Source organism: Lissotriton vulgaris, chromosome 1_1, assembly GCF_964263255.1.
Source record: "Lissotriton vulgaris chromosome 1_1, aLisVul1.2, whole genome shotgun sequence".
Lineage (NCBI taxonomy): Eukaryota > Metazoa > Chordata > Amphibia > Caudata > Salamandridae > Lissotriton > Lissotriton vulgaris.
Window position 1 is genome coordinate 1,372,356,159 of NC_141685.1, and position 60,948 is coordinate 1,372,417,106.

The window sequence follows — 60,948 nt, forward strand, 5'->3', positions numbered from 1 at the left end:
AGAGCTGTGGCTAATGACTGCATGCCTAATTATGATGAAGCAAGCACCATGGCTCGTAGGGGCCCCACAACACACTTTTCTTAGCTCATTGAATTAAAGTATAAACTTCTGCCATGTGTGAGTGGTAAAGGCTCGTTAATTTTGTTGCTTTTCAAATTCACGTCTGACAACAAGACGAAGGAACATTGGGGCATCAGACGCTTTGGAAAGTAGCCACCAACCGCAGAGAAAGAGAGAAAGAGGGAAAAGACAGTATGAGGTGTGGAGAAAACAGCAGCAGGTACAAGGAGCTCAAATGAGATTAATGGCGCCTAAATAGAGCACGTAAAGGAACAGTTACAAATCTAAGAAAAGGGAAAGAAAAGACTAGGAACAAACACAGAAAGAGCTTGTAGATGAAATTCTCTTCCAGGAACAGCAGGTTAAGAGAAATTACACAGGGAGCAGTTAAGCTTGTAACACGGGGGAGAATAGAAAAGAAAATGCAGTTTTATGAAGTGTGTTTGCCTAATCCAGCTAGCACTTTTATTTTATTTCTCTATTTGCTTATTTTATTGGTAAAGTAAGTTTCAAGTGCATGCACAGGTATGACCGAGAGAGGCAGGGTATAATAATTTGAAGCGTTTGCACCAGCGCTAATGAAGGACGAGAGTTATAGCAAAGATATGAAAGGGGGAGCGATAATAAATATGTGATATGGCAATAGTGACACCAAAATAAGCCACCTATTTATAAAACTGACATGGAAGAAATACTAAAGGTTAACTTCTGAAATTGTAGCCGATGTTAAAAAGATTCTCGTTGTCGGCAGGATTCGAACCTGCGCGGGGAGACCCCAATGGATTTCTAGTCCATCGCCTTAACCTCTCGGCCACAACAACTGACTGTAAGGTGTGTGCACATAATCTGTATGCAAGTTTTCAAGGTGTCCCACAGCAAATTCCTGATATTCTGCAATGCACTTTTTAAAAATAATGTTTTTTTCAGCAGGCACATTCTCTCCTAAAAACAAAAATTGCATGCGTATATCTCTAGTTTGGAATACCATAGGCTTGCATGCATACTCTCATGGGTCACTCAAGTTTTTTGGACCCTATTGCACTCTGTTTTCGTGCTGCTTTTAGTATATGTCCCATATTAAAGAAGTCTACCATCTTTGAGTATTTGAGGCTCCTTTGTAAGTGCTTTATATTTTTTCCTTGAAGAGCTATATAATAAAGGGGTCCGGGAAGGATTGCATTTATGGAAGATAAAAGAAGGCCCACTTGTCTCACCAAATGCTGTAGAGAAACCTGATGTTTCACTCATGTTATCCTTAGTTCGTTTTTGTTAGACCTTGCATTCTTAAGGTGGTCCCAACCCCACCTTATTGCTTTTCACCTCCGCATTTTGCTGTATCTTTTTGTTGGCCTTAGGACTCTGATCACTTTATCGCTACTAATCAGTGCTGAAGTGCACGTGCTTCTTCCCTAATCATGTGTATAATTGGAGTATACCTGACTGACAGATTTAATTTACTTGAAAGCCCCTTGTAAAGTGGTATACCATGTACCCAGGGACTGATTGTGCCGCCCAAAGAAATAGCATTTCAAACCTGTCTCAAGCCTGCTACTGCAGTGCCTGTGCTGCAGTGTACTGCCACTTCGACTTGGCATTTAAAACTACTTGCCAAGCCTTAAACTCCAATTTTATTACATATCAGTAACCCCTAAGGTAGGCCCTAGGTAGTCCTAGGGGCATCATGCTATGTAAGTAAAAGGTAAGACATGTACTGTGGTAGTTTGTATGTCCTAGTAGTATCAAACAGTCTATTACATTTTTCACTACTGTGAGGTCTGCCCCTCTCATAGGTTAGCATTGGGTATTCCCTTATACTTTTTGGGGGGTAATTCCATATCAGAGAGGAGAAGCTTTATTTATTTATTGATAAATCCTATCTACTGGTGAGGTTGGATTTAATCTTACTATTGTATAAATGCCATTTTTAGAGAGTGAGCATTTCTCTGCACTTACTGCTCTATTTGCATTGAAACCTGTCTTCGATTGACGTCTGGATTCGGCTGCGAGACAGCTACATATGTGCATTCCCTGTAGACAGCCACAACACAGGTCACTCAACTGCAACTGCATTCATCTGCATTCTGATTGGCCTGGGGGAGAGCTCCGCTCCCCTTACCGCAAATATGTTCAAGAACGATAATTTATGTCAGTAAGTACAGTATACCTACATCTTATAATCATGTGTGTTTAAATAATTTGTTGTTAGATCGTTTAAATATTGAAAAGGATCTGTTTTTAATAGACATTTTACAAAAACAACTGGTACATTTGGGAATTCTGTAAAGGAAAAACCCAACTGCCGTGACATTGCCAACCACAATGCCGTGACTCGGATTCGAACCGAGGTTACTGCGGCCACAACGCAGAGTACTAACCACTATACGATCACGGCGAGCTACTTGGGCTCAATAACGTACAGTGACATGAAGAAATTATAATTCGGAACACTCAGGGCTACTCCTGTGATAGGCTGAATGTGTTCATTGCTTCCTCATTCCTTATACAAAGGCTTTATCTCCTCAGTGGTTGATAGGCTGAAACCGTTTCCTGGCCGCCTGCTTGTGAACTGGCAGGAGTCAAAGATCACACATACACTGGTGGGCCTGTGATGGGACACCAATGCAGAGAAACACACCTGGCGCAGATATTCTATTCTGTTTATTAGGCCTGCATCTCCCCTGTACCTCCTCAAGCCATCTGTATGTGAAGCAAGAAAGAGTTAAGGAACGGTCCATCTACACTTTTATTGGGAGGATGCTGCCGTGAGCTCCTCCCAGCTAATCACACAAACAGCAGTAAAGCAAGATAACTACACAGTTAGGGGGGACTGCATGGTTAGGTTTTTGAGGAATTATTGAAACTGACCTCAGTGACCCATAATCAGAGCTGTGGCTAATGACTGCATGCCTAATTATGATGAAGCAAGCACCATGGCTCGTAGGGGCCCCATACCACACTTTTCTTAGCTCATTGAATTAAAGTATAAACTTCTGCCATGTGTGAGTGGTAAAGGCTTGTTAATTTTGTTGCTTTTCAAATTCACGTCTGACAACAAGACGAAGGAACATTGGGGCATCAGACGCTTTGGAAAGTAGCCACCAACCGCAGAGAAAGAGAGAAAGAGGGAAAAGACAGTATGAGGTGTGGAGAAAAAAGCAGCAGGTACAAGGAGCTCAAATGAGATTAATGGCGCCTAAATAGAGCACGTAAAGGAACAGTTACAAATCTAAGAAAAGGGAAAGAAAAGACTAGGAAAAAACACAGAAAGAGCTTGTAGATGAAATTCTCTTCCAGGAACAGCAGGTTAAGAGAAATTACACAGGGAGCAGTTAAGCTTGTAACACGGGGGAGAATAGAAAAGAAAATGCAGTTTTATGAAGTGTGTTTGCCTAATCCAGCTAGCACTTTTATTTTATTTCTCTATTTGCTTCTTTTATTGGTAAAGTAAGTTTCAAGTGCATGCACAGGTATGACCGAGAGAGCCAGGGTATAATAATTTGAAGCGTTTGCACCAGCGCTAATGAAGGACGAGAGTTATAGCAAAGATATGAAAGGGGGAGCGATAATAAATATGTGATATGGCAATAGTGACACCAAAATAAGCCACCTATTTATAAAACTGACATGGAAGAAATACTAAAGGTTAACTTCTGAAATTGTAGCCGATGTTAAAAAGATTCTCGTTGTCGGCAGGATTCGAACCTGCGCGGGGAGACCCCAATGGATTTCTAGTCCATCGCCTTAACCACTCGGCCACAACAACTGACTGCAAGGTATGTGCACATAATCTGTATGCAAGTTTTCAAGGTGTTCCACAGCAAATTCCTGATATTCTGCAATGCACTTTTTAAAAATAATGTTTTTTTCAGCAGGCACATTCTCTCCTAAAAACAAAAATTGCATGCGTATATCTCTAGTTTGGAATACCATAGGCTTGCATGCATACTCTCATGGGTCACTCAAGTTTTTTGGACCCTATTGCACTCTGTTTTCGTGCTGCTTTTAGTATATGTCCCATATTAAAGAAGTCTACCATCTTTGAGTATTTGAGGCTCCTTTGTAAGTGCTTTATATTTTTTCCTTGAAGAGCTATATAATAAAGGGGTCCGGGAAGGATTGCATTTATGGAAGATAAAAGAAGGCCCACTTGTCTCACCAAATGCTGTAGAGAAACCTGATGTTTTACTCATGTTATCCTTAGTTCGTTTTTGTTAGACCTTGCATTCTTAAGGTGGTCCCAACCCCACCTTATTGCTTTTCACCTCCGCATTTTGCTGTATCTTTTTGTTGGCCTTAGGACTCTGATCACTTTATCGCTACTAATCAGTGCTGAAGTGCACGTGCTTCTTCCCTAATCATGTGTATAATTGGAGTATACCTGACTGACAGATTTAATTTACTTGAAAGCCCCTTGTAAAGTGGTATACCATATACCCAGGGACTGATTGTGCCGCCCAAAGAAATAGCATTTCAAACCTGTCTCAAGCCTGCTACTGCAGTGCCTGTGCTGCAGTGTACTGCCACTTCGACTTGGCATTTAAAACTACTTGCCAAGCCTTAAACTCCAATTTTATTACATATCAGTAACCCCTAAGGTAGGCCCTAGGTAGTCCTAGGGGCATCATGCTATGTAAGTAAAAGGTAAGACATGTACTGTGGTAGTTTGTATGTCCTAGTAGTATCAAACAGTCTATTACATTTTTCACTACTGTGAGGTCTGCCCCTCTCATAGGTTAGCATTGGGTATTCCCTTATACTTTTTGGGGGGTAATTCCATATCAGAGAGGAGAAGCTTTATTTATTTATTGATAAATCCTATCTACTGGTGAGGTTGGATTTAATCTTACTATTGTATAAATGCCATTTTTAGAGAGTGAGCATTTCTCTGCACTTACTGCTCTATTTGCATTGAAACCTGTCTTCGATTGACGTCTGGATTGGGCTGCGAGACAGCTACATATGTGCATTCCCTGTAGACAGCCACAACACAGGTCACTCAACTGCAACTGCATTCATCTGCATTCTGATTGGCCTGGGGGAGAGCTCCGCTCCCCTTACCGCAAATATGTTCAAGAACGATAATTTATGGCAGTAAGTACAGTATACCTACATCTTATAGTCATGTGTGTTTAAATAATTTGTTGTTAGATCGTTTTTAATATTGAAAAGGATCTGTTTTTAATAGACATTTTACAAAAACAACTGGTACATTTGGGAATTCTGTAAAGGAAAAACCCAACTGCCGTGACATTGCCAACCACAATGCCGTGACCCGGATTCGAACCGAGGTTGCTGCGGCCACAACGCAGAATACTAACCACTATACAATCACGGCGAGCTACTTGGGCTCAATAGTGTACAGTGACATGAAGAAATTATAATTCGGAACACTCAGGGCTACTCCTGTGATAGGCTGAATATGTTCATTGCTTCCTCATTCCTTATACAAAGGCTTTATCTCCTCAGTGGTTGATAGGCTGAAACCGTTTCCTGGCCGCCTGCTTGTGAACTGGCAGGAGTCAAAGATCACACATACACTGGTGGGCCTGTGATGGGACACCAATGCAGAGAAACACACCTGGTGCAGATATTCTATTCTGTTTATTAGACCTGCATATCCCCTGTACCTCCTCAAGCCATCTGTATGTGAAGCAAGAAAGAGTTAAGGAACGGTCCATCTACACTTTTATTGGGAGGATGCTGCCGTGAGCTCCTCCCAGCTAATCACACAAACAGCAGTAAAGCAAGATAACTACACAGTTAGGGGGGACTGCATGGTTAGGTTTTTGAGGAATTATTGAAACTGACCTCAGTGACCCATAATCAGAGCTGTGGCTAATGACTGCATGCCTAATTATGATGAAGCAAGCACCATGGCTCGTAGGGGCCCCACAACACACTTTTCTTAGCTCATTGAATTAAAGTATAAACTTCTGCCATGTGTGAGTGGTAAAGGCTTGTTAATTTTGTTGCTTTTCAAATTCACGTCTGACAACAAGACGAAGGAACATTGGGGCATCAGACGCTTTGGAAAGTAGCCACCAACCGCAGAGAAAGAGAGAAAGAGGGAAAAGACAGTATGAGGTGTGGAGAAAACAGCAGCAGGTACAAGGAGCTCAAATGAGATTAATGGCGCCTAAATAGAGCACGTAAAGGAACAGTTACAAATCTAAGAAAAGGGAAAGAAAAGACTAGGAAAAAACACAGAAAGAGCTTGTAGATGAAATTCTCTTCCAGGAACAGCAGGTTAAGAGAAATTACACAGGGAGCAGTTAAGCTTGTAACACGGGGGAGAATAGAAAAGAAAATGCAGTTTTATGAAGTGTGTTTGCCTAATCCAGCTAGCACTTTTAATTTATTTCTCTATTTGCTTCTTTTATTGGTAAAGTAAGTTTCAAGTGCATGCACAGGTATGACCGAGAGAGCCAGGGTATAATAATTTGAAGCGTTTGCACCAGCGCTAATGAAGGACGAGAGTTATAGCAAAGATATGAAAGGGGGAGCGATAATAAATATGTGATATGGCAATAGTGACACCAAAATAAGCCACCTATTTATAAAACTAACATGGAAGAAATACTAAAGGTTAACTTCTGAAATTGTAGCCGATGTTAAAAAGATTCTCGTTGTCGGCAGGATTCGAACCTGCGCGGGGAGACCCCAATGGATTTCTAGTCCATCGCCTTAACCACTCGGCCACAACAACCGACTGCAAGGTGTGTGCACATAATCTGTATGCAAGTTTTCAAGGTGTCCCACAGCAAATTCCTGATATTCTGCAATGAACTTTTTAAAAATAATGTTTTTTTCAGCAGGCACATTCTCTCCTAAAAACAAAAATTGCATGCGTATATCTCTAGTTTGGAATACCATAGGCTTGCATGCATACTCTCATGGGTCACTCAAGTTTTTTGGACCCTATTGCACTCTGTTTTCATGCTGCTTTTAGTATATGTCCCATATTAAAGAAGTCTACCATCTTTGAGTATTTGAGGCTCCTTTGTAAGTGCTTTATATTTTTTCCTTGAAGAGCTATATAATAAAGGGGTCCGGGAAGGATTGCATTTATGGAAGATAAAAGACGGCCCACTTGTCTCACCAAATGCTGTAGAGAAACCTGATGTTTTACTCATGTTATCCTTAGTTCGTTTTTGTTAGACCTTGCATTCTTAAGGTGGTCCCAACCCCACCTTATTGCTTTTCACCTCCGCATTTTGCTGTATCTTTTTGTTGGCCTTAGGACTCTGATCACTTTATCGCTACTAATCAGTGCTGAAGTGCACGTGCTTCTTCCCTAATCATGTGTATAATTGGAGTATACCTGACTGACAGATTTAATTTACTTGAAAGCCCCTTGTAAAGTGGTATACCATATACCCAGGGACTGATTGTGCCGCCCAAAGAAATAGCATTTCAAACCTGTCTCAAGCCTGCTACTGCAGTGCCTGTGCTGCAGTGTACTGCCACTTTGACTTGGCATTTAAAACTACTTGCCAAGCCTTAAACTCCAATTTTATTACATATCAGTAACCCCTAAGGTAGGCCCTAGGTAGTCTTAGGGGCATCATGCTATGTAAGTAAAAGGTAAGACATGTACTGTGGTAGTTTGTATGTCCTAGTAGTATCAAACAGTCTATTACATTTTTCACTACTGTGAGGTCTGCCCCTCTCATAGCTTAGCATTGGGTATTCCCTTATACTTTTTGGTGGGTAATTCCATATCAGAGAGGAGAAGCTTTATTTATTTATTGATAAATCCTATCTACTGGTGAGGTTGGATTTAATCTTACTATTGTATAAATGCCATTTTTAGAGAGTGAGAATTTCTCTGCACTTACTGCTCTATTTGCATGAAAACCTGTCTTCAATTGACGTCTGGATTGGGCTGCGAGAAAGCTACATATGTGCATTCCCTGTAGACAGCCACAACACAGGTCACTCAACTCCAACTGCATTCATCTGCATTCTGATTGGCCTGGGGGAGAGGTCCGCTCCCCTTACCGCAAATATGTTCAAGAACGATAATTTATGTCAGTAAGTACAGTATACCTACATCTTATAATCATGTGTGTTTAAATAATTTGTCGTTAGATCGTTTAAATATTGAAAAGGATCTGTTTTTAATAGACATTTTACAAAAACAACTGGTACATTTGGGAATTCTGTAAAGGAAAAACCCAACTGCCGTGACATTGCCAACCACAATGCCGTGACTCGGATTCGAACCGAGGTTGCTGTGGCCACAACGCAGACTTCTAACCACTATACGATCACGGCGAGCTACTTGGGCTCAATAACGTACAGTGACATGAAGAAATTATAATTCGGAACACTCATGGCTACTCCTGTGATAGGCTGAATGTGTTCATTGCTTCCTCATTCCTTATACAAAGGCTTTATCTCCTCAGTGGTTGATAGGCTGAAACCGTTTCCTGGCCGCCTGCTTGTGAACTGGCAGGAGTCAAAGATCACACATACACTGGTGGGCCTGTGATGGGACACCAATGCAGAGAAACACACCTGGCGCAGATATTCTATTCTGTTTATTAGACCTGCATCTCCCCTGTACCTCCTCAAGCCATCTGTATGTGAAGCAAGAAAGAGTTAAGGAACGGTCCATCTACACTTTTATTGGGAGGATGCTGCCGTGAGCTCCTCCCAGCTAATCACACAAACAGCAGTAAAGCAAGATGACTACACAGTTAGGGGGGACTGCATGGTTAGGTTTTTGAGGAATTATTGAAACTGACCTCAGTGACCCATAATCAGAGCTGTGGCTAATGACTGCATGCCTAATTATGATGAAGCAAGCACCATGGCTCGTAGGGGCCCCACAACACACTTTTCTTAGCTCATTGAATTAAAGTATAAACTTCTGCCATGTGTGAGTGGTAAAGGCTTGTTAATTTTGTTGCTTTTCAAATTCACGTCTGACAACAAGACGAAGGAACATTGGGGCATCAGACGCTTTGGAAAGTAGCCACCAACCGCAGAGAAAGAGAGAAAGAGGGAAAAGACAGTATGAGGTGTGGAGAAAACAGCAGCAGGTACAAGGAGCTCAAATGAGATTAATGGCGCCTAAATAGAGCACGTAAAGGAACAGTTACAAAACTAAGAAAAGGGAAAGAAAAGACTAGGAAAAAACACAGAAAGAGCTTGTAGATGAAATTCGCTTCCAGGAACAGCAGGTTAAGAGAAATTACACAGGGAGCAGTTAAGCTTGTAACACGGGGGAGAATAGAAAAGAAAATGCAGTTTTATGAAGTGTGTTTGCCTAATCCAGCTAGCACTTTTATTTTATTTCTCTATTTGCTTCTTTTATAGGTAAAGTAAGTTTCAAGTGCATGCACAGGTATGACCGAGAGAGCCAGGGTATAATAATTTGAAGCGTTTGCACCAGCGCTAATGAAGGACGAGAGTTATAGCAAAGATATGAAAGGGGGAGCGATAATAAATATGTGATATGGCAATAGTGACACCAAAATAAGCCACCTATTTATAAAACTGACATGGAAGAAATACTAAAGGTTAACTTCTGAAATTGTAGCCGATGTTAAAAAGATTCTCGTTGTCGGCAGGACTCGAACCTGCGCGGGGAGACCCCAATGGATTTCTAGTCCATCACCTTAACCACTCGGCCACAACAACTGACTGTAAGGTGTGTGCACATAATCTGTATGCAAGTTTTCAAGGTGTCCCACAGCAAATTCCTGATATTCTGCAATGCACTTTTTAAAAATAATGTTTTTTTCAGCAGGCACATTCTCTCCTAAAAACAAAAATTGCATGCGTATATCTCTAGTTTGGAATACCATAGGCTTGCATGCATACTCTCATGGGTCACTCAAGTTTTTTGGACCCTATTGCACTCTGTTTTCGTGCTGCTTTTAGTATATGGCCCATATTACAGAAGTCTACCATCTTTGAGTATTTGAGGCTCCTTTGTAAGTGCTTTATATTTTTTCCTTGAAGAGCTATATAATAAAGGGGTCCGGGAAAGATTACATTTATGGAAGATAAAAGAAGGCCCACTTGTCTCACCAAATGCTGTAGAGAAACCTGATGTTTTACTCATGTTATCCTTAGTTCGTTTTTGTTAGACCTTGCATTCTTAAGGTGGTCCCAACCCCACCTTATTGCTTTTCACCTCCGCATTTTGCTGTATCTTTTTGTTGGCCTTAGGACTCTGATCACTTTATCGCTACTAATCAGTGCTAAAGTGCACCTGCTTCTTCCCTAATCATGTGTATAATTGGAGTATACCTGACAGATTTAATGTACTTGAAAGCCCCTTGTAAAGTGGTATACCATATACCCAGGGACTGATTGTGCCGCCCAAAGAAATAGCATTTCAAACCTGTCTCAAGCCTGCTACTGCAGTGCCTGTGCTGCAGTGTACTGCCACTTCGACTTGGCATTTAAAACTACTTGCCAAGCCTTAAACTCCAATTTTATTACATATCAGTAACCCCTAAGGTAGGCCCTAGGTAGTCCTAGGGGCATCATGCTATGTAAGTAAAAGGTAAGACATGTACTGTGGTAGTTTGTTTGTCCTAGTAGTATCAAACAGTCTATTACATTTTTCACTACTGTGAGATCTGCCCCTCTCATAGGTTAGCATTGGGTATTCCCTTATACTTTTTGGGGGGTAATTCCATATCAGAGAGGAGAAGCTTTATTTATTTATTGATAAATCCTATCTACTGGTGAGGTTGGATTTAATCTTACTTTTGTATGAATGCCATTTTTAGAGAGTGAGCATTTCTCTGCACTTACTGCTCTATTTGCATGAAAACCTGTCTTCAATTGGCGTCTGGATTGGGCTGCGAGACAGCTACATATGTGCATTCCCTGTAGACAGCCACAACACAGGTCACTCAACTGCAACTGCATTCATCTGCATTCTGATTGGCCTGGGGGAGAGCTCCGCTCCCCTTACCGCAAATATATTCAAGAACGATAATTTATGTCAGTAAGTACAGTATACCTACATCTTATAATCATGTGTGTTTAAATAATTTGTCGTTAGATCGTTTAAATATTGAAAAGGATCTGTTTTTAATAGACATTTTACAAAAACAACTGGTACATTTGGGAATTCTGTAAAGGAAAAACCCAACTGCCGTGACATTGCCAACCACAATGCCGTGACTCGGATTCGAACCAAGGTTGCTGCGGCCACAACGCAGAGTACTAACCACTATACGATCACGGCGAGCTACTTGGGCTAAATAACATACAGTGACATGAAGAAATTATAATTCGGAACACTCAGGGCTACTCCTGTGATAGGCTGAATGTGTTCATTGCTTCCTCATTCCTTATACAAAGGCTTTATCTCCTCAGTGGTTGATAGGCTGAAACCGTTTCCTGGCCGCCTGCTTGTGAACTGGCAGGAGTCAAAGATCACACATACACTGGTGGGCCTGTGATGGGACACCTATGCAGAGAAACACACCTGGCGCAGATATTCTATTCTGTTTATTAGACCTGCATCTCCCCTGTACCTCCTCAAGCCATCTGTATGTGAAGCAAGAAAGAGTTAAGGAACGGTCCATCTACTCTTTTATTGGGAGGATGCTGCGCTGAGCTCCTCCCAGCTAATCACACAAACAGCAGTAAAGCAAGATAACTACACAGTTAGGGGGGACTGCATGGTTAGGTTTTTGAGGAATTATTGAAACTGACCTCAGTGACCCATAATCAGAGATGTGGCTAATGACTGCATGCCTAATTATGATGAAGCAAGCACCATGGCTCGTAGGGGCCCCACAACACACTTTTCTTAGCTCATTGAATTAAAGTATAAACTTCTGCCATGTGTGAGTGGTAAAGGCTTGTTAATTTTGTTGCTTTTCAAATTCACGCCTGACAACAAGACGAAGGAACATTGGGGCATCAGACGCTTTGGAAAGTAGCCACCAACCGCAGAGAAAGAGAGAAAGAGGGAAAAGGCAGTATGAGGTGTGGAGAAAACAGCAGCAGGTACAGGGAGCTCAAATGAGATTAATGGCGGATAAATAGAGCACGTAAAGGAACAGTTACAAATCTAAGAAAAGGGAAAGAAAAGACTAGGAAAAAACACAGAAAGAGCTTGTAGATGAAATTCTCTTCCAGGAACAGCAGGTTAAGAGAAATTAAACAGGGAGCAGTTAAGCTTGTAACACGGGGGAGAATAGAAAAGAAAATGCAGTTTTATGAAGTGTGTTTGCCTAATCCAGCTAGCACTTTTATTTTATTTCTCTATTTGCTTCTTTTATTGGTAAAGTAAGTTTCAAGTGCATGCACAGGTATGACCGAGAGAGCCAGGGTATAATAATTTGAAGCGTTTGCACCAGCGCTAATGAAGGACGAGAGTTATAGCAAAGATATGAAAGGGGGAGCGATAATAAATATGTGATATGGCAATAGTGACACCAAAATAAGCCACCTATTTATAAAACTGACATGGAAGAAATACTAAAGGTTAACTTCTGAAATTGTAGCCGATGTTAAAAAGATTCTCGTTGTCGGCAGGATTCGAACCTGCGCGGGGAGACCCCAATGGATTTCTAGTCCATCGCCTTAACCACTCGGCCACAACAACTGACTGTAAGGGGTGTGCACATAATCTGTATGCAAGTTTTCAAGGTGTCCCACAGCAAATTCCTGATATTCTGCAATGCACTTTTTAAAAATAATGTTTTTTCCAGCAGGCACATTCTCTCCTAAAAACAAAAATTGCATGCGTATATCTCTAGTTTGGAATACCATAGGCTTGCATGCATACTCTCATGGGTCACTCAAGTTTTTTGGACCCTATTGCACTCTGTTTTTGTGCTGCTTTTATATGGCCCATATTACAGAAGTCTACCATCTTTGAGTATTTGAGGCTCCTTTGTAAGTGCTTTATATTTTTTCCTTGAAGAGCTATATAATAAAGGGGTCCGGGAAGGATTGCATTTATGGAAGATAAAAGAAGGCCCACTTGTCTCACCAAATGCTGTAGAGAAACCTGATGTTTTACTCATGTAATCCTTAGTTCGTTTTTGTTAGATCTTGCATTCTTAAGGTGGTCCCAACCCCACCTTATTGCTTTTCACCTCCGCATTTTGCTGTATCTTTTTGTTGGCCTTAGGACTCTGATCACTTTATCGCTACTAATCAGTGCTGAAGTGCACGTGCTTCTTCCCTAATCATGTGTATAATTGGAGTATACCTGACTGACAGATTTAATTTACTTGAAAGCCCCTTGTAAAGTGGTATACCATATACCCAGGGACTGATTGTGCCGCCCAAAGAAATAGCATTTCAAACCTGTCTCAAGCCTGCTACTGCAGTGCCTGTGCTGCAGTGTACTGCCACTTCGACTTGGCATTTAAAACTACTTGCCAAGCCTTAAACTCCAATTTTATTACATATCAGTAACCCCTAAGGTAGGCCCTAGGTAGTCCTAGGGGCATCATGCTATGTAAGTAAAAGGTAAGACATGTACTGTGGTAGTTTGTATGTCCTAGTAGTATCAAACAGTCTATTACATTTTTCACTACTGTGAGGTCTGCCCCTCTCATAGGTTAGCATTGGGTATTCCCTTATACTTTTTGGGGGGTAATTCCTTATCAGAGAGGAGAAGCTTTATTTATTTATTGATAAATCCTATCTACTGGTGTGGTTGGATTTAATCTTACTATTGTATAAATGCCATTTTTAGAGAGTGAGCATTTCTCTGCACTTACTGCTCTATTTGCATTGAAACCTGTCTTCGATTGACGTCTGGATTGGGCTGCGAGACAGCTACATATGTGCATTCCCTGTAGACAGCCACAACACAGGTCACTCAACTGCAACTGCATTCATCTGCATTCTGATTGGCCTGGGGGAGAGCTCCGCTCCCCTTACCGCAAATATGTTCAAGAACGATAATTTATGTCAGTAAGTACAAAATACCTACATCTTATAATCGTGTGTGTTTAAATAATTTGTCGTTAGATCGTTTAAATATTGAAAAGGATCTGTTTTTGATAGACATTTTACAAAAACAACTGGTACATTTGGGAATTCTGTAAAGGAAAAACCCAACTGCAGTGACATTGCCAACCACAATGCCGTGACTCAGATTCTAACCGAGGTTGCTGCGGCCACAACGCAGAGTACTAACCACTATACGATCACGGCGAGCTACTTGGGCTCAATAACGTACAGTGACATGAAGAAATTATAATTCAGAACACTCAGGGCTACTCCTGTGATAGGCTGAATGTGTTCATTGCTTCCTCATTCCTTATACAAAGGCTTTATCTCCTCAGCGGTTGATAGGCTGAAACCGTTTCCTGGCCGCCTGCTTGTGAACTGGCAGGAGTCAAAGATCACACATACACTGGTGGGCCTGTGATGGGACACCAATGCAGAGAAACACACCTGGCGCAGATATTCTATTCTGTTTATTAGACCTGCATCTCCCCTGTACCTCCTCAAGCCAACTGTATGTGAAGCAAGAAAGAGTTAAGGAACGGTCCATCTACACTTTTATTGGGAGGATGCTGCCGTGAGCTCCTCCCAGCTAATCACACAAACAGCAGTAAAGCAAGATAACTACACAGTTAGGGGGGACTGCATGGTTAGGTTTTTGAGGAATTATTGAAACTGACCTCAGTGACCCATAATCAGAGCTGTGGCTAATGACTGCATGCCTAATTATGATGAAGCAAGCACCATGGCTCGTAGGGGCCCCACAACACACTTTTCTTAGCTCATTGAATTAAAGTATAAACTTCTGCCATGTGTGAGTGGTAAAGGCTTGTTAATTTTGTTGCTTTTCAAATTCACGTCTGACAACAAGACGAAGGAACATTGGGGCATCAGACGCTTTGGAAAGTAGCCACCAACCGCAGAGAAAGAGAGAAAGAGGGAAAAGACAGTATGAGGTGTGGAGAAAACAGCAGCAGGTACAAGGAGCTCAAATGAGATTAATGGCGCCAAAATAGAGCACGTAAAGGAACAGTTACAAATCTAAGAAAAGGGAAAGAAAAGACTAGGAAAAAACACAGAAAGAGCTTGTAGATGAAATTCTCTTCCAGGAAAAGCAGGTTAGGAGAAATTACACAGGGAGCAGTTAAGCTTGTAACACGGGGGAGAATAGAAAAGAAAATGCAGTTTTATGAAGTGTGTTTGCCTAATCCAGCTAGCACTTTTATTTTATTTCTCTATTTGCTTCTTTTATTGGTAAAGTAAGTTTCAAGTGCATGCACAGGTATGACCGAGAGAGCCAGGGTATAATAATTTGAAGCGTTTGCACCAGCGCTAATGAAGGACGAGAGTTATAGCAAAGATATGAAAGGGGGAGCGATAATAAATATGTGATATGGCAATAGTGACACCAAAATAAGCCACCTATTTATAAAACTGACATGGAAGAAATACTAAAGGTTAACTTCTGAAATTGTAGCCGATGTTAAAAAGATTCTCGTTGTCGGCAGGATTCGAACCTGCGCGGGGAGACCCCAATGGATTTCTAGTCCATCGCCTTAACCACTCGGCCACAACAACTGACTGCAAGGTATGTGCACATAATCTGTATGCAAGTTTTCAAGGTGTTCCACAGCAAATTCCTGATATTCTGCAATGCACTTTTTAAAAATAATGTTTTTTTCAGCAGGCACATTCTCTCCTAAAAACAAAAATTGCATGCGTATATCTCTAGTTTGGAATACCATAGGCTTGCATGCATACTCTCATGGGTCACTCAAGTTTTTTGGACCCTATTGCACTCTGTTTTCGTGCTGCTTTTAGTATATGTCCCATATTAAAGAAGTCTACCATCTTTGAGTATTTGAGGCTCCTTTGTAAGTGCTTTATATTTTTTCCTTGAAGAGCCATATAATAAAGGGGTCCGGGAAGGATTGCATTTATGGAAGATAAAAGAAGGCCCACTTGTCTCACCAAATGCTGTAGAGAAACCTGATGTTTTACTCATGTTATCCTTAGTTCGTTTTTGTTAGACCTTGCATTCTTAAGGTGGTCCCAACCCCACCTTATTGCTTTTCACCTCCGCATTTTGCTGTATCTTTTTGTTGGCCTTAGGACTCTGATCACTTTATCGCTACTAATCAGTGCTGAAGTGCACGTGCTTCTTCCCTAATCATGTGTATAATTGGAGTATACCTGACTGACAGATTTAATTTACTTGAAAGCCCCTTGTAAAGTGGTATACCATATACCCAGGGACTGATTGTGCCGCCCAAAGAAATAGCATTTCAAACCTGTCTCAAGCCTGCTACTGCAGTGCCTGTGCTGCAGTGTACTGCCACTTCGACTTGGCATTTAAAACTACTTGCCAAGCCTTAAACTCCAATTTTATTACATATCAGTAACCCCTAAGGTAGGCCCTAGGTAGTCCTAGGGGCATCATGCTATGTAAGTAAAAGGTAAGACATGTACTGTGGTAGTTTGTATGTCCTAGTAGTATCAAACAGACTATTACATTTTTCACTACTGTGAGGTCTGCCCCTCTCATAGGTTAGCATTGGGTATTCCCTTATACTTTTTGGGGGGTAATTCCATATCAGAGAGGAGAAGCTTTATTTATTTATTGATAAATCCTATCTACTGGTGAGGTTGGATTTAATCTTACTATTGTATAAATGCCATTTTTAGAGAGTGAGCATTTCTCTGCACTTACTGCTCTATTTGCATTGAAACCTGTCTTCGATTGACGTCTGGATTGGGCTGCGAGACAGCTACATATGTGCATTCCCTGTAGACAGCCACAACACAGGTCACTCAACTGCAACTGCATTCATCTGCATTCTGATTGGCCTGGGGGAGAGCTCCGCTCCCCTTACCGCAAATATGTTCAAGAACGATAATTTATGGCAGTAAGTACAGTATACCTACATCTTATAGTCATGTGTGTTTAAATAATTTGTTGTTAGATCGTTTTTAATATTGAAAAGGATCTGTTTTTAATAGACATTTTACAAAAACAACTGGTACATTTGGGAATTCTGTAAAGGAAAAACCCAACTGCCGTGACATTGCCAACCACAATGCCGTGACTCGGATTCGAACCGAGGTTGCTGCGGCCACAACGCAGAATACTAACCACTATACGATCACGGCGAGCTACTTGGGCTCAATAGCGTACAGTGACATGAAGAAATTATAATTCGGAACACTCAGGGCTACTCCTGTGATAGGCTGAATATGTTCATTGCTTCCTCATTCCTTATACAAAGGCTTTATCTCCTCAGTGGTTGATAGGCTGAAACCGTTTCCTGGCCGCCTGCTTGTGAACTGGCAGGAGTCAAAGATCACACATACACTGGTGGGCCTGTGATGGGACACCAATGCAGAGAAACACACCTGGCGCAGATATTCTATTCTGTTTATTAGACCTGCATCTCCCCTGTACCTCCTCAAGCCATCTGTATGTGAAGCAAGAAAGAGTTAAGGAACGGTCCATCTACACTTTTATTGGGAGGATGCTGCCGTGAGCTCCTCCCAGCTAATCACACAAACAGCAGTAAAGCAAGATAACTACACAGTTAGGGGGGACTGCATGGTTAGGTTTTTGAGGAATTATTGAAACTGACCTCAGTGACCCATAATCAGAGCTGTGGCTAATGACTGCATGCCTAATTATGATGAAGCAAGCACCATGGCTCGTAGGGGCCCCACAACACACTTTTCTTAGCTCATTGAATTAAAGTATAAACTTTTGCCATGTGTGAGTGGTAAAGGCTTGTTAATTTTGTTGCTTTTCAAATTCACGTCTGACAACAAGACGAAGGAACATTGGGGCATCAGACGCTTTGGAAAGTAGCCACCAACCGCAGAGAAAGAGAGAAAGAGGGAAAAGACAGTATGAGGTGTGGAGAAAACAGCAGCAGGTACAAGAAGCTCAAATGAGATTAATGGCGCCTAAATAGAGCACGTAAAGGAACAGTTACAAATCTAAGAAAAGGGAAAGAAAAGACTAGAAAAAAACACAGAAAGAGCTTGTAGATGAAATTCTCTTCCAGGAACAGCAGGTTAAGAGAAATTACACAGGGAGCAGTTAAGCTTGTAACACTTGGGAGAATAGAAAAGAAAATGCAGTTTTATGAAGTGTGTTTGCCTAATCCAGCTAGCACTTTTAATTTATTTCTCTATTTGCTTCTTTTATTGGTAAAGTAAGTTTCAAGTGCATGCACAGGTATGACCGAGAGAGCCAGGGTATAATAATTTGAAGCGTTTGCACCAGCGCTAATGAAGGACGAGAGTTATAGCAAAGATATGAAAGGGGGAGCGATAATAAATATGTGATATGGCAATAGTGACACCAAAATAAGCCACCTATTTATAAAACTAACATGGAAGAAATACTAAAGGTTAACTTCTGAAATTGTAGCCGATGTTAAAAAGATTCTCGTTGTCGGCAGGATTCGAACCTGCGCGGGGAGACCCCAATGGATTTCTAGTCCATCACCTTAACCACTCGGCCACAACAACTGACTGCAAGGTGTGTGCACATAATCTGTATGCAAGTTTTCAAGGTGTCCCACAGCAAATTCCTGATATTCTGCAATGAACTTTTTAAAAATAATGTTTTTTTCAGCAGGCACATTCTCTCCTAAAAACAAAAATTGCATGCGTATATCTCTAGTTTGGAATACCATAGGCTTGCATGCATACTCTCATGGGTCACTCAAGTTTTTTGGACCCTATTGCACTCTGTTTTCATGCTGCTTTTAGTATATGTCCCATATTAAAGAAGTCTACCATCTTTGAGTATTTGAGGCTCCTTTGTAAGTGCTTTATATTTTTTCCTTGAAGAGCTATATAATAAAGGGGTCCGGGAAGGATTGCATTTATGGAAGATAAAAGACGGCCCACTTGTCTCACCAAATGCTATAGAGAAACCTGATGTTTTACTCATGTTATCCTTAGTTCGTTTTTGTTAGACCTTGCATTCTTAAGTTGGTCCCAACCCCACCTTATTGCTTTTCACCTCCGCATTTTGCTGTATCTTTTTGTTGGCCTTAGGACTCTGATCACTTTATCGCTACTAATCAGTGCTGAAGTGCACGTGCTTCTTCCCTAATCATGTGTATAATTGGAGTATACCTGACTGACAGATTTAATTTACTTGAAAGCCCCTTGTAAAGTGGTATACCATATACCCAGGGACTGATTGTGCCGCCCAAAGAAATAGCATTTCAAACCTGTCTCAAGCCTGCTACTGCAGTGCCTGTGCTGCAGTGTACTGCCACTTCGACTTGGCATTTAAAACTACTTGCCAAGCCTTAAACTCCAATTTTATTACATATCAGTAACCCCTAAGGTAGGCCCTAGGTAGTCCTAGGGGCATCATGCTATGTAAGTAAAAGGTAAGACATGTACTGTGGTAGTTTGTATGTCCTAGTAGTATCAAACAGTCTATTACATTTTTCACTACTGTGAGGTCTGCCCCTCTCATAGGTTAGCATTGGGTATTCCCTTATACTTTTTGGGGGGTAATTCCATATCAGAGAGGAGAAGCTTTATTTATTTATTGATAAATCCTATCTACTGGTGAGGTTGGATTTAATCTTACTATTGTATAAATGCCATTTTTAGAGAGTGAGCATTTCTCTGCACTTACTGCTCTATTTGCATTGAAACCTGTCTTCGATTGACGTCTGGATTGGGCTGCGAGACAGCTACATATGTGCATTCCCTGTAGACAGCCACAACACAGGTCACTCAACTGCAACTGCATTCATCTGCATTCTGATTGGCCTGGGGGAGAGCTCCGCTCCCCTTACCGCAAATATGTTCAAGAACGATAATTTATGTCAGTAAGTACAGTATACCTACATCTTATAATCATGTGTGTTTAAATAATTTGTCGTTAGATCGTTTAAATATTGAAAAGGATCTGTTTTTAATAGACATTTTACAAAAACAACTGGTACATTTGGGAATTCTGTAAAGGAAAAACCCAACTGCCGTGACATTGCCAACCACAATGCCGTGACTCGGATTCGAACCGAGGTTGCTGCGGCCACAACGCAGACTTCTAACCACTATACGACCACGGCGAGCTACTTGGGCTCAATAACGTACAGTGACATGAAGAAATTATAATTCGGAACACTCATGGCTACTCCTGTGATAGGCTGAATGTGTTCATTGCTTCCTCATTCCTTATACAAAGGCTTTATCTCCTCAGTGGTTGATAGGCTGAAACCGTTTCCTGGCCGCCTGCTTGTGAACTGGCAGGAGTCAAAGATCACACATACACTGGTGGGCCTGTGATGGGACACCAATGCAGAGAAACACACCTGGCGCAGATATTCTATTCTGTTTATTAGACCTGCATCTCCCCTGTACCTCCTCAAGCCATCTGTATGTGAAGCAAGAAAGAGTTAAGGAACGGTCCATCTACACTTTTATTGGGAGGATGCTGCCGTGAGCTCCTCCCAGCTAATCACACAAACAGCAGTAAAGCAAGATGACTACACAGTTAGGGGGGACTGCATGGTTAGGTTTTTGAGGAATTATTGAAACTGACCTCAGTGACCCATAATCAGAGCTGTGGCTAATGACTGCATGCCTAATTATGATGAAGCAAGCACCATGGCTCGTAGGGGCCCCACAACACACTTTTCTTTGCTCATTGAATTAAAGTATAAACTTCTGCCATGTGTGAGTGGTAAAGGCTCGTTAATTTTGTTGCTTTTCAAATTCACGTCTGACAACAAGACGAAGGAACATTGGGGCATCAGACTCTTTGGAAAGTAGCCACCAACCGCAGAGAAAGAGAGAAAGAGGGAAAAGACAGTATGAGGTGTGGAGAAAACAGCAGCAGGTACAAGGAGCTCAAATGAGATTAATGGCGCCTAAATAGAGCACGTAAAGGAACAGTTACAAATCTAAGAAAAGGGAAAGAAAAGACTAGGAAAAAACACAGAAAGAGCTTGTAGATGAAATTCGCTTCCAGGAACAGCAGGTTAAGAGAAATTACACAGGGAGCAGTTAAGCTTGTAACACGGGGGAGAATAGAAAAGAAAATGCAGTTTTATGAAGTGTGTTTGCCTAATCCAGCTAGCACTTTTATTTTATTTCTCTATTTGCTTCTTTTATAGGTAAAGTAAGTTTCAAGTGCATGCACAGGTATGACCGAGAGAGCCAGGGTATAATAATTTGAAGCGTTTGCACCAGCGCTAATGAAGGACGGACGAGAGTTATAGCAAAGATATGAAAGGGGGAGCGATAATAAATATGTGATATGGCAATAGTGACACCAAAATAAGCCACCTATTTATAAAACTGACATGGAAGAAATACTAAAGGTTAACTTCTGAAATTGTAGCCGATGTTAAAAAGATTCTCGTTGTCGGCAGGATTCGAATCTGCGCGGGGAGACCCCAATGGATTTCTAGTCCATCACCTTAACCACTCGGCCACAACAACTGACTGTAAGGTGTGTGCACATAATCTGTATGCAAGTTTTCAAGGTGTCCCACAGCAAATTCCTGATATTCTGCAATGCACTTTTTAAAAATAATGTTTTTTTCAGCAGGCACATTCTCTCCTAAAAACAAAAATTGCATGCGTATATCTCTAGTTTGAAATACCATAGGCTTGCATGCATACTCTCATGGGTCACTCAAGTTTTTTGGACCCTATTGCACTCTGTTTTTGTGCTGCTTTTATATGGCCCATATTACAGAAGTCTACCATCTTTGAGTATTTGAGGCCCCTTTGTAAGTGCTTTATATTTTTTCCTTGAAGAGCTATATAATAAAGGGGTCCGGGAAGGATTGCATTTATGGAAGATAAAAGAAGGCCCACTTGTCTCACCAAATGCTGTAGAGAAACCTGATGTTTTACTCATGTTATCCTTAGTTCGTTTTTGTTAGATCTTGCATTCTTAAGGTGGTCCCAACCCCACCTTATTGCTTTTCACCTCCGCATTTTGCTGTATCTTTTTGTTGGCCTTAGGACTCTGATCACTTTATCGCTACTAATCAGTGCTGAAGTGCACGTGCTTCTTCCCTAATCATGTGTATAATTGGAGTATACCTGACTGACAGATTTAATTTACTTGAAAGCCCCTTGTAAAGTGGTATACCATATACCCAGGGACTGATTGTGCCGCCCAAAGAAATAGCATTTCAAACCTGTCTCAAGCCTGCTACTGCAGTGCCTGTGCTGCAGTATACTGCCACTTCGACTTGGCATTTAAAACTACTTGCCAAGCCTTAAACTCCAATTTTATTACATATCAGTAACCACTAAGGTAGGCCCTAGGTAGTCCTAGGGGCATCATGCTATGTAAGTAAAAGGTAAGACATGTACTGTGGTAGTTTGTATGTCCTAGTAGTATCAAACAGTCTATTACATTTTTCACTACTGTGAGGTCTGCCCCCTCATAGGTTAGCATTGGGTATTCCCTTATACTTTTTGGGGGGTAATTCCTTATCAGAGAGGAGAAGCTTTATTTATTTATTGATAAATCCTATCTACTGGTGAGGTTGGATTTAATCTTACTATTGTATAAATGCCATTTTTAGAGAGTGAGCATTTCTCTGCACTTACTGCTCTATTTGCATTGAAACCTGTCTTCGATTGACGTCTGGATTGGGCTGCGAGACAGCTACATATGTGCATTCCCTGTAGACAGCCACAACACAGGTCACTCAACTGCAACTGCATTCATCTGCATTCTGATTGGCCTGGGGGAGAGCTCCGCTCCCCTTACCGCAAATATGTTCAAGAACGATAATTTATGTCAGTAAGTACAAAATACCTACATCTTATAATCGTGTGTGTTTAAATAATTTGTCGTTAGATCGTTTAAATATTGAAAAGGATCTGTTTTTGATAGACATTTTACAAAAACAACTGGTACATTTGGGAATTCTGTAAAGGAAAAACCCAACTGCAGTGACATTGCCAACCACAATGCCGTGACTCAGATTCTAACCGAGGTTGCTGCGGCCACAACGCAGAGTACTAACCACTATACGATCACGGCGAGCTACTTGGGCTCAATAACGTACAGTGACATGAAGAAATTATAATTCGGAACACTCAGGGCTACTCCTGTGATAGGCTGAATGTGTTCATTGCTTCCTCATTCCTTATACAAAGGCTTTATCTCCTCAGTGGTTGATAGGCTGAAACCGTTTCCTGGCCGCCTGCTTGTGAACTGGCAGGAGTCAAAGATCACACATACACTAGTGGGCCTGTGATGGGACACCAATGCAGAGAAACACACCTGGCGCAGATATTCTATTCTGTTTATTAGACCTGCATCTCCCCTGTACCTCCTAAAGCCAACTGTATGTGAAGCAAGAAAGAGTTAAGGAACGGTCCATCTACACTTTTATTGGGAGGATGCTGCCGTGAGCTCCTCCCAGCTAATCACACAAACAGCAGTAAAGCAAGATAACTACACAGTTAGGGGGGACTGCATGGTTAGGTTTTTGAGGAATTATTGAAACTGACCTCAGTGACCCATAATCAGAGCTGTGGCTAATGACTGCATGCCTAATTATGATGAAGCAAGCACCATGGCTCGTAGGGGCCCCACAACACACTTTTCTTAGCTCATTGAATTAAAGTATAAACTTCTGCCATGTGTGAGTGGTAAAGGCTTGTTAATTTTGTTGCTTTTCAAATTCACGTCTGACAACAAGACGAAGGAACATTGGGGCATCAGACACTTTGGAAAGTAGCCACCAACTGCAGAGAAAGAGAGAAAGAGGGAAAAGACAGTATGAGGTGTGGAGAAAACAGCAGCTGAGGCAAGGAGCTCAAATGAGATTAATGGCGCCTAAATAGAGCACGTAAAGGAACAGTTACAAATCTAAGAAAAGGGAAAGAAAAGACTAGGAAAAAACACAGAAAGAGCTTGTAGATGAAATTCTCTTCCAGGAAAAGCAGGTTAGGAGAAATTACACAGGGAGCAGTTAAGCTTGTAACACGGGGGAGAATAGAAAAGAAAATGCAGTTTTATGAAGTGTGTTTGCCTAATCCAGCTAGCACTTTTATTTTATTTCTCTATTTGCTTCTTTTATTGGTAAAGTAAGTTTCAAGTGCATGCACAGGTATGACCGAGAGAGCCAGGGTATAATAATTTGAAGCGTTTGCACCAGCGCTAATGAAGGACGAGAGTTATAGCAAAGATATGAAAGGGGGAGCGATAATAAAAATGTGATATGGCAATAGTGACACCAAAATAAGCCACCTATTTATAAAACTGACATGGAAGAAATACTAAAGGTTAACTTCTGAAATTGTAGCCGATGTTAAAAAGATTCTCGTTGTCGGCAGGATTCGAACCTGCGCGGGGAGACCCCAATGGATTTCTAGTCCATCGCCTTAACCACTCGGCCACAACAACTGACTGTAAGGTGTGTGCACATAATCTGTATGCAAGTTTTCAAGGTGTCCCACAGCAAATTCCTGATATTCTGCAATGCACTTTTAAAAAATAATGTTTTTTTCAGCAGGCACATTCTCTCGTAAAAACAAAAATTGCATGCGTATATCTCTAGTTTGGAATACCATAGGCTTGCATGCATACTCTCATGGGTCACTCAAGTTTTTTGGACCCTATTGCACTCTGTTTTAGTGCTGCTTTTAGTATATGGCCCATATTACAGAAGTCTACCATCTTTGAGTATTTGAGGCTCCTTTGTAAGTGCTTTATATTTTTTCCTGGAAGAGCTATATAATAAAGGGGTCCAGGAAGGATTGCATTTATGGAAGATAAAAGAAGGCCCACTTGTCTCACCAAATGCTGTAGAGAAACCTGATGTTTTACTCATGTTATCCTTAGTTCGTTTTTGTTAGACCTTGCATTCTTAAGGTGGTCCCAACCCCACCTTATTGCTTTTCACCTCCGCATTTTGCTGTATCTTTTTGTTGGCCTTAGGACTCTGATCACTTTATCGCTACTAATCAGTGCTGAAGTGCACGTGCTTCTTCCCTAATCATGTGTATAATTGGAGTATACCTGACTCACAGATTTAATTTACTTGAAAGCCCCTTGTAAAGTGGTATACCATATACCCAGGGACTGATTGTGCCGCCCAAAGAAATAGCATTTCAAACCTGTCTCAAGCCTGCTACTGCAGTGCCTGTGCTGCAGTGTACTGCCACTTCGACTTGGCATTTAAAACTACTTGCCAAGCCTTAAACTCCAATTTTATTACATATCAGTAACCCCTAAGGTAGGCTCTAGGTAGTCCTAGGGGCATCATGCTATGTAAGTAAAAGGTAAGACATGTACTGTGGTAGTTTGTATGTCCTAGTAGTATCAAACAGTCTATTACATTTTTCACTACTGTGAGGTCTGCCCCTCTCATAGGTTAGCATTGGGTATTCCCTTATACTTTTTGGGGGGTAATTCCATATCAGAGAGGAGAAGCTTTATTTATTTATTGATAAATCCTATCTACTGGTGAGGTTGGATTTAATCTTACTATTGTATAAATGCCATTTTTAGAGAGTGAGCATTTCTCTGCACTTACTGCTCTATTTGCATTGAAACCTGTCTTCGATTGACGTCTGGATTGGGCTGCGGGACAGCTACATATGTGCATTCCCTGTAGACAGCCACAACACAGGTCACTCAACTGCAACTGCATTCATCTGCATTCTGATTGGCCTGGGGGAGAGCTCCGCTCCCCTTACCGCAAATATGTTCAAGAACGATAATTTATGTCAGTAAGTACAGTATACCTACATCTTATAATCATGTGTGTTTAAATAATTTGTCGTTAGATCGTTTAAATATTGAAAAGGATCTGTTTTAATAGACATTTTACAAAAACAACTGGTACATTTGGGAATTCTGTAAAGGAAAAACCCAACTGCCGTGACATTGCCAACCACAACGCCGTGACTCGGATTCGAACCGAGCCTGCTGCAGCCACAACGCAGAGTACTAACCACTATACGATCACGGCGAGCTACTTGGGCTCAATAACGTACAGTGACATGAAGAAATTATAATTTGGAACATTCAGGGCTACTCCTGTGATAGGCTGAATGTGTTCATTGCTTCCTCATTCCTTATACAAAGGCTTTATCTCCTCAGTGGTTGATAGGCTGAAACCGTTTCCTGGCCGCCTGCTTGTGAACTGGCAGGAGTCAAAGATCACACATACACTGGTGGGCCTGTGATGGGACACCAATGCAGAGAAACACACCTGGCGCAGATATTCTATTCTGTTTATTAGACCTGCATCTCCCCTGTACCTCCTCAAGCCATCTGTATGTGAAGCAAGAAGGAGTTAAGGAACGGTCCATCTACACTTTTATTGGGAGGATACTGCAGTGAGCTCCTCCCAGCTAATCACACAAACAGCAGTAAAGCAAGATAACTACACAGTTAGGGGGGACTGCATGGTTAGGTTTTTGAGGAATTATTGAAACTGACCTCAGTGACCCATAATCAGAGCTGTGGCTAATGACTGCATGCCTAATTATGATGAAGCAAGCACCATGGCTCGTAGGGGCCCCACAACACACTTTTCTTAGCTCATTGAATTAAAGTATAAACTTCTGCCATGTGTGAGTGGTAAAGGCTTGTTAATTTTGTTGCTTTTCAAATTCACGTCTGACAACAAGACGAAGGAACATTGGGGCATCAGACGCTTTGGAGAGTAGCCACCAACCGCAGAGAAAGAGAGAAAGAGGGAAAAGACAGTATGAGGTGTGGAGAAAACAGCAGCAGGTACAAGGAGCTCAAATGAGATTAATGGCGCCTCACTAGAGCACGTAAAGGAACAGCTACAAATCTAAGAAAAGGGAAAGAAAAGACTAGGAAAAAACACAGAAAGAGCTTGTAGATGAAATTCTCTTCCAGGAACAGCAGGTTAGGAGAAATTACACAGGGAGCAGTTAAGCTTGTAACACGGGGCAGAATAGAAAAGAAAATGCAGTTTTATGAAGTGTGTTTGCCTAATCCAGCTAGCACTTTTATTTTATTTCTCTATTTGCTTCTTTTATTGGTAAAGTAAGTTTCAAGTGCATGCACAGGTATGACCGAGAGAGCCAGGGTATAATAATTTGAAGCATTTGCACCAGCGCTAATGAAGGACGAGAGTTATAGCAAAGATATGAAAGGGGGAGCGATAATAAATATGTGATATGGCAATAGTGACACCAAAATAAGCCACCTATTTATAAAACTGACATGGAAGAAATACTAAAGGTTAACTTCTGAAATTGTAGCCGATGTTAAAAAGATTCTCGTTGTCGGCAGGATTCGAACCTGCGCGGGGAGACCCCAATGGATTTCTAGTCCATCGCCTTAACCACTCGGCCACAACAACTGACTGTAAGGTGTGTGCACATAATCTGTATGCAAGTTTTCAAGGTGTCCCACAGCAAATTCCTGATATTCTGCAATGCACTTTTAAAAAATAATGTTTTTTTCAGCAGGCACATTCTCTCGTAAAAACAAAAATTGAATGCGTATATCTCTAGTTTGGAATACCATAGGCTTGCATGCATACTCTCATGGGTCACTCAAGTTTTTTGGACCCTATTGCACTCTGTTTTCGTGCTGCTTTTAGTATATGGCCCATATTACAGAAGTCTACCATCTTTGAGTATTTGAGGCTCCTTTGTAAGTGCTTTATATTTTTTCCTTGAAAAGCTATATAATAAAGGGGTCCGGGAAAGATTCCATTTATGGAAGATAAAAGAAGGCCCACTTGTCTCACCAAATGCTGTAGAGAAACCTGATGTTTTACTCATGTTATCCTTAGTTCGTTTTTGTTAGACCTTGCATTCTTAAGGTGGTCCCAACCCCACCTTATTGCTTTTCCCCTCCGCATTTTGCTGTATCTTTTTGTTGGCCTTAGGACTCTGATCACTTTATCGCTACTAATCAGTGCTGAAGTGCACGTGCTTCTTCCCTAATCATGTGTATAATTGGAGTATACCTGACTGACAGATTTAATTTACTTGAAAGCCCCTTGTAAAGTGGTAGACCATATACCCAGGGATTGATTGTGCGGCCCAAATAAATAGCATTTCAAACCTGTCTCAAGCCTGCTACTGCAGTGCCTGTGCTGCAGTGTACTGCCATTTCGACTTGGCATTTAAAACTACTTGCCAAGCCTTAAACATCAATTTTATTACATATCAGTAACCCCTAAGGTAGGCCCTAGGTAGTCCTAGGGGCATCATGCTATGTAAGTAAAAGGTAAGACATGTACTGTGGTAGTTTGTATGTCCTAGTAGTATCAAACAGTCTATTACATTTTTCACTACTGTGAGGTCTGCCCCTCTCATAGGTTAGCATTGGGTATTCCCGTATACTTTTTGGGGGGTAATTCCATATCAGAGAGGAGAAGCTTTATTTATTTATTGATAAATCCTATCTACTGGTGAGGTTGGATTTAATCTTACTATTGAATAAATGCCATTTTTAGAGAGTGAGCATTTCTCTGCACTTACTGCTCTATTTGCATTGAAACCTGTCTTCGATTGACGTCTGGATTAGGCTGCGAGACAGCTACATATGTGCATTCCCTGTAGACAGCCACAACACAGGTCACTCAACTGCAACTGCATTCATCTGCATTCTGATTAGCGTGGGGGAGAGCTCCGCTCCCCTTACCGCAAATATGTTCAAGAACGATAATTTATGTCAGTAAGTACAGTATACCTACATCTTATAATCATGTGTGTTTAAATAATTTGTTGTTAGATCGTTTAAATATTGAAAAGGATCTGTTTTTAATAGACAGTTTACAAAAACAACTGGTACATTTGGGAATTCTGTAAAGGAAAAACCCAACTGCCCTGACATTGCCAACCACAATGCCGTGACTCGGATTCGAACCGAGGTTGTTGCGGCCACAACGCAGAGTACTAACCATTATACGATCACGGCGAGCTACTTGGGCTCAATAATGTACAGTGACATGAAGAAATTATAATTCGGCATACTCAGGGCTACTCCTGTGATAGGCTGAATGTGTTCATTGCTTCCTCATTCCTTATACAAAGGCTTTATCTCCTCAGTGGTTGATAGGCTGAAACCGTTTCCTGGCCGCCTGCTTGTGAACTGGCAGGAGTCAAAGATCACACATACACTGGTGGGCCTGTGATGGGACACCAATGCAGAGAAACACACCTGGCGCAGATATTCTATTCTGTTTATTAGACCTGCATCTCCCCTGTACCTCCTCAAGCCATCTGTATGTGAAGCAAGAAAGAGTTAAGGAACAGTCCATCTACTCTTTTATTGGGAGGATGCTGCCGTGAGCTCCTCCCAGCTAATCACACAAACAGCAGTAAAGCAAGATAACTACACAGTTAGGGGGGACTGCATGGTTAGGTTTTTGAGGAATTATTGAAACTGACCTCAGTGACCCATAATCAGAGCTGTGGCTAATGACTGCATGCCTAATTATGATGAAGCAAGCACCATGGCTCGTAGGGGCCCCACAACACACTTTTCTTAGCTCATTGAATTAAAGTATAAACTTCTGCCATGTGTGAGTGGTAAAGGCTTGTTAATTTTGTTGCTTTTCAAATTCACGTCTGACAACAAGACGAAGGAACATTGGGGCATCAGACGCTTTGGAAAGTAGCCACCAACCGCAGAGAAAGAGAGAAAGAGGGAAAAGACAGTATGAGGTGTGGAGAAAACAGCAGCAGGTACAAGGAGCTCAAATGAGATTAATGGTGCCTAAATAGAGCACGTAAAGGAACAGTTACAAATCTAAGAAAAGGGAAAGAAAAGACTAGGAAAAAACACAGAAAGAGCTTGTAGATGAAATTCTTTTCCAGGAACAGCAGGTTAAGAGAAATTACACAGGGAGCAGTTAAGCTTGTAACACGGGGGAGAATAGAAAAGAAAATGCAGTTTTATGAAGTGTGTTTGCCTAATCCAGCTAGCACTTTTATTTTATTTCTCTATTTGCTTCTTTTATTGGTAAAGTAAGTTTCAAGTGCATGCACAGGTATGACCGAGAGAGCCAGGGTATAATAATTTGAAGCGTTTGCACCAGCGCTAATGAAGGACGAGAGTTATAGCAAAGATATGAAAGGGGGAGCGATAATAAATATGTGATATGGCAATAGTGACACCAAAATAAGCCACCTATTTATAAAACTGACATGGAAGAAATACTAAAGGTTAACTTCTGAAATTGTAGCCGATGTTAAAAAGATTCTCGCTGTCGGCAGGATTGGAACCTGCGCGGGGAGACCCCAATGGATTTCTTGTCCATCGCCTTAACCACTCGGCCACAACAACTGACTGTAAGCTGTTAAGGACTTAAACAACTGGTCACTTCCCCCACCCACATCGCAGGTCACACCCTCGACCCCATCTTCACCTCCAGCAATCATGTCTCCTTCAGCCACACCACGGCTCTCCTCTGGACTGACCACAGCTGCGTTCACTTTACCTACAACAAGCCCAAACCCAACAACCACCCCCTACCAACTCTGCAAAGAAACTGGAACAAACTCACCATCGACCAGATCTCCTCATCGCTTCTTCTAAACCCCCCAACTCACTCCTCAAACCCCGACCAAGCCGCCACCAACCTCACCCTATGGTTATCCAACAGCGCCGACATCCTAGCACCACTGAAAAAACGACAAAGCAAACTTGGCAGCAAGAAGGCCTCATGGTTCAACGATGATCTTAAGAAATCCAAGAAAATCTGCCGTTCCCTTGAGAAGGCCTGGAAAAAAGACCCAACCACCAGCACCAAGGACGCCTTCAAAAACGCCACCCGCATACACCACCAACTGATCCGAAAGGCCAAGAAAACCGCCTTCAAGGACCGACTAGATAACAACGCCCACAACAGCAAGGAACTTTTCAACATCGTCAAGGAATTTACCAATCCCTCGGCCAACTCTAACGACATCACCCCCTCTCAAGCCCTCTGCGACTCCCTAGCTTCATTCTTCCACAACAAAATTGCAGACATCCACAACAGCTTCGACAACCAACCCGGAGACCAACCCACCCAACCATCTGCTGGACCTTCACCCCCCTCGAACATCCTTAATGACTGGAACCCAATCTCCACTGAGGACACCATCCGCCTGATGAACTCCATCCACTCAGGATCCCCCACAGACCCTTGCCCTCACCACATCTTCAACAAAGCAGACTCCATCATAGCACCGCACCTCCGAGACGTCATCAACTGCTCCTTCAACTCCGCCACCTTCCCGGAAAGCTGGAAACACGCTGAACTCAGCGCCCTTCTGAAAAAACCCACAGCGGACCCCACTGAACTCAAAAATTACCGCCCCATCTCGCTCCTTCCATTCCCGGCCAAAGTCATCGAAAAAGCTGTCAACAACCAGCTCGCCGCCTTCCTCGAAGCCAACAAATCCCTCGACTCCTCACAGTCCGGCTTCCGAGCAAAACACAGCACTGAGACCGCCCTCATCGCAGCAACAGACGACATTCGAACTCTACTGGACAATGGAGACACAGTCGCCCTCATCCTCCTCGACCTCTCCGCAGCCTTCGACACAGTCTGCCATAGCACCCTTCTACAGCGCCTCAGAAACATCGGAATCCAAGGAAAAGCACTAGAATGGATCACCTCGTTCCTCACCGGAAGAACCCAGAGAGTCCGCCTTCCACCATTCAAGTCAGAGGCCACTGAAGTCATCTGCGGCGTACCACAAGGATCTTCACTCAGCCCCACCCTCTTCAACGTGTACATGAGCCCCCTCGCGGTCATCGCACGCCAACACAACCTCAACATCATCTCCTACGCGGATGACACTCAACTGATCCTATCACTCACCAATGACCCTAGCACCGCCAAAACTAACCTACACGAAGGAATGAAAGAAGTAGCCGAATGGATGAAACACAGCCGTCTGAAACTGAACTCAGATAAAACAGAAGTCCTCATCTTAGGTACCTCCCCCTCCGCATGGGACGACTCTTGGTGGCCAGAAGCCCTTGGAAAAGCACCCATCCCGACAGACCACGCACGGAACCTGGGCGTCATCCTGGATTCCTCACTATCAATGAACAGACAAGTCAACGCTGTCTCCTCATCCTGCTTCAACATTCTTCGCATGCTCAAAAAAACATTTCGTTGGATCCCCACCGAAACTAGGAAAACGGTCACCCACGCTCTGGTCACGAGCCGACTGGACTATGGAAACACCCTCTACGCCGGGACTACCGCTAAACTCCAGAAAAGACTCCAACGAATCCAAAACGCCTCAGCCAGGCTCATATTAGACATCCCACGTAAAGAACATATCTCTGGTCACCTGAAAAACCTCCACTGGCTTCCCGTCAATAAGAGGATCACTTTCCGGCTCCTAACCCACGCACACAAAGCACTCTACGAAATCGGACCAGAATGCCTCAACACACGACTGTCCTTCTACACCCCCTCCCGCCAGCTACGATCATCCAACCAAGCCCTTGCCACTGTACCTCGCATCAACAAAACCACCATGGGAGGTAGATCCTTCTCCTACCTGGCAGCTAAAACCTGGAACTCACTTCCCACTTACCTTCGCCTTACCCAGAACCACCTAGCATTCAGAAAGCAACTTAAAACGTGGATTTTCGACAAGTAATTCCCCACCCCCCCTCTAGCGCCTTGAGACCCTCTGGGTATGTAGTGCGCTATACAAATTCTCTGACTTGACTTGACTTGACTTGTGCACATAATCTGTATGCAAATTTTCAAGGTGTCCCACAGCAAATTCCTGATATTCTGCAATGCACTTTTTAAAAATCATGTTTTTTTCAGCAGGCACATTCTCTCCTAAAAACAAAAATTGGATGCGTATATCTCTAGTTTGGAATACCATAGGCTTGCATGCAAACTCTCATGGGTCACTCAAGTTTTTTGGACCCTATTGCACTCTGTTTTCGTGCTGCTTTTAGTATATGGCCCATATTACAGAAGTCTACCATCTTTGAGTATTTGAGGCTCCTTTGTAAGTGCTTTATATTTTTTCCTTGAAGAGCTATATAATAAAGGGGTCCGGGAAGGATTGCATTTATGGAAGATAAAAGAAGGCCCACTTGTCTCACCAAATGCTGTAGAGAAACCTGATGTTTTACTCATGTTATCCTTAGTTCGTTTTTGTTAGACCTTGCATTCTTAAGGTGGTCCCAACCCCACCTTATTGCTTTTCACCTCCGCATTTTGCTGTATCTTTTTGTTGGCCTTAGGACTCTGATCACTTTATCGCTACTAATCAGTGCTAAAGTGCACGTGCTTCTTCCCTAATGATGTGTATAATTGGAGTATACCTGACTGACAGATTTAATTTACTTGAAAGCCCCTTGTAAAGTGGTATACCATATACCCAGGGACTGATTGTGCCGCCCAAAGAAATAGCATTTCAAACCTGTCTCAAGCCTGCTACTGCAGTGCCTGTGCTGCAGTGTACTGCCACTTCGACTTGGCATTTAAAACTACTTGCCAAGCCTTAAACTCCAATTGTATTACATATCAGTAACCCCTAAGGTAGGCCCTAGGTAGTCCTAGGGGCATCATGCTATGTAAGTAAAAGGTAAGACATGTACTGTGGTAGTTTGTATGTCCTAGTAGTATCAAACAGTCTATTACATTTTTCACTACTGTGAGGTCTGCCCCTCTCATAGGTTAGCATTGGGTATTCCCTTATACTTTTTTGGGGGTAATTCCATATCAGAGAGGAGAAGCTTTATTTATTTATTGATAAATCCTATCTACTGGTGAGGTTGGATTTAATCTTACTATTGTATAAATGCCATTTTTAGAGAGTGAGCATTTCTCTGCACTTACTGCTCTATTTGCATTGAAACCTGCCTTCGATTGACGTCTGGATTGGGCTGCGAGACAGCTACATATGTGCATTCCCTGTAGACAGCCACAACACAGGTCACTCAACTGCAACTGCATTCATCTGCATTCTGATTGGCCTGGGGGAGAGCTCCGCTCCCCTTACCGCAAATATGTTCAAGAACGATAATTTACGTCAGTAAGTACAGTATACCTACATCTTATGATCATGTGTGTTTAAATAATTTGTCGTTAGATCGTTTAAATATTGAAAAGGATCTGTTTTTAATAGACATTTTACAAAAACAACTGGTACATTTGGGAATTCTGTAAAGGAAAAACCCAACTGCCGTGACATTGCCAACCACAAAGCCGTGACTCGGATTCGAACCGAGGTTGCTGCAGCCACAACGCAGAGTACTAACCACTATACGATCATGGCGAGCTACTTGGGCTCGATAACGTACAGTGACATGAAGAAATTATAATTCGGAACACTCAGGGCTACTTCTGTGATAGGCTGAATGTGTTCATTGCTTCCTCATTCCTTATACAAAGGCTTTATCTCCTCAGTGGTTGATAGGCTGAAACCGTTTCCTGGCCGCCTGCTTGTGAACTGGCAGGAGTCAAAGATCACACATACACTGGTGGGCCTGTGATGGGACACCAATGCAGAGAAACACACCCGGCGCAGATATTCTATTCTGTTTATTAGACCTGCATCTCCCCTGTACCTCCTCAAGCCATCTGTATGTGAAACAAGAAAGAATTAAGGAACGGTCCATCTACACTTTTATTGGGAGGATGCTGCCGTGAGCTCCTCCCAGCTAATCACACAAACAGCAGTAAAGCAAGATGACTACACAGTTAGGGGGGACTGCATGGTTAGGTTTTTGAGGAATTATTGAAACTGACCTCATTGACCCATAATCAGAGCTGTGGCTAATGACTGCATGCCTAATTATGATGAAGCAAGCACCATGGCTCGTAGGGGCCCCACAACACACTTTTCTTAGCTCATTGAATTAAAGTATAAACTTCTGCCATGTGTGAGTGGTAAAGGCTTGTTAATTTTGCTGCTTTTCAAATTCACGTCTGACAACAAGACGAAGGAACATTGGGGCATCAGACGCTTTGGAAAGTAGCCACCAACCGCAGAGAAAGAGAGAAAGAGGGAAAAGACAGTATGAGGTGTGGAGAAAACAGCAGCAGGTACAAGGAGCTCAAATGAGATTAATGGCGCCTCAGTAGAGCACGTAAAGGAACAGTTACAAATCTAAGAAAAGGGAAAGAAAAGACTAGGAAAAAACACAGAAAGAGCTTGTAGATGAAATTCTCTTCCAGGAACAGCAGGTTAGGAGAAATTACACAGGGAGCAGTTAAGCTTGTAACACGGGGGAGAATAGAAAAGAAAATGCAGTTTTATGAAGTGTGTTTGCCTAATCCAGCTAGCACTTTTATTTTATTTCTCTATTTGCTTCTTTTATTGGTAAAGTAAGTTTCAAGTGCATGCACAGGTATGACCGAGAGAGCCAGGGTATAATAATTTGAAGCGTTTGCACCAGCGCTAATGAAGGACGAGAGTTATAGCAAAGATATGAAAGGGGGAGCGATAATAAATATGTGATATGGCAATAGTGACACCAAAATAAGCCACCTATTTATAAAACTGACATGGAAGAAATACTAAAGGTTAACTTCTGAAATTGTAGCCGATGTTAAAAAGATTCTCGTTGTCTGCAGGATTCGAACCTGCGCGGGCAGACCCCAATGGATTTCTAGTCCATCGCCTTAACCACTCGGCCACAACAACTGACTGCAAGGTGTGTGCACATAATCTGTATGCAAGTTTTCAAGGTGTCCCACAGCAAATTCCTGATATTCTGCAATGCACTTTTAAAAAATAATGTTTTTTTCAGCAGGCACATTCTCTCCTAAAAACAAAAATTGCATGCGTCTATCTCTAGTTTGGAATACCATAGGCTTGCATGCATACTCTCATGGGTCACTCAAGTTTTTTGGACCCTATTGCACTCTGTTTTCGTGCTGCTTTTAGTACATGGCCCATATTACAGAAGTCTACCATCTTTGAGTATTTGAGGCTCCTTTGTAAGTGCTTTATATTTATTCCTGGAAGAGCTATATAATAAAGGGGTCCAGGAAGGATGGCATTTATGGAAGATAAAAGAAGGCCCACTTGTCTCACCAAATGCTGTAGAGAAACCTGATGTTTTACTCATGTTATCCTTAGTTCGTTTTTGTTAGACCTTGCATTCTTAAGGTGGTCCCAACCCCACCTTATTGCTTTTCACCTCCGCATTTTGCTGTATCTTTTTGTTGGCCTTAGGACTCTGATCACTTTATCGCTACTAATCAGTGCTGAAGTGCACGTGCTTCTTCCCTAATCATGTGTATAATTGGAGTATACCTGACTGACAGATTTAATTTACTTGAAAGCCCCTTGTAAAGTGGTATACCATATACCCAGGGACTGATTGTGCCGCCCAAAGAAATAGCATTTCAAACCTGTCTCAAGCCTGCTACTGCAGTGCCTGTGCTGCAGTGTACTGCCACTTCGACTTGGCATTTAAAACTACTTGCCAAGCCTTAAACACCAATTTTATTACATATCAGTAACCCCTAAGGTAGGCCCTAGGTAGTCCTAGGGGCATCATGCTATGTAAGTAAAAGGTAAGACATGTACTGTGGTAGTTTGTATGTCCTAGTAGTATCAAACAGTCTATTACATTTTTCACTACTGTGAGGTCTGCCCCTCTCATAGGTTAGCATTGGGTATTCCCTTATACTTTTTTGGGGGTAATTCCATATCAGAGAGGAGAAGCTTTATTTATTTATTGATAAATCCTATCTACTGGTGAGGTTGGATTTAATCTTACTATTGTATGAATGCCATTTTTAGAGAGTGAGCATTTCTCTGCACTTACTGCTCTATTTGCATTGAAACCTGTCTTCGATTGACGTCTGGATTGGGCTGCGGGACAGCTACATATGTGCATTCCCTGTAGACAGCCACAACACAGGTCACTCAACTGCAACTGCATTCATCTGCATTCTGATTGGCCTGGGGGAGAGCTCCGCTCCCCTTACCGCAAATATGTTCAAGAACGATAATTTATGTCAGTAAGTACAGTATACCTACATCTTATAATCATGTGTGTTTAAATAATTTGTCGTTAGATCGTTTAAATATTGAAAAGGATCTGTTTTTAATAGACATTTTACAAAAACAACTGGTACATTTGGGAATTCTGTAAAGGAAAAACCCAACTGCCGTGACTTTGCCAACCACAATGCCGTGACTCGGATTCGAACCGAGGTTGCTGCGGCCACAACACAGAGTACTAACCACTATACGATCACGGCGAGCTACTTGGGCTCAATAACGTACAGTGACATGAAGAAATTATAATTCGGAACACTCAGGGCTACTCCTGTGATAGGCTGAATGTGTTCATTGCTTCCTCATTCCTTATACAAAGGCTTTATCTCCTCAGTGGTTGATAGGCTGAAACCGTTTCCTGGCCGCCTGCTTGTGAACTGGCAGGAGTCAAAGATCACACATACACTGGTGGGCCTGTGATGGGACACCAATGCAGAGAAACACACCCGGCGCAGATATTCTATTCTGTTTATTAGACCTGCATCTCCCCTGTACCTCCTCAAGCCATCTGTATGTGAAACAAGAAAGAATTAAGGAACGGTCCATCTACACTTTTATTGGGAGGATGCTGCCGTGAGCTCCTCCCAGCTAATCACACAAACAGCAGTAAAGCAAGATGACTACACAGTTAGGGGGGACTGCATGGTTAGGTTTTTGAGGAATTATTGAAACTGACCTCATTGACCCATAATCAGAGCTGTGGCTAATGACTGCATGCCTAATTATGATGAAGCAAGCACCATGGCTCGTAGGGGCCCCACAACACACTTTTCTTAGCTCATTGAATTAAAGTATAAACTTCTGCCATGTGTGAGTGGTAAAGGCTTGTTAATTTTGCTGCTTTTCAAATTCACGTCTGACAACAAGACGAAGGAACATTGGGGCATCAGACGCTTTGGAAAGTAGCCACCAACCGCAGAGAAAGAGAGAAAGAGGGAAAAGACAGTATGAGGTGTGGAGAAAACAGCAGCAGGTACAAGGAGCTCAAATGAGATTAATGGCGCCTCAGTAGAGCACGTAAAGGAACAGTTACAAATCTAAGAAAAGGGAAAGAAAAGACTAGGAAAAAACACAGAAAGAGCTTGTAGATGAAATTCTCTTCCAGGAACAGCAGGTTAGGAGAAATTACACAGGGAGCAGTTAAGCTTTTAACACGGGGGAGAATAGAAAAGAAAATGCAGTTTTATGAAGTGTGTTTGCCTAATCCAGCTAGCACTTTTATTTTATTTCTCTATTTGCTTATTTTATTGGTAAAGTAAGTTTCAAGTGCATGCACAGGTATGACCGAGAGAGCCAGGGTATAATAATTTGAAGCGTTTGCACCAGCGCTAATGAAGGACGAGAGTTATAGCAAAGATATGAAAGGGGGAGCGATAATAAATATGTGATATGGCAATAGTGACACCAAAATAAGCCACCTATTTATAAAACTGACATGGAAGAAATACTAAAGGTTAACTTCTGAAATTGTAGCCGATGTTAAAAAGATTCGCGTTGTCGGCAGGATTCGAACCTGCGCGGGCAGACCCCAATGGATTTCTAGTCCATCGCCTTAACCACTCGGCCACAACAACTGACTGCAAGGTGTGTGCACATAATCTGTATGCAAGTTTTCTAGGTGTCCCACAGCAAATTCCTGATATTCTGCAATGCACTTTTAAAAAATTATGTTTTTTTCAGCAGGCACATTCTCTCCTAAAAACAAAAATTGCATGCGTCTATCTCTAGTTTGGAATACCATAGGCTTGCATGCATACTCTCATGGGTCACTCAAGTTTTTTGGACCCTATTGCACTCTGTTTTCGTGCTGCTTTTAGTACATGGCCCATATTACAGAAGTCTACCATCTTTGAGTATTTGAGGCTCCTTTGTAAGTGCTTTATATTTATTCCTGGAAGAGCTATATAATAAAGGGGTCCAGGAAGGATGGCATTTATGGAAGATAAAAGAAGGCCCACTTGTCTCACCAAATGCTGTAGAGAAACCTGATGTTTTACTCATGTTATCCTTAGTTCGTTTTTGTTAGACCTTGCATTCTTAAGGTGGTCCCAACCCCACCTTATTGCTTTTCACCTCCGCATTTTGCTGTATCTTTTTGTTGGCCTTAGGACTCTGATCACTTTATCGCTACTAATCAGTGCTGAAGTGCACGTGCTTCTTCCCTAATCATGTGTATAATTGGAGTATACCTGACTGACAGATTTAATTTACTTGAAAGCCCCTTGTAAAGTGGTATACCATATACCCAGGGACTGATTGTGCCGCCCAAAGAAATAGCATTTCAAACCTGTCTCAAGCCTGCTACTGCAGTGCCTGTGCTGCAGTGTACTGCCACTACGACTTGGCATTTAAAACTACTTGCCAAGCCTTAAACTCCAATTTTATTACATATCAGTAACCCCTAAAGTTGGCCCTAGGTAGTCCTAGGGGCATCATGCTATGTAAGTAAAAGGTAAGACATGTACTGTGGTAGTTTGTATGTCCTAGTAGTATCAAACAGTCTATTACATTTTTCACTACTGTGAGGTCTGCCCCTCTCATAGGTTAGCATTGGGTATTCCCTTATACTTTTTGGGGGGTAATTCCATATCAGAGAGGAGAAGCTTTATTTATTTATTGATAAATCCTATCTACTGGTGAGGTTGGATTTAATCTTACTATTGTATGAATGCCATTTTTAGAGAGTGAGCATTTCTCTGCACTTACTGCTCTATTTGCATTGAAACCTGTCTTCGATTGACGTCTGGATTGGGCTGCGGGACAGCTACATATGTGCATTCCCTGTAGACAGCCACAACACAGGTCACTCAACTGCAACTGCATTCATCTGCATTCTGATTGGCCTGGGGGAGAGCTCCGCTCCCCTTACCGCAAATATGTTCAAGAACGATAATTTATGTCAGTAAGTACAGTATACCTACATCTTATAATCATGTGTGTTTAAATAATTTGTCGTTAGATCGTTTAAATATTGAAAAGGATCTGTTTTTAATAGACATTTTACAAAAACAACTGGTACATTTGGGAATTCTGTAAAGGAAAAACCCAACTGCCGTGACATTGCCAACCACAATGCCGTGACTCGGATTCGAACCGAGGTTGCTGCGGCCACAACGCAGAGTACTAACCACTATACGATCACGGCGAGCTACTTGGGCTCAATAACGTACAGTGACATGAAGAAATTATAATTCGGAACACTCAGGGCTACTCCTGTGATAGGCTGAATGTGTTCATTGCTCCCTCATTCCTTATACAAAGGCTTTATCTCCTCACTGGTTGATAGGCTGAAACCGTTTCCTGGCCGCCTGCTTGTGAACTGGCAGGAGTCAAAGATCACACATACACTGGTGGGCCTGTGATGGGACACCAATGCAGAGAAACAAACCTGGCGCAGATATTCTATTCTGTTTATTAGACCTGCATCTCCCCTGTACCTCCTCAAGCCATCTGTATGTGAAGCAAGAAAGAGTTAAGGAACGGTCCATCTACACTTTTATTGGGAGGATGCTGCCGTGAGCTCCTCCCAGCTAATCACACAAACAGCAGTAAAGCAAGATAACTACACAGTTAGGGGGGACTGCATGGTTAGGTTTTTGAGGAATTATTGAAACTGACCTCAGTGACCCATAATCAGAGCTGTGGCTAATGACTACATGCCTAATTATGATGAAGCAAGCACCATGGCTCGTAGGGGCCCCACAACACACTTTTCTTAGCTCATTGAATTAAAGTATAAACTTCTGCCATGTGTGAGTGGTAAAGGCTTGTTAATTTTGTTGCTTTTCAAATTCACGTCTGACAACAAGACGAAGGAACATTGGGATATCAGACGCTTTGGAAAGTAGCCACCAACCGCAGAGAAAGAGAGAAAGAGGGAAAAGACAGTATGAGGTGTGGAGAAAACAGCAGCAGGTACAAGGAGCTCAAATGAGATTAATGGCGCCTCAGTAGAGCACGTAAAGGAACAGTTACAAATCTAAGAAAAGGGAAAGAAAAGACTAGGAAAAAACACAGAAAGAGCTTGTAGATGAAATTCTCTTTCAGGAACAGCAGGTTAGGAGAAATTACACAGGGAGCAGTTAAGCTTGTAATACGGGGGAGAATAGAAAAGAAAATGCAGTTTTATGAAGTGTGTTTGCCTAATCCAGCTAGCACTTTTATTTTATTTCTCTATTTGCTTCTTTTATTGGTAAAGTAAGTTTCAAGTGCATGCACAGGTATGACCGAGAGAGCCAGGGTATAATAATTTGAAGCGTTTGCACCAGCGCTAATGAAGGACGAGAGTTATAGCAAAGATATGAAAGGGGGAGCGATAATAAATATGTGATATGGCAATAGTGACACCAAAATAAGCCACCTATTTATAAAACTGACATGGAAGAAATACTAAAGGTTAACTTCTGAAATTGTAGCCGATGTTAAAAAGATTCTCGTTGTCGGCAGGATTCGAACCTGCGCGGGGAGACCCCAATTGATTTCTAGTCCATCGCCTTAACCACTCGGCCACAACAACTGACTGTAAGGTGTGTGCACATAATCTGTATGCAAGTTTTCAAGGTGTCCCACAGCAAATTCCTGATATTCTGCAATGCACTTTTAAAAAATAATGTTTTTTTCAGCAGGCACATTCTCTCGTAAAAACAAAAATTGCATGCGTATATCTCTAGTTTGGAATACCATAGGCTTGCATGCATACTCTCATGGGTCACTCAAGTTTTTTGGACCCTATTGCACTCTGTTTTCGTGCTGCTTTTAGTACATGGCCCATATTACAGAAGTCTACCATCATTGAGTATTTGAGGCTCCTTTGTAAGTGCTTTATATTTTTTCCTGGAAGAGCTATATAATAAAGGGGTCCAGGAAGGATTGCATTTATGGAAGATAAAAGAAGGCCCACTTGTCTCACCAAATGCTGTAGAGAAACCTGATGTTTTACTCATGTTATCCTTAGTTCGTTTTTGTTAGACCTTGCATTCTTAAGGTGGTCCCAACCCCACCGTATTGCTTTTCACCTCCGCATTTTGCTGTATCTTTTTGTTGGCCTTAGGACTCTGATCACTTTATCGCTACTAATCAGTGCTGAAGTGCACGTGCTTCTTCCCTAATCAGGTGTATAATTGGAGTATACCTGACTGACAGATTTAATTTACTTGAAAGCCCCTTGTAAAGTGGTATACCATATACCCAGGGACTGATTGTGCCGCCCAAAGAAATAGCATTTCAAACCTGTCTCAAGCCTGCTACTGCAGTGCCTGTGCTGCAGTGTACTGCCACTTCGACTTGGCATTTAAAACTACTTGCCAAGCCTTAAACTCCAATTTTATTACATATCAGTAACCCCTAAGGTAGGCCCTAGGTAGTCCTAGGGGCATCATGCTATGTAAGTAAAAGGTAAGACATGTACTGTGGTAGTTTGTATGTCCTAGTAGTATCAAACAGTCTATTACATTTTTCACTACTGTGAGGTCTGCCCCTCTCATAGGTTAGCATTGGGTATTCCCTTATACTTTTTGGGGGGTAATTCCATATCAGAGAGGAGAAGCTTTATTTATTTATTGATAAATCCTATCTACTGGTGAGGTTGGATTTAATCTCACTATTGTATAAATGCCATTTTCAGAGAGTGAGCATTTCTCTGCACTTACTGCTCTATTTGCATTGAAACCTGTCTTCGATTGACGTCTGGATTGGGCTGCGAGACAGCTACATATGTTCATTCCCTGTAGACAGCCACAACACAGGTCACTCAACTGCAACTGCATTCATCTGCATTCTGATTGGCCTAGGGGAGAGCTCCGCTCCCCTTACCGCAAATGTGTTCAAGAACGATAATTTATGTCAGTAAGTACAGTATACCTACATCTTATAATCATGTGTGTTTAAATAATTTGTCGTTAGATCGTTTAAATATTGAAAAGGATCTGTTTTAATAGACATTTTACAAAAACAACTGGTACATTTGGGAATTCTGTAAAGGAAAAACCCAACTGCCGTGACATTGCCAACCACAATGCCGTGACTCGGATTCGAACCGAGCCTGCTGCAGCCACAACGCAGAGCACTAACCTCTATACGATCACGGCGAGCTACTTGGGCTCAATAACGTACAGTGACATGAAGAAATTATAATTCGGAACATTCAGGGCTACTCCTGTGATAGGCTGAATGTGTTCATTGCTTCCTCATTCCTTATACAAAGGCTTTATCTCCTCAGTGGTTGATAGGCTGAAACCGTTTCCTGGCCGCCTGCTTGTGAACTGGCAGGAGTCAAAGATCACACATACACTGGTGGGCCTGTGATGGGACACCAATGCAGAGAAACACACCTGGCACAGATATTCTATTCTGTTTATTAGACCTGCATCTCCCCTGTACCTCCTCAAGCCATCTGTATGTGAAGCAAGAAGGAGTTAAGGAACGGTCCATCTACACTTTTATTGGGAGGATGCTGCCGTGAGCTCCTCCCAGCTAATCACACAAACAGCAGTAAAGCAAGATAACTACACAGTTAGGGGGGACTGCATGGTTAGGTTTTTGAGGAATTATTGAAACTGACCTCAGTGACCCATAATCAGAGCTGTGGCTAATGACTGCATGCCTAATTATGATGAAGCAAGCACCATGGCTCGTAGGGGCCCCACAACACACTTTTCTTAGCTCATTAAATTAAAGTATAAACTTCTGCCATGTGTGAGTGGTAAAGGCTTGTTAATTTTGTTGCTTTTCAAATTCACGTCTGACAACAAGACGAAGGAACATTGGGGCATCAGACGCTTTGGAAAGTAGCCACCAACCGCAGAGAAAGAGAGAAAGAGGGAAAAGACAGTATGAGGTGTGGAGAAAACAGCAGCAGGTACACGGAGCTCAAATGAGATTAATGGCGCCTAAGTAGAGCACGTAAAGGAACAGTTACAAATCTAAGAAAAGGGAAAGAAAAGACTAGGAAAAAACACAGAAAGAGCTTGTAGATGAAATTCTCTTCCAGGAACAGCAGGTTAGGAGAAATTACACAGGGAGCAGTTAAGCTTGTAACACGGGGGAGAATAGAAAAGAAAATGCAGTTTTATGAAGTGTGTTTGCCTAATCCAGCTAGCACTTTTATTGTATTTCTCTATTTGCTTCTTTTATTGGTAAAGTAAGTTTCAAGTGCATGCACAGGTATGACCGAGAGAGCCAGGGTATAATAATTTGAAGGGTTTCCACCAGCGCTAATGAAGGACGAGAGTTATAGCAAAGATATGAAAGGGGGAGCGATAATAAATATGTGATATGGCAATAGTGACACCAAAATAAGCCACCTATTTATAAAACTGACATGGAAGAAATACTAAAGGTTAACTTCTGAAATTGTAGCCGATGTTAAAAAGATTCTCGTTGTCTGCAGGATTCGAACCTGCGCGGGGAGACCCCAATGGATTTCTAGTCCATCGCCTTAACCACTCGGCCACAACAACTGACTGTAAGGTGTGTGCACATAATCTGTATGCAAGTTTTCAAGGTGTCCCACAGCAAATTCCTGATATTCTGCAATGCACTTTTAAAAAATAATGTTTTTTTCAGCAGGCACATTCTCTCGTAAAAACAAAAATTGCATGCGTATATCTCTAGTTTGGAATACCATAGGCTTGCATGCATACTCTCATGGGTCACTCAAGTTTTTTGGACCCTATTGCACTCTGTTTTCGTGCTGCTTTTAGTATATGGCCCATATTACAGAAGTCTACCATCTTTGAGTATTTGAGGCTCCTTTGTAAGTGCTTTATATTTTTTCCTGGAAGAGCTATATAATAAAGGGGTCCAGGAAGGATTGCATTTATGGAAGATAAAAGAAGGCCCACTTGTCTCACCAAATGCTGTAGAGAAACCTGATGTTTTACTCATGTTATCCTTAGTTCGTTTTTGTTAGACCTTGCATTCTTAAGGTGGTCCCAACCCCACCTTATTGCTTTTCACCTCCGCATTTTGCTGTATCTTTTTGTTGGCCTTAGGACTCTGATCACTTTATCGCTACTAATCAGTGCTGAAGTGCACGTGCTTCTTCCCTAATCATGTGTATAATTGGAGTATACCTGACTGACAGATTTAATTTACTTGAAAGCCCCTTGTAAAGTGGTATACCATATACCCAGGGACTGATTGTGTCGCCCAAAGAAATAGCATTTCAAACCTGTCTCAAGCCTGCTACTGCAGTGCCTGTGCTGCAGTGTACTGCCACTTCGACGTGACATTTAAAACTACTTGCCAAGCCTTAAACTCCAATTTTATTACATATCAGTAACCCCTAAGGTAGGCCCTAGGTAGTCCTAGGGGCATCATGCTATGTAAGTAAAAGGTAAGACATGTACTGTGGTAGTTTGTATGTCCTAGTAGTATCAAACAGTCTATTACATTTTTCACTACTGTGAGGTCTGCCCCTCTCATAGGTTAGCATTGGGTATTCCCTTATACTTTTTGGGGGGTAATTCCATATCAGAGAGGAGAAGCTTTATTTATTTATTGATAAATCCTATCTACTGGTGAGGTTGGATTTAATCTTACTATTGTATAAATGCCATTTTTAGAGAGTGAGCATTTCTCTGCACTTACTGCTCTATTTGCATTGAAACCTGTCTTCGATTGACGTCTGGATTGGGCTGCAGGACAGCTACATATGTGCATTCCCTGTAGACAGCCACAACACAGGTCACTCAACTGCAACTGCATTCATCTGCATTCTGATTGGCCTGGGGGAGAGCTCCGCTCCCCTTTCCGCAAATATGTTCAAGAACGATAATTTATGTCAGTAAGTACAGTATACCTACATCTTATAATCATGTGTGTTTAAATAATTTGTCGTTAGATCGTTTAAATATTGAAAAGGATCTGTTTTTAATAGACATTTTACAAAAACAACTGGTACATTTGGGAATTCTGTAAAGGAAAAACCCAACTGCCGTGACATTGCCAACCACAATGCCGTGATTCGGATTCGAACCGAGGTTGCTGCGGCCACAATGCAGAGTACTAACCACTATACGATCACGGCGAGCTACTTGGGCTCAATAACGTAGTGACATGAAGAAATTATAATTCGGAACACTCAGGGCTACTCCTGTGATAGGTTGAATGTGTTCATTGCTTCCTCATTCCTTATACAAAGGCTTTATCTCCTCAGTGGTTGATAGGCTGAAACCGTTTCCTGGCCGCCTGCTTGTGAACTGGCAGGAGTCAAAGATCACACATACACTGGTGGGCCTGTGATGGGACACCAATGCAGAGAAACAAACCTGGCGCAGATATTCTATTCTGTTTATTAGACCTGCATCTCCCCTGTACCTCCTCAAGCCATCTGTATGTGAAGCAAGAAAGAGTTAAGGAACGGTCCATCTACACTTTTATTGGGAGGATGCTGCCGTGAGCTCCTCCCAGCTAATCACACAAACAGCAGTAAAGCAAGATAACTACACAGTTAGGGGGGACTGCATGGTTAGGTTTTTGAGGAATTATTGAAACTGACCTCAGTGACCCATAATCAGAGCTGTGGCTAATGACTGCATGCCTAATTATGATGAAGCAAGCACCATGGCTCGTAGGGGCCCCACAACACACTTTTCTTAGCTCATTGAATTAAAGTATAAACTTCTGCCATGTGTGAGTGGTAAAGGCTTGTTAATTTTGTTGCTTTTCAAATTCACGTCTGACAACAAGACGAAGGAACATTGGGGCATCAGACGCTTTGGAAAGTAGCCACCAACCGCAGAGAAAGAGGGAAAAGACAGTATGAGGTGTGGAGAAAACAGCAGCAGGTACAAGGAGCTCAAATGAGATTAATGGCGCCTCAGTAGAGCACGTAAAGGAACAGTTACAAATCTAAGAAAAGGGAAAGAAAAGACTAGGAAAAAACACAGAAAGAGCTTGTAGATGAAATTCTTTTCCAGGAACAGCAGGTTAAGAGAAATTACACAGGGAGCAGTTAAGCTTGTAACACGGGGGAGAATAGAAAAGAAAATGCAGTTTTATGAAGTGTGTTTGCCTAATCCAGCTATCACTTTTATTTTATTTCTCTATTTGCTTCTTTTATTGGTAAAGTAAGTTTCAAGTGCATGCACAGGTATGACCGAGAGAGCCAGGGTATAATAATTTGAAGCGTTTGTACCAGCGCTAATGAAGGACGAGAGTTATAGCAAAGATATGAAAGGGGGAGCGATAATAAATATGTGATATGGCAATAGTGACACCAAAATAAGCCACCTATTTATAAAACTGACATGGAAGAAATACTAAAGGTTAACTTCTGAAATTGTAGCCGATGTTAAAAAGATTCTCGTTGTCGGCAGGATTCGAACCTGCGCGGGGAGACCCCATTGGATTTCTAGTACATCGCCTTAACCACTCGGCCACAACAACTGACTGTAAGGTGTGTGCACATAATCTGTATGCAAATGTTCAAGGTGTCCCGCAGCAAATTCCTGATATTCTGCAATGCACTTTTTAAAAATAATGTTTTTTTCAGCAGGCACATTCTCTCCTAAAAACAAAAATTGCATGCGTATATCTCTAGTTTGGAATACCATAGGCTTGCATGCATACTCTCATGGGTCATTTAAGTTTTTTGGACCCTATTGCACTCTGTTTTCGTGCTGCTTTTAGTATATGGCCCATATTACAGAAGTCTACCGTCTTTGAGTATTTGAGGCTCCTTTGTAAGTGCTTTATATTTTTTCCTTGAAGAGCTATATAATAAAGGGGTCCGGGAAGGATTGCATTTATGGAAGATAAAAGAAGGCCCACTTGTCTCACCAAATGCTGTAGAGAAACCTGATGTTTTACTCATGTTATCCTTAGTTCGTTTTTGTTAGACCTTGCATTCTTAAGGTGGTCCCAACCCCACCTTATTGCTTTTCACCTCCGCATTTTGCTGTATCTTTTTGTTGGCCTTAGGACTCTGATCACTTTATCGCTACTAATCAGTGCTGAAGTGCACGTGCTTCTTCCCTAATCATGTGTATAATTGGAGTATACCTGACTGACAGATTTAATTTACTTGAAAGCCCCTTGTAAAGTGGTATACCATATACCCAGGGACTGATTGTGCCGCCCAAAGAAATAGCACTTCAAACCTGTCTCAAGCCTGCTACTGCAGTGCCTGTGCTGCAGTGTACTGCCACTTCGACTTGACATTTAAAACTACTTGCCAAGCCTTAAACTCCAATTTTATTACATATCAGTAACCCCTAAGGTAGGCCCTAGGTAGTCCTAGGGGCATCATGCTATGTAAGTAAAAGGTAAGACATGTACTGTGGTAGTTTGTATGTCCTAGTAGTATCAAACAGTCTATTACATTTTTCACTACTGTGAGGTCTGCCCCTCTCATAGGTTAGCATTGGGTATTCCCTTATACTTTTTGGGGGGTAATTCCATATCAGAGAGGAGAAGCTTTATTTATTTATTGATAAATCCTATCTACTGGTGAGGTTGGATTTAATCTTACTATTGTATAAATGCCATTTTTAGAGAGTGAGCATTTCTCTGCACTTACTGCTCTATTTGCATTGAAACCTGTCTTCGATTGACGTCTGGATTGGGCTGCGGGACAGCTACATATGTGCATTCCCTGTAGACAGCCACAACACAGGTCACTCAACTGCAACTGCATTCATCTGCATTCTGATTGGCCAGGGGGAGAGCTCCGCTCCCCTTACCGCAAATATGTTCAAGAACGATAATTTATGTCAGTAAGTACAGTATACCTACATCTTATAATCATGTGTGTTTAAATAATTTGTCGTTAGATCGTTTAAATATTGAAAAGGATCTGTTTTTAATAGACATTTTACAAAAACAACTGGTACATTTGGGAATTCTGTAAAGGAAAAACCCAACTGCCGTGACATTGCCAACCACAATGCCGTGACTCGGATTCGAACCCAGGTTGCTGCGGCCACAACGCAGAGTACTAACCACTATACGATCACGGCGAGCTACTTGGGCTCAATAACATACAGTGACATGAAGAAATTATAATTTGGAACACTCAGGGCTACTCCTGTGATAGGCTGAATGTGTTCATTGCTTCCTCATTCCTTATACAAAGGCTTTATCTCCTCAGTGGTTGATAGGCTGAAACCGTTTCCTGGCCGCCTGCTTGTGAACTGGCAGGAGTCAAAGATCACACATACACTGGTGGGCCTGTGATGGGACACCAATGCAGAGAAACAAACCTGGCGCAGATATTCTATTCTGTTTATTAGACCTGCATCTCCCCTGTACCTCCTCAAGCCATCTGTATGTGAAGCAAGACAAAGTTAAGGAACGGTCCATCTACACTTTTATTGGGAGGATGCTGCCGTGAGCTCCTCCCAGCTAATCACACAAACAGCATTAAAGCAAGATAACTACACAGTTAGGGGGGACTGCATGGTTAGGTTTTTGAGGAATTATTGAAACTGACCTCAGTGACCCATAATCAGAGCTGTGGCTAATGACTGCATGCCTAATTATGATGAAGCAAGCACCATGGCTCGTAGGGGCCCCATAACACACTTTTCTTAGCTCATTGAATTAAAGTATAAACTTCTGCCATGTGTGAGTGGTAAAGGCTTGTTAATTTTGTTGCTTTTCAAATTCACGTCTGACAACAAGACGAAGGAACATTGGGGCATCAGACGCTTTGGAAAGTAGCCACCAACCGCAGAGAAAGAGAGAAAGAGGGAAAAGACAGTATGAGGTGTGGAGAAAACAGCAGCAGGTACAAGGAGCTCAAATGAGATTAATGGCGCCTCAGTAGAGCACGTAAAGGAACAGTTACAAATCTAAGAAAAGGGAAAGAAAAGACTAGGAAAAAACACAGAAAGAGCTTGTAGATGAAATTCTCTTTCAGGAACAGCAGGTTAGGAGAAATTACACAGGGAGCAGTTAAGCTTGTAACACGGGGGAGAATAGAAAAGAAAATGCAGTTTTATGAAGTGTGTTTGCCTAATCCAGCTAGCACTTTTATTTTATTTCTCTATTTGCTTCTTTTATTGGTAAAGTAAGTTTCAAGTGCATGCACAGGTATGACCGAGAGAGCCAGGGTATAATAATTTGAAGCGTTTGCACCAGCGCTAATGAAGGACGAGAGTTATAGCAAAGATATGAAAGGGGGAGCGATAATAAATATGTGATATGGCAATAGTGACACCAAAATAAGCCACCTATTTATAAAACTGACATGGAAGAAATACTAAAGGTTAACTTCTGAAATTGTAGCCGATGTTAAAAAGATTCTCGTTGTCGGCAGGATTCGAACCTGCGCGGGGAGACCCCAATGGATTTCTAGTCCATCGCCTTAACCACTCGGCCACAACAACTAACTGTAAGGTGTGTGCACATAATCTGTATGCAAGTTTTCAAGGTGTCCCACAGCAAATTCCTGATATTCTGCAATGCACTTTTAAAAAATAATGTTTTTTTCAGCAGGCACATTCTCTCCTAAAAACAAAAATTGCATGCGTATATCTCTAGTTTGGAATACCATAGGCTTGCATGCATACTCTCATGGGTCACTCAAGTTTTTTGGACCCTATTGCACTCTGTTTTCGTGCTGCTTTTAGTATATGGCCCATATTACAGAAGTCTACCATCTTTGAGTATTTGAGGCTCCTTTGTAAGTGCTTTATATTTTTTCCTGGAAGAGCTATATAATAAAGGGGTCCAGGAAGGATTGCATTTATGGAAGATAAAAGAAGGCCCACTTGTCTCACCAAATGCTGTAGAGAAACCTGATGTTTTACTCATGTTATCCTTAGTTCGTTTTTGTTAGACCTTGCATTCTTAAGGTGGGCCCAACCCCACCTTATTGCTTTTCACCTCCGCATTTTGCTGTATCTTTTTGTTGGCCTTAGGACTCTGATCACTTTATCGCTACTAATCAGTGCTGAAGTGCACGTGCTTCTTCCCTAATCATGTGTATAATTGGAGTATACCTGACTGACAGATTTAATTTACTTGAAAGCCCCTTGTAAAGTGGTATACCATATACCCAGGGACTGATTGTGCCGCCCAAAGAAATAGCATTTCAAACCTGTCTCAAGCCTGCTACTGCAGTGCCTGTGCTGCAGTGTACTGCCACTACGACTTGGCATTTAAAACTACTTGCCAAGCCTTAAACTCCAATTTTATTACATATCAGTAACCCCTAAGGTAGGCCCTAGGTAGTCCTAGGGGCACCATGCTATGTAAGTAAAAGGTAAGACATGTACTGTGGTAGTTTGTATGTCCTAGTAGTATCAAACAGTCTATTACATGTTTCACTACTGTGAGGTCTGCCCCTCTCATAGGTTAGCATTGGGTATTCCCTTATACTTTTTGGGGGGTAATTCCATATCAGATAGGAGAAGCTTTATTTATTTATTGATAAATCCTATCTACTGGTGAGGTTGGATTTAATCTTACTATTGTATAAATGCCATTTTTAGAGAGTGAGCATTTCTCTGCACTTACTGCTCTATTTGCATTGAAACCTGTCTTCGATTGACGTCTGGATTGGGCTGCGGGACAGCTACATATGTGCATTCCCTGTAGACAGCCACAACACGGGTCACTCAACTGCAACTGCATTCATCTGCATTCTGATTGGCCTGGGGGAGAGCTCCGCTCCCCTTACCGCAAATATGTTCAAGAACGATAATTTATGTCAGTAAGTACAGTATACCTACATCTTATAATCATGTGTGTTTAAATAATTTGTCGTTAGATTGTTTAAATATTGAAAAGGATCTGTTTTTAATAGACATTTTACAAAAACAACTGGTACATTTGGGAATTCTGTAAAGGAAAAACCCAACTGCCGTGACATTGCCAACCACAATGCCGTGACTCGGATTCGAACCGAGGTTGCTGCGGCCACAACGCAGAGTACTGACCACTATACGATCACGGCGAGCTACTTGGGCTCAATAACGTACAGTGGCATGAAGAAATTATAATTCGGAACACTCAGGGCTACTCCTGTGATAGGCTGAATGTGTTCATTGCTTCCTCATTCCTTATACAAAGGCTTTATCTCCTCAGTGGTTGATAGGCTGAAACCGTTTCCTGGCCGCCTGCTTGTGAACTGGCAGGAGTCAAAGATCACACATACACTGGTGGGCCTGTGATGGGACACCAATGCAGAGAAACAAACCTGGCGCAGATATTCTATTCTGTTTATTAGACCTGCATCTCCCCTGTACCTCCTCAAGCCATCTGTATGTGAAGCAAGAAAGAGTTAAGGAACGGTCCATCTACACTTTTATTGGGAGGATGCTGCCGTGAGCTCCTCCCAGCTAATCACACAAACAGCAGTAAAGCAAGATAACTACACAGTTAGGGGGGACTGCATGGTTAGGTTTTTGAGGAATTATTGAAACTGACCTAAGTGACCCATAATCAGAGCTGTGGCTAATGACTGCATGCCTAATTATGATGAAGCAAGCACCATGGCTCGTAGGGGCCCCACAACACACTTTTCTTAGCTCATTGAATTAAAGTATAAACTTCTGCCATGTGTGAGTGGTAAAGGCTTGTTAATTTTGTTGCTTTTCAAATTCACGTCTGACAACAAGACGAAGGAACATTGGGGCATCAGACGCTTTGGAAAGTAGCCACCAACCGCAGAGAAAGAGAGAAAGAGGGAAAAGGCAGTATGAGGTGTGGAGAAAACAGCAGCAGGTACACGGAGCTCAAATGAGATTAATGGCGCCTAAGTAGAGCACGTAAAGGAACAGTTACAAATCTAAGAAAAGGGAAAGAAAAGACTAGGAAAAAACACAGAAAGAGCTTGTAGATGAAATTCTCTTCCAGGAACAGCAGGTTAGGAGAAATTACACAGGGAGCAGTTAAGCTTGTAACACGGGGGAGAATAGAAAAGAAAATGCAGTTTTATGAAGTGTGTTTGCCTAATCCAGCTAGCACTTTTATTTTATTTCTCTATTTGCTTCTTTTATTGGTAAAGTAATTTTCAAGTGCATGCACAGGTATGACCGAGAGAGCCAGGGTATAATAATTTGAAGCGTTTGCACCAGCGCTAATGAAGGACGAGAGTTATAGCAAAGATATGAAAGGGGGAGCGATAATAAATATGTGATATGGCAATAGTGACACCAAAATAAGCCACCTATTTATAAAACTGACATGGAAGAAATACTAAAGGTTAACTTCTGAAATTGTAGCCGATGTTAAAAAGATTCTCGTTGTCGGCAGGATTCGAACCTGCACAGGGAGACCCTAATGGATTTCTAGTCCATCGCCTTAACCACTCTGCCACAATAACCGACTGTAAGGTGTGTGCACATAATCTGTATGCAAGTTTTCAAGGTGTCCCACAGCAAATTCCTGATATTCTGCAATGCACTTTTTAAAAATAAGGTTTTTTTCAGCAGGCACATTCTCTCCTAAAAACAAAAATTGCATGCGTATATCTCTAGTTTGGAATACCATAGGCTTGCATGCATACTCTCATGGGTCACTCAAGTTTTTTGGACCCTGTTGCACTCTGTTTTCGTGCTGCTTTTAGTATATGGCCCATATTACAGAAGTCTACCATCTTTGAGTATTTGAGGCTCCTTTGTAAGTGCTTTATATTTTTTCCTGGAAGAGCTATATAATAAAGGGGTCCTGGAAGGATTGCATTTATGGAAGATAAAAGAAGGCCCACTTGTCTCACCAAATGCTGTAGAGAAACCTGATGTTTTACTCATGTTATCCTTAGTTCGTTTTTGTTAGACCTTGCATTCTTAAGGTGGTCCCAACCCCACCTTATTGCTTTTCACCTCCGCATTTTGCTGTATCTTTTTGTTGGCCTTTGGACTCTGATCACTTTATCGCTACTAATCAGTGCTGAAGTGCACGTGCTTCTTCCCTAGTCATGTGTATAATTGGAGTATACCTGACTGACAGATTTAATTTACTTGAAAGCCCCTTGTAAAGTGGTATACCATATACCCAGGGACTGATTGTGCCGCCCAAAGAAATAGCATTTCAAACCTGTCTCAAGCCTGCTACTGCAGTGCCTGTGCTGCAGTGTACTGCCACTTCGACTTGGCATTTAAAACTACTTGCCAAGCCTTAAACCTCAATTTAATTACATATCAGTAACCCCTAAGGTAGGCCCTAGGTAGTCCTAGGGGCATCATGCTATGTAAGTAAAAGGTAAGACATGTACTGTGGTAGTTTGTATGTCCTAGTAGTATCAAACAGTCTATTACATTTTTCACTACTGTGAGGTCTGCCCCTCTCATAGGTTAGCATTGGGTATTCCCTTATACCTTTTGGGGGGTAATTCCATATCAGAGAGGAGAAGCTTTATTTATTTATTGATAAATCCTATCTACTGGTGAGGTTGGATTTAATCTTACTATTGTATAAATGCCATTTTTAGAGAGTGAGCATTTCTCTGCAGTTACTGCTCTATTTGCATGAAAACCTGTCTTCAATTGACGTCTGGATTGGGCTGCGAGACAGCTACATATGTGCATTCCCTGTAGACAGCCACAACACAGGTCACTCAACTGCAACTGCATTCATCTGCATTCTGATTGGCCTGGGGGAGAGCTCCGCTCCCCTTACCGCAAATATGTTCAAGAACGATAATTTATGTCAGTAAGAACAGTATACCTACATCTTATAATCATGTGTGTTTAAATAATTTCTCATTAGATCGTTTAAATATTGAAAAGAATCTGTTTTTAATAGACATTTTACAAAAACAACTGGTACATTTGGGAATTCTGTAAAGGAAATACCCAACTGCCGTGACATTGCCAACCACAATGCCGTGACTCGGATTCGAACCGAGGTTGCTGCGGCCACAACGCAGAGTACTAACCACTATACGATCAAGGCGAGCTACTTGGGCTCAATAACTTACAGTGACGTGAAGAAATTATAATTCGGAACACTCAGGGCTACTCCTGTGATAGGGTGAATGTGTTCATTGCTTCCTCATTCCTTATACAGAGGCTTTATCTCCTCAGTGGTTGATAGGCTGAAACCGTTTCCTGGCCGCCTGCTTGTGAACTGGCAGGAGTCAAAGATCACACATACACTGGTGGGCCTGTGATGGGACACCAATGCAGAGAAACACACCTGGCGCAGATATTCTATTCTGTTTATTAGACCTGTCTCTCCCCTGTACCTCCTCAAGCCATCTGTATGTGAAGCAAGAAAGAGTTAAGGAACGGTCCATCTACACTTTTATTGGGAGGATGCTGCCGTGAGCTCCTCCCAGCTAATCACACAAACAGCAGTAAAGCAAGATAACTACACAGTTAGGGGGGACTGCATGGTTAGGTTTTTGAGGAATTATTAAAACTGACCTCAGTGACCCATAATCAGAGCTGTGGCTAATGACTGCATGCCTAATTATGATGAAGCAAGCACCATGGCTCGTAGGGGCCCCACAACACACTTTTCTTAGCTCATTGAATTAAAGTATAAACTTCTGCCATGTGTGAGTGGTAAAGGCTTGTTAATTTTGTTGCTTTTCAAATTCACGTCTGACAACAAGACGAAGGAACATTGGGGCATCAGACGCTTTGGAAAGTAGCCACCAACCGCAGAGAAAGAGAGAAAGAGGGAAAAGACAGTATGAGGTGTGGAGAAAACAGCAGCAGGTACAAGAAGCTCAAATGAGATTAATGGCGCCTAAATAGAGCACGTAACGGAACAGTTACAAATCTAAGAAAAGGGAAAGAAAAGACTAGGAAAAAACACAGAAAGTGCTTGTAGATGAAATTCTCTTCCAGGAACAGCAGGTTAAGAGAAATTACACAGGGAGCAGTTAAGCTTTTAACACTGGGGAGAATAGAAAAGAAAATGCAGTTTTATGAAGTGTGTTTGCCTAATCCAGCTAGCACTTTTATTTTATTTCTCTATTTGCTTCTTTTATTGGTAAAGTAAGTTTCAAGTGCATGCACAGGTATGACCGAGAGAGCCAGGGTATAATAATTTGAAGCGTTTGCACCAGCGCTAATGAAGCACGAGAGTTATAGCAAAGATATGAAAGGGAGAGCGATAATAAATATGTGATATGGCAATAGTGACACCAAAATAAGCCACCTATTTATAAAACTGACATGGAAGAAATACTAAAGGTTAACTTCTGAAATTGAAGCCAATGTTAAAAAGATTCTCGTTGTCGGCAGGATTAGAACCTGCGCGGGGAGACCCCAATGGATTTCTAGTCCATCGCCTTAACCACTCGGCCACAACAACTGACGGTAAGGTGTGTGCACATAATCTGTATGCAAGTTTCCAAGGTGTCCCACAGCAAATTCCTGATATTCTGCAATGCACTTTTTAAAAATAATGTTTTTTTCAGCAGGCACATTCTCTCCTAAAAACAAAAATTGCATGCGTATATCTCTAGTTTGGAATACCATAGGCTTGAATGCATACTCTCATGGGTCACTCAAGTTTTTTGGACCCTATTGCACTCTGTTTTCGTGCTGCTTTTAGTATATGGCCCATATTACAGAAGTCTACCATCTTTTAGTATTTGAGGCTCCTTTGTAAGTGCTTTATATTTTTTCCTTGAAGAGCTATATAATAAAGGGGTCCGGGAAGGATTGCATTTATGGAAGATAAAAGAAGGCCCACTTGTCTCACCAAATGCTGTAGAGAAACCTGATGTTTTACTCATGTTATCCTTAGTTCATTTTTGTTAGACCTTGCATTCTTAAGGTGGTCCCAACCCCACCTTATTGCTTTTCACCTCCGCAATTTGCTGTATCTTTTTGTTGGCCTTAGGACTCTGATCACTTTATCGCTACTAATCAGTGCTGAAGTGCACGTGCTTCTTCCCTAATCATGTGTATAATTGGAGTATACCTGACTGACAGATTTAATTTACTTGAAAGCCCCTTGTAAAGTGGTATACCATATACCCAGGGACTGATAGTGCCGCCCAAAGAAATAGCATTTCAAACCTGTCTCAAGCCTGCTACTGCAGTGCCTGTGCTGCAGTGTACTGCCACTTCGACTTGGCATTTAAAACTACTTGCCAAGCCTTAAACTCCAATTTTATTACATATCAGTAACCCCTAAGGTAGGCCCTAGGTAGTCCTAGGGACATCATGCTATGTAAGTAAAAGGTAAGACATGTACTGTGGTAGTTTGTATGTCCTAGTAGTATCAAACAGTCTATTACATTTTTCACTACTGTGAGGTCTGCCCCTCTCATAGGTTAGCATTGGGTATTCCCTTATACTTTTTGGGGGGTAATTCCATATCAGAGAGGAGAAGCTTTATTTATTGATAAATCCTATCTACTGGTGAGGTTGGATTTAATCTTACTATTGAATAAATGCCATTTTTAGAGAGTGAGCATTTCTCTGCACTTACTGCTCTATTTGCATTGAAACCTGTCTTCGATTGACGTCTGGATTGGGCTGCGGGACAGCTACATATGTGCATTCCCTGTAGACAGCCACAACACAGGTCACTCAACTGCAACTGCATTCATCTGCATTCTGATTGGCGTGGGGGAGAGCTCCGCTCCCCTTACCGCAAATATGTTCAAGAACGATAATTTATGTCAGTTAGTACAGTATACCTACATCTTATAATCATGTGTGTTTAAATAATTTGTCGTTAGATCGTTTAAATATTGAAAAGGATCTGTTTTTAATAGACATTTTACAAAAATAACTGGTACATTTGGGAATTCTTCAAAGGAAAAACCCAACTGCCGTGACGTTGCCAACCACAATGCCGTGACTCGGATTCGAACCGAGGTTGCTGCGGCCACAACGCAGAGTACTAACCACTATACGATCACGGCGAGCTACTTGGGCTCAATAACGTACAGTGACATGAAGAAATTATAATTCGGAACACTCAGGGCTACTCCTGTGATAGGCTGAATGTGTTCATTGCTTCCTCATTCCTTATACAAAGGCTTTATCTCCTCAGTGGTTGATAGGCTGAAACCGTTTCCTGGCCGCCTGCTTGTGAACTGGCAGGAGTCAAAGATCACACATACACTGGTGGGCCTGTGATGGGACACCAATGCAGAGAAACACACCTGGCGCAGATATTCTATTCTGTTTATTAGACCTGCATCTCACCTGTACCTCCTCAAGCCAACTGTATGTGAAGCAAGAAAGAGTTAAGGAACGGTCCATCTACACTTTTATTGGGAGGATGCTGCCGTGAGCTCCTCCCAGCTAATCACACAAACAGCAGTAAAGCAAGATAACTACACAGTTAGGGGGGACTGCAGGGTTAGGTTTTTGAGGAAATATTGAAACTGACCTCAGTGACCCATAATCAGAGCTGTGGCTAATGACTGCATGCCTAATTATGATGAAGCAAGCACCCTGGCTCGTAGGGGCCCCACAACACACTTTTCTTAGCTCATTGAATTAAAGTATAAACTTCTGCCATGTGTGAGTGGTAAAGGCTTGTTAATTTTGTTGCTTTTCAAATTCACGTCTGACAACAAGACGAAGGAACATTGGGGCATCAGACGCTTTGGAAAGTAGCCACCAACCGCAGAGAAAGAAAGAAAGAGGGAAAAGACAGTATGAGGTGTGGAGAAAACAGCAGCAGGTACAAGGAGCTCAAATGAGATTAATGGCGCCTAAATAGAGCACATAAAGGAACAGTTACAAATCTAAGAAAAGGGAAAGATAAGACTAGGAAAAAACACAGAAAAAGCTTGTAGATGAAATTATCTTCCAGGAACAGCAGGTTAAGAGAAATTACACAGGGAGCAGTTAAGCTTGTAACACGGGGGAGAATAGAAAAGAAAATGCAGTTTTATGAAGTGTGTTTGCCTAATCCAGCTAGCACTTTTATTTTATTTCTCTATTTGCTTCTTTTATTGGTAAAGTAAGTTTCAAGTGCATGCACAGGTATGACCGAGAGAGCCAGGGTATAATAATTTGAAGCGTTTGCACCAGCGCTAATGAAGGACGAGAGTTATAGCAAAGATATGAAAGGGGGAGCGATAATAAATATGTGATATGGCAATAGTGACACCAAAATAAGCCACCTATTTATAAAACTGACATAGAAGAAATACTAAAGGTTAACTTCTGAAATTGTAGCCGATGTTAAAAAGATTCTCGTTGTCGGCAGGATTCGAACCAGCACAGGGAGACCCCAATGGATTTCTAGTCCATCGCCTTAACCACTCTGCCACAACAACCGACTGTAAGGCGTGTGCAAATAATCTGTATGCAAGTTTTCAAGGTGTCCCACAGCAAATTCCTGATATTCTGCAATGCACTTTTTAAAAATAATGTTTTTTTCAGCAGGCACATTCTCTCCTAAAAACAAAAATTGCATGCGTATATCTCTAGTTTGGAATACCATAGGCTTGCATGCATACTCTCATGGGTCACTCACGTTTTTGGGACCCTATTGCACTCTGTTTTCTTGCTGCTTTTAGTATATGGCCCATATTACAGAAGTCTACCATCTTTGAGTATTTGAGGCTCCTTTGAAAGTGCTTTATATTTTTTCCTTGAAGAGCTATATAATAAAGGGGTCCGGGAAGATTGCATTTATGGAAGATAAAAGAAGGCCCACTTGTCTCACCAAATGCTGTAGAGAAACCTGATGTTTTACTCATGTTATCCTTAGTTAGTTTTTGTTAGACCTTGCATTCTTAAGGTGGTCCCAACCCCACCTTATTGCTTTTCACCTCCACATTTTGCTGTATCTTTTTGTTGGCCTTAGGACTCTGATCACTTTATCGCTACTAATCAGTGCTGAAGTGCACGTGCTTCTTCCCTAATCATGTGTATAATTGGAGTATACCTGACTGACAGATTTAATTTACTTGAAAGCCCCTTGTAAAGTGGTATACCATATACCCAGGGACTGATTGTGCCGCCCAAAGAAATAGCATTTCAAACCTGTCTCAAGCCTGCTACTGCAGTGCCTGTGCTGCAGTGTACTGCAACTTTGACTTGGCATTTAAAACTACTTGCCAAGCCTTAAACTCCAATTTTATTACATATCAGTAACCCCTAAGGTAGGCCCTAGGTAGTCCTGGGGGCATCATGCTATGTAAGTAAAAGGTAAGACATGTACTGTGGTAGTTTGTATGTCCTAGTAGTATCAAACAGTCTATTACATTTTTCACTACTGTGAGGTCTGCCCCTCTCATAGGTTAGCATTGGGTATTCCCTTATACTTTTTGGGGGGTAATTCCATATCAGAGAGGAGAAGCTTTATTTATTTATTGATAAATCCTATCTACTGGTGAGGTTGGATTTAATCTTACTATTGTATAAATGCCATTTTTAGAGAGTGAGCATTTCTCTGCACTTACTGCTCTATTTGCATCAAAACCTGTCTTCAATTGACGTCTGTATTGGGCTGCGAGACAGCTACATATGTGCATTCCCTGTAGACAGCCACAACACAGGTCACTCAACTGCAACTGCATTCATCTGCATTCTGATTGGCCTGGGGGAGAGCTCCGCTCCCCTTACCGCAAATATGTTCAAGAACGATAATTTATGTCAGTAAGTACAGTATACCTACATCTTCTAATCATGTGTGTTTAAATAATTTGTCGTTAGATCGTTTAAATATTGAAAAGGATCTGTTTTTAATATACATTTTACAAAATCAACTGGTACATTTGGGAATTCTGTAAAGGAAAAACCCAACTGCCGTGACATTGCCAACCACAATGCCGTGACTCGGATTCGAACCGAGGTTGCTGAGGCCACAACGCAGAGTACTAACCACTACCACTATACGATCACGGCGAGCTACTTGGGCTCAATAACGTACAGTGACATGAAGAAATTATAATTCGGAACACTCAGGGCTACTCCTGTGATAGGCTGAATGTGTTCATTGCTTCCTCATTCCTTATACAAAGGCTTTATCTCCTCAGTGGTTGATAGGCTGAAACCGTTTCCTGGCCGCCTGCTTGTGAACTGGCAGGAGTCAAAGATCACACATACACTGGTGGGCCTGTGATCGGAC

The 60,948-nt window shown here is 41.8% G+C and overlaps 21 non-coding genes across 21 annotated transcripts; all 21 read right to left on the minus strand.

The window, feature by feature from the left end:
• Positions 1-799: 799 nt before the first annotated feature.
• On the minus strand, positions 800-881 carry TRNAS-AGA (transfer RNA serine (anticodon AGA)). The gene has a single exon. It is a non-coding gene; the product is annotated as a tRNA-Ser (tRNA).
• Positions 882-2,380: 1,499 nt separating this feature from the next.
• TRNAH-GUG (transfer RNA histidin (anticodon GUG)) lies at positions 2,381-2,452 on the minus strand. The gene has a single exon. It is a non-coding gene; the product is annotated as a tRNA-His (tRNA).
• A 1,289-nt stretch (positions 2,453-3,741) lies between these two features.
• On the minus strand, positions 3,742-3,823 carry TRNAS-AGA (transfer RNA serine (anticodon AGA)). Its single transcript has one exon. It is a non-coding gene; the product is annotated as a tRNA-Ser (tRNA).
• Positions 3,824-6,684: 2,861 nt separating this feature from the next.
• Positions 6,685-6,766, minus strand: TRNAS-AGA (transfer RNA serine (anticodon AGA)). Its single transcript has one exon. It is a non-coding gene; the product is annotated as a tRNA-Ser (tRNA).
• A 2,860-nt stretch (positions 6,767-9,626) lies between these two features.
• Positions 9,627-9,708, minus strand: TRNAS-AGA (transfer RNA serine (anticodon AGA)). The gene has a single exon. It is a non-coding gene; the product is annotated as a tRNA-Ser (tRNA).
• A 1,495-nt stretch (positions 9,709-11,203) lies between these two features.
• Positions 11,204-11,275, minus strand: TRNAH-GUG (transfer RNA histidin (anticodon GUG)). The gene has a single exon. It is a non-coding gene; the product is annotated as a tRNA-His (tRNA).
• Positions 11,276-12,564: 1,289 nt separating this feature from the next.
• Positions 12,565-12,646, minus strand: TRNAS-AGA (transfer RNA serine (anticodon AGA)). The gene has a single exon. It is a non-coding gene; the product is annotated as a tRNA-Ser (tRNA).
• A 2,857-nt stretch (positions 12,647-15,503) lies between these two features.
• TRNAS-AGA (transfer RNA serine (anticodon AGA)) lies at positions 15,504-15,585 on the minus strand. Its single transcript has one exon. It is a non-coding gene; the product is annotated as a tRNA-Ser (tRNA).
• A 1,500-nt stretch (positions 15,586-17,085) lies between these two features.
• On the minus strand, positions 17,086-17,157 carry TRNAH-GUG (transfer RNA histidin (anticodon GUG)). The gene has a single exon. It is a non-coding gene; the product is annotated as a tRNA-His (tRNA).
• A 1,289-nt stretch (positions 17,158-18,446) lies between these two features.
• On the minus strand, positions 18,447-18,528 carry TRNAS-AGA (transfer RNA serine (anticodon AGA)). The gene has a single exon. It is a non-coding gene; the product is annotated as a tRNA-Ser (tRNA).
• A 5,802-nt stretch (positions 18,529-24,330) lies between these two features.
• On the minus strand, positions 24,331-24,412 carry TRNAS-AGA (transfer RNA serine (anticodon AGA)). Its single transcript has one exon. It is a non-coding gene; the product is annotated as a tRNA-Ser (tRNA).
• Positions 24,413-27,271: 2,859 nt separating this feature from the next.
• Positions 27,272-27,353, minus strand: TRNAS-AGA (transfer RNA serine (anticodon AGA)). The gene has a single exon. It is a non-coding gene; the product is annotated as a tRNA-Ser (tRNA).
• Positions 27,354-37,127: 9,774 nt separating this feature from the next.
• On the minus strand, positions 37,128-37,199 carry TRNAH-GUG (transfer RNA histidin (anticodon GUG)). The gene has a single exon. It is a non-coding gene; the product is annotated as a tRNA-His (tRNA).
• Positions 37,200-38,488: 1,289 nt separating this feature from the next.
• On the minus strand, positions 38,489-38,570 carry TRNAS-AGA (transfer RNA serine (anticodon AGA)). Its single transcript has one exon. It is a non-coding gene; the product is annotated as a tRNA-Ser (tRNA).
• Positions 38,571-40,069: 1,499 nt separating this feature from the next.
• On the minus strand, positions 40,070-40,141 carry TRNAH-GUG (transfer RNA histidin (anticodon GUG)). Its single transcript has one exon. It is a non-coding gene; the product is annotated as a tRNA-His (tRNA).
• A 1,289-nt stretch (positions 40,142-41,430) lies between these two features.
• TRNAS-AGA (transfer RNA serine (anticodon AGA)) lies at positions 41,431-41,512 on the minus strand. The gene has a single exon. It is a non-coding gene; the product is annotated as a tRNA-Ser (tRNA).
• A 2,859-nt stretch (positions 41,513-44,371) lies between these two features.
• Positions 44,372-44,453, minus strand: TRNAS-AGA (transfer RNA serine (anticodon AGA)). The gene has a single exon. It is a non-coding gene; the product is annotated as a tRNA-Ser (tRNA).
• Positions 44,454-50,245: 5,792 nt separating this feature from the next.
• On the minus strand, positions 50,246-50,327 carry TRNAS-AGA (transfer RNA serine (anticodon AGA)). The gene has a single exon. It is a non-coding gene; the product is annotated as a tRNA-Ser (tRNA).
• Positions 50,328-51,826: 1,499 nt separating this feature from the next.
• On the minus strand, positions 51,827-51,898 carry TRNAH-GUG (transfer RNA histidin (anticodon GUG)). Its single transcript has one exon. It is a non-coding gene; the product is annotated as a tRNA-His (tRNA).
• A 4,231-nt stretch (positions 51,899-56,129) lies between these two features.
• TRNAS-AGA (transfer RNA serine (anticodon AGA)) lies at positions 56,130-56,211 on the minus strand. Its single transcript has one exon. It is a non-coding gene; the product is annotated as a tRNA-Ser (tRNA).
• A 1,495-nt stretch (positions 56,212-57,706) lies between these two features.
• TRNAH-GUG (transfer RNA histidin (anticodon GUG)) lies at positions 57,707-57,778 on the minus strand. Its single transcript has one exon. It is a non-coding gene; the product is annotated as a tRNA-His (tRNA).
• Positions 57,779-60,948: the final 3,170 nt, after the last annotated feature.